The sequence below is a fragment of the Microchirus variegatus genome (assembly GCF_963457635.1).
Source record: "Microchirus variegatus genome assembly, chromosome: 17".
NCBI classification, from domain to species: Eukaryota; Metazoa; Chordata; class Actinopteri; order Pleuronectiformes; family Soleidae; genus Microchirus; species Microchirus variegatus.
Genome location: NC_139818.1, coordinates 16,557,302 through 16,626,776, shown reverse-complemented (window position 1 = coordinate 16,626,776; position 69,475 = coordinate 16,557,302). Strand labels below are relative to the sequence as shown.

The 69,475-nt window shown below is 42.6% G+C and overlaps 3 protein-coding genes across 3 annotated transcripts; 2 read left to right on the top strand and 1 right to left on the bottom strand.

The window, feature by feature from the left end:
* Positions 1 to 13,519: 13,519 nt before the first annotated feature.
* On the top strand, positions 13,520 to 22,509 carry LOC310938981 (ATP-dependent RNA helicase DHX8; the record flags this gene model as incomplete). Its single annotated transcript, XM_083903646.1, has 23 exons — positions 13,520 to 13,628; positions 13,919 to 14,004; positions 14,119 to 14,191; positions 14,732 to 14,823; positions 15,312 to 15,418; positions 15,541 to 15,933; positions 16,228 to 16,372; positions 16,470 to 16,676; positions 16,756 to 16,843; positions 16,993 to 17,090; positions 17,343 to 17,490; positions 17,996 to 18,177; positions 18,502 to 18,696; positions 18,801 to 18,986; positions 19,085 to 19,295; positions 19,399 to 19,580; positions 19,819 to 19,959; positions 20,072 to 20,227; positions 20,383 to 20,520; positions 20,625 to 20,753; positions 21,213 to 21,409; positions 21,505 to 21,684; positions 21,782 to 22,509. The coding sequence occupies 23 exons, from the start codon at positions 13,520 to 13,522 to the stop codon at positions 21,999 to 22,001; spliced, it is 3,663 nt and encodes a 1,220-aa protein (XP_083759772.1). The 3' UTR covers positions 22,002 to 22,509.
* Positions 22,510 to 22,769: 260 nt separating this feature from the next.
* On the top strand, positions 22,770 to 30,285 carry LOC310938982 (ATP-dependent RNA helicase DHX8-like). Its single transcript, XM_083903647.1, has 23 exons — positions 22,770 to 22,904; positions 23,044 to 23,129; positions 23,217 to 23,283; positions 23,417 to 23,496; positions 23,799 to 23,905; positions 23,979 to 24,272; positions 24,508 to 24,652; positions 24,946 to 25,137; positions 25,227 to 25,314; positions 25,398 to 25,495; positions 26,093 to 26,240; positions 26,741 to 26,922; positions 27,057 to 27,251; positions 27,338 to 27,523; positions 27,618 to 27,828; positions 27,919 to 28,100; positions 28,255 to 28,395; positions 28,508 to 28,663; positions 28,752 to 28,889; positions 28,974 to 29,102; positions 29,197 to 29,393; positions 29,513 to 29,692; positions 29,909 to 30,285. Exons 1-23 carry the CDS (start codon positions 22,802 to 22,804, stop codon positions 30,126 to 30,128), a joined length of 3,525 nt encoding a protein of 1,174 aa, XP_083759773.1. The 5' UTR covers positions 22,770 to 22,801; the 3' UTR covers positions 30,129 to 30,285.
* A 585-nt stretch (positions 30,286 to 30,870) lies between these two features.
* Positions 30,871 to 59,373, bottom strand: etv4 (ETS variant transcription factor 4). The gene is made up of 12 exons (XM_083903648.1): positions 59,290 to 59,373; positions 58,498 to 58,588; positions 58,334 to 58,381; positions 53,304 to 53,357; positions 40,226 to 40,355; positions 38,940 to 39,122; positions 38,272 to 38,753; positions 35,927 to 35,995; positions 35,300 to 35,347; positions 34,221 to 34,393; positions 31,664 to 31,765; positions 30,871 to 31,318 (listed from the first exon to the last, which is right to left on the bottom strand). The coding sequence occupies exons 1-12, from the start codon at positions 59,344 to 59,346 to the stop codon at positions 31,091 to 31,093; spliced, it is 1,665 nt and encodes a 554-aa protein (XP_083759774.1). The 5' UTR covers positions 59,347 to 59,373; the 3' UTR covers positions 30,871 to 31,090.
* Positions 59,374 to 69,475: the final 10,102 nt, after the last annotated feature.

Below are 69,475 nucleotides of genomic sequence, written 5' to 3'. Positions count from 1 at the left end.
CGATCGACAATGCACCTTTTTTTTTGTCTCTTCTGTGTTCCGCTTGGATAAAAACGACCTCTAAGTGTGGATAATCTGGACCCCCGAAGAGAAATGAATTATGGCCCTCATTGCTTTCTCGACCCTAAATGATGTGTGGATGCGGCAGAGTGATGTGACGTGTTTGCATTTAGTGCTTTTATGGTATGGAAGCCCATTTCCTTCAATATACATGATGAAATGAAGTGTTAAGTAAAAAAATGACGACCTGATAATTATGATTTAAAGTCTTTTCACTCCAGTTTACTGTCTTAAACTTGAAACAGGGGTGTCAAACAGTGCGATTTGATCTCAAGTGGGCCGGACCTGTAAAATAATAGTATATCCTATATTGTTCCCTTTGTTTTACATAATAATGAAGTATCTTTGTAATTTCTTGAGAAAAGTAAGTCCAATTTGAACAATATTATGTCTTAGCTTACCATGTGTGCGTGCAGGTATCTGGATCTGAATAATATAAGATTTCACATTATGATTAGATGTTTTGATCCTGCTGGCCGGATTGGACCCTCTGCTGGGCCGCTTCTGGCCCGCAGGCCATATGTTTGACACCCTTGACTTAACGCGTTCTTTCATTAGCGTGAATGAACTTTATTGGTAACACTTTAGATCAGGGAAGCCATATTCCCCATTAACTAGGTGCTTACAAACATGCATATAAGTCGCGTATACATACTAGCCCTTTATTAGTAATTATTAAGCACGTATTAGGAAAAATGTGGGAAAAATCTTAATTCATGTCATAATAGAGGTGGAATAAGGTGTTAATAAGTGCTTAATGATTTGTAATAAAGTGCTAGTATGCTACTTGTATATGTTAGTAAGCAGTAAATTTCTCTTCACATAGAATGTCATTGAGTTCTTTTCTCTTACTGTTTGTCTTTAGTTCCGTTTGGAAATGGGCGGCCATACCACAGTGATTATACGTCTTGTGCATGTGATCTGAAATTAATCAAATTTTCACTCACACACACACACACACACACACACACACACAAAACAACCCACAATACGTCTTTGATGCACTTTTCTGCTAAGTGTGCATGCAGCAACACCCAGCTCTCGCTCACCCACTTGGATCACGGTGTACACACATTCAACAGTACAGTGGCTCTCATCCAAGCTCTGGGCACTCATCCACTCTCAGGCTGACTTTGTTCTTCCATCCAGAGGCCTGTGCTTTTTTTCTTCCCCCCTGTTCCCCCCCTTGCTCACTGTTGTAAAGGTTTGTGGTGTCGTCGAAGGTTGCCGTGGCTGAGACCCAGGGCTGTCTCTGTGAAAGGACGGGCGACAAATTAAAGAAACAAAAACCCTCAATAAGTGAGAAAAGTGGAGAGGAGAAAAATAATTTTCATAGTGTAAGAGGATAAAGAATTAAACAAAGCTCATTCAGATTGTTTCATTGTGAAGAGGATAATATTTCAAGTGTTTTAAAGAGGTTTTTATCTTGTAGGGTGGATGAAAGACACTCTAGGTAGGCCATGATTATACTGAGGGAAGTCGTGATCTTTTAATTTGTCACCTGTCAGTATAAAGCTATATAAAATGCTTGCCATGTTCATGTCAGAGATCTGCTGATGCTTCAACCCCCCCCCCCCTCCCTCACACAGAAAAGCACCTTCTGAGGCCGCCCGCGTGATACGTGACGGACGTCTGTAAAACAGAGTCCTGTCAGAGATCGTGTGTTTATTTCCTTTGTAGAATGTAACGCACATTTGTGTTGTGTGCTTATAGGTTAAGAGTATAGAGGGGTGGGTAGCTGGGGGTCTTGGGAGTCAGGTGGGCTTGTATAGTAATGGGAGATGAAACCTGAATTGCACGAGTGGGAGTGGGGTTGTATGTCAAAGGAAACAACAAAGGCCAGGCTGTGTCTGGAAGAAGAATGGAGCAGAATTTCTGCTGCTGTTTGCACTTGAAAGCTTTGCAATTTTGTTTTCTCTTTACAAACGATGGCCTTATCGATTGCTCGTGTGTGTGTGTGTGTGTGTCTGCTCCACACAGCGTGGTCCGTCAGGCACTGGAGGGTTTATTAGTAAGGCTTGCACTTATGAAAATGCATGCTGTGGAGTCAAATCTAGAAAAAAATAAGTGAATTAGTGTGCTGGATGGTAGAAGACACTTCATTCTTATGTGTTGCACACAATAATATACGAGTCATTTTAAGGCCTTTGTGGCTACATTAGCACGACGACAAAGAAACAGTAGAGTAGGAAGTATGTATTCCTTTAGCGGGAGCAAATTTTAAAATTATTGATTAGCATTAGCCTAGGCCACATGTGTCAAACTCGAGGCCCAGGGGCCAGAGGTGGCCCGCCACGTCATTTTATGTGGCCCGCGAGTGATTAATTGGTCTTAAAAATCTGTGTTAAAATAGGTCTATGCTGCTTTAAGGCGTGGGTTGACCATAAACTACATTTCACGGAGATTGCGTTACCCGCAAAGTGACGGCATCCTGCCACTAGATGGCAGTGTATCATTGTATATGCATGGAAATGAAATTGAGATTGAGACTGTGATCGCAGCAGAATGTGTTCACAAAAGCCACAACCAAAAATGATGAGGCAGTGAAAGCTAGCTTTATAGAAAATTATTTAGCAATATGTTTACATTATATTTGGTTCCATTTATTTACATTTATTCTGTATAACAGTTACATCTGGCCCTTTGAGTGTAACCATTATGCTACGTTTGACACCCCTGGCCTATGCTGACTGTCACAAAACAGCTAGCTACGCTAATGCTAATCAATTTTTTTTTTTTAAATGCCTTGTGCCTACTGAGGTTGAACAGTGTTTGTATTATGTTAGCCCTGCGCTAGTGCTAACCGTAGCCTCGCCTAACTTACCTTTGGATACAGGTTCGCCGAGTTTGCCGCAAAAATTACTCCAAAAAAATGTGAAAATCGAGGATGCACACCATTGGGACATGCTCAACCCATATCCAAAATCTTAGGGCGATCTGACTAACAGTCAGCGAGATATGCCCATCGCAGACAGACACACAGATGCAACTTGCTTTATAGCTAGATATTGAAACCGGCGAGCAGAATGTTGTAAACAAATCTGCTCATTGGACGCGCAGTTAACTCTGTATAGATTTTACATGAAGACTGTTTATTAGAAGTGTGACTGTTAAAAGTATTTACTCTCTTCAAGTATATAAGACACCAAATCCAAAGTCTGCTGCTCGGACGATATTGATATTTTTTGTATAAACGGTGGACGAAAGAATCACATGCCTAGACAGCTAAGAATGTACACAAATGTATTCATAGTCTATCAATCAGAGAATTTAAAAAAAAAAGAGATTAGACGTGGAGATCTGTGCACACGTGAGGGAAATATATGCAAAGTTTGTCCAGGTAGAGAAACACGGATTTGAGTGTACGGTTCAGAACCGCTCAGGTTTGATTGGCCTGGGCCTCAAAGGGTGCTTTATATTCTCCTCTGCTCTCCGTGCTGTTCGTCTAACGTGTCTCCTTTGTCCTTTGTTCCATACACTAACACATACACTTCTCTTGGCACAGGCCGTCCTTAAGCCTGAGGAAATACTCACTGCTCACCCGAGGTTGAAACCGAGAGATGAGGATCATATATTGATCTTTTTTTTTTCCACTCTGTAGCAACAACAAACCAAACAACTCACCACCAAACAGCTCTTTATGTCTTCATAACTGTAGATCTGCGTCTTTTAACATCACGTTGCATGTACAGAAAGCTTTGCATGCCTCCAGTTTGTTTCATTTAAAGCAAAAATGCTTCATTCTACATCTTTTCCGGAGCATTATTCAGTGCTGGTACATGTGTCCCCTGTTTTCAGCTTGTGTACAAATGTCAGAGAACTTTACGTGTCTGTATTCACTGTTTTACTGTCCACGATATTGTTTGGAAAAAGACAAAAAAAAGATATAAAAAGCAAGTGCATTGAGCCATTGATGGAAGAAACCTATATCTTAACAATGTGCAAGAGTTTAATTAATTTTTTTACTTTATCCAGGTTTAAGGTCTTGGCCACACATTAAACCACAATAGCAAACGCAAACCTTTGTGTGTTAAAGACATTTCTGCGAGTTCAACCAACAGAAACATGTACAGTAAATCTATCTCGGGGGCTTCAGTTTTGATTTGTTGTTTTCTTTTCAAGTCAAGTTTTTTGTCACTTGGATTTTCTCAAGGACTTCTGTTCAGCCTGCTCAGACTACAGAAATATATATATAACCAGCGTTAGATACACACACATACACACAGGTAATCTGCTGCCAATGAGCTATAAAACTTCACTACAGTTACAACTACCTTTCTTACTTTTGTATCACATCGTCTCCAGTCCCTCGCTCCACTGTGACTGCAGATAGCCTGGAAACACAGAGCAGATTTCCATCTACGCTGAAACTCATCGGGCCAATCGCAACCATTTATCTAAAGTGGGGGTGGGTTTGATTCAGTGCCAGCATTTTCACAGTAAGCAAAGATGGCTGCCGCTGATTTGGCGATAAAGACTGTGTATTCAAAGAATTGGATTGGAATACTTTCTAAAGATGAAGCAACTGTCTGTTACTGGAGTGGTTCCAGGCTCATCTGCAGATGCAAATCTCTGGTCTGGTCGATGCCAGACCGGACTGCAGGGGCTGCTGGGGGGGGGGAAAATATGACATGTTCTAGCAGACACTCAGGGGTCACGACCTGTCCGCCAGGGTCAGGGATTGTTGGAAGGTGCCAAAGACGAAGGGGATATGAGGTGTTTGTTGTTGTTGTTGTTTTTCTTGTCAAGTCACGTTTGAAAGTGTGTCAAACCCAGCTCTTCACGCAGACAGAGAACAACAAAGTACCAGAGAAATAGGGGGGTGATATCAAGTGTCCTGATCCAGGATTTTGATGGTGGGATGGGGCAACATTTTGCCACTAAACGTGTCACTGTTGAACAGCTGTCAAAGGCAAATCTCCTTAGTGACCAGTGAGTGAGAGAAAGCTCTCATCTCACTCTCTAACGGGAATTCTGCGCGTGCTTTTCGTACCGTTGACTGACACGTCCTCGGAACGCTAAGAAGGACAGTGAGTCTAATGCAGAGTGACACAGAAATACGCCATAAAGCGAGATGAATATGGTCAGTGCCACTCAGCCTTACTGACTCTTTGTGAAGACTACAAAGTCAGAACTGGGAGGAGATAGAAAGACTTAAAGAAAAGCAGGAGAGCTATTTTCATTCAAGTTAATCAGCACCATTTTTGGAGTCTTACAGCCAACTCTTACATAATACATGAACACTATTGATTTGGAGGCTCTTCTCGCTCAGAATAAATCTCTCTTTCTTTCCTTTACCCCCCTCTTTGTATTTGTAAGTCACTAAAGAGACTGCGTTTGTGCGTATCAGGGTCCTGGATCAGAGCTTGGCAGTCGAAAAGCCAGAGAAAGATCTCTAAAGATAAGGAGAAGCCACCAAGGGGAATAAAATACAGATGCAAGTCTGATATTAAATCAGCATTTGCAGTCAGTTAGGAGAGTTTGTGGGTCCACCCTAAGCTAGAGTCTGCTGCATGTGTTCAGTGGGCAGGAAAACGACTTACATTTTCATCCACAGGTGCCAGATAGTCATATATTCAGGGTAATGCATAACTATTTAAATATGTATCAAGTTTACCGTTCTGTGAGTCCTCATATCCGGTGCAGGTTGAAGCAGACAATGAGATGTATCTGAAATGACCCAGGTTTTTGTTCTTTACCTCTCTCTCTCTCTCTCTTAATTTAATTCTCAGATGGCATCATTGTCATAGGAATGTAAAGCAAAGGAACAATATTCAGGAATCATCTCCACAAAGCACAGGGAGGGGGGAGGGGGGAGGGGGGGGGGGGGGGGGGGCAAAGAAAACATGCAACGACGTACAACAGCCGACTCTCTGGGTTCAATAGCAACGTCTCAAACTCACCCGAACACAAACACACGCGTTACGTGCAGGAATATATTTACTGTGATCTCCTCTCTCGCACCACCACCCCCCGTCTTCACCTGGACCTGTCCTCCCTGCAATTTACCCAATCCCCCCCGCTGCTCCTGAGCACCCACTGAACCACCCCCCCCCCCTTCTTCCTGTTACCTCCCCTCCCTGCCTGAGTCCACTGGGTGGTGTGACGTCAGGCTTTAACGGTGGGCTGCTTACCGACAGGTCCAGACAATCAGTGTGTTTGTAAATGTCAGTGTGTGATTTTCAAATCTTTGTTTATGGTCAGGGTTTTAAAGGAAGATATTTTTATGGTAATTGTCGCTGGTCTATTTTACTATATATTTATGTAATAAATATGTGACTAAATTTACATCTCACTGGCTCTTTGGTCTGTTATTGGTTCCCAGTTCTCCTGCCAGCTGGAAGCCTCTCATTAACTGGACTAATAAACTAAACCAACAGCAAAACCTTTGTCTTGTTCTCTCACTTCATTGTCTGTTTGTTATTATGCAGAGGTCTTATTGTCTCTCTATCATGTACATGGTCAAATTAAAGTTTATAGATGGACATAGTCTTAACTAAGATTGTCAAATAAAAGCTTACTGTACATTCGATTCTGAGCTGATCATTTGAACACAAGTACATTTTGAAACCTCGGTCAAACGCGCGTCGCAGTTCTAACGCAGGTTCCAGTTATAACAGGGTGTCCGCGGGGTCTTAAAAAGTACTAAAAGTTGAGAAATAAATTTTGGGAAAATTAAGGCCCTTAAAAAGTATTAAAAAGTCTTAATCTTGATTTATTTTCCTCCCCACATTTGTTAAAAAACAAAGATTACAAACCCTGCAAGATCAGGGCCCGGGGCCACACGTGACGTTACGCATCTTGCAACAGCGAACGAACGCGCTCCTCCATGGCGCGAAACAATATCCGAAATCGCACCAAACAAACTCCAAAATTGTCAGACATGGGAAAATGTAAATTCACTGCAAACTATAAAACTGTTTTGTAAGTTAAATATGTGTTGTTGATTACAGCTTGAAGTTGCGATAAGATCTTAAAATATTAAGATTGGAAAAAGTCTTAAAAAGTTATTGAAATTAACTTCACCCCGTGTATAATAATCCAGGATAATCCCACTATAGATTACGCACAGCTATGTTTGCCGGGTGCCATGCGTGCACCTCGTTTTGGCGGGAAAATATTAGCATAATTGCAAAGCAGCGTTGTTTTTGCGCCTCCACGCAGCAGAGCAGGGGATGGAAAAAGTCAGTGTGCCGGAATAACGAGTGAACGCGGAGTAAACAAGGTTTGTCTGGTCAAATCAGTGTCAGAGCGGCGAGAGAGAGAGACGGCCCCCTCACATCAGCTCATCGGCACATGTCACAGAACATCCTGGGTGAGTTATTGACAGATCAGCTCTGATGTTTCTCACAGTCCTGCGATGGCTTCCCGCTGAGGGACAGCTGCTCGCCAAAGCTCTGAATGATAATTCTCCACTGCCAAAATGACTGGAAGGCGGATGGTCTGATTGCATCTCTGATGATGCGTCAGCGATAGTCAAAGTCTGCTCTGTTTTTACGGAAACATTTTCAACATTAGTACCTTGTTAATCCTCGCGACGTGCGTTTATGCTTCGGCTGTGAGGTTGGAGCAATCTGGATTAAGGTTAGCAGCTCATCAATATGGGCATAATACAGTCAGGCAACTGTAACTTAAAACTGGATTTAAACAGTTTACCTTTGTTGGTTCCGTGTACCAACAAGGATCAAAATTCCTCTGCCCCTTTATCCAAATTAAACACAGTAAACGAGTAAGTTACAAAACTTCAAAGGGGGAAATAAACAGGGTGCGGTAAGAAGTACAGTGAAGGATTTAGTTCGTAATGGTCACTGGAAGGTCACATCTGTCCAGTCTGACAGTGTATCACCATCTGGTGGTCAAATCCGACAGAATCTTCTTACTGTCTCGTGTGAATAACATTGAGACGTCAGCTGCTCGAAGCTTTTTCAGGAAAAACAGATGCACATACAGTCGGCTTTAACACAATTTCACGCCTAGTGTCAGCTGGGACCTGGCTCGAAACTTCACCCAAGGATGAGCAGAGCAGAATGAGTGAATGGATGCAAATGAATAGAATGCAGGATAGAGAGATCACACAAATTAACTTCTATCTATCTATCTATCTATCTATCTATCTATCTATCTATCTATCTATCTATCTATCTATCTATCTATCTATCTATCTATCTATCTATCTATCTATCTATCTATCTATCTAAGATAGACTTGATCTTAATCCATTCATACATTATCGACACTGTTCACCCTTTAACAAAAGGAAGATGAGGTCAATATGACCTCTGCTGATGTACCAGCTGCCTCTTTACTCATCAAGTAGAACAGAAGTCCCATTCCCGACAAAATGACCAATGTTTTTCCTCATATACCGAGTCTCCTTTTAGCTCACTTTTTCGTCTGCTTAGCCGCTAAATGGGCTGTTATGTCCGTCAGCTACCGTTAATTCTATTTGCCGTGATTGAGGAGCGTTTAGTTTCGGCCTCCAGTGAATTTATCAGCGTTTGGTGTCGTTAAAGCTGCAAAAGAACGCTCTGGAGGGAGAGAGAGCATCCGTTGAGTGAGTTGATCATTCTCGGTGTTGTTGGGTTTTGTCGCTCCCCGTGGCCTCTTTCCACTGACACACAGTCCGTTTAAGCACTTTAATATTTAAAGACGCCAACTTACACACAGTAACAGCTGTCGGGGCTGCACTTCTTTGCTTTTGGTGTGCGAGCGTTGGCGGTGCGCGACGCCGCGCTTTGTTTGCGATGTTTGACCCGAGTATCACTTGTTGTTGTGTGAGCGCCGCACGCACGTGGGAACAGATGCCACTTTAGTGGAAAAAACAAGGAGTAGTCGCTGGACTCAAAAGGCAAAACGCTGACTCACCTCCAGAGAAGTGTGTAATTAAGCGATTGTGAGTGACGACGCGAAAAGGGCCGCACTTCCTGCGGAAAACTTTTAAATTAAAATTAATTTGGTGTCGGGATGTGTTCACATGGTGTCCGCAGGGTGGGCGAAGCTGTTGTGGGGGCTGTGATCTCACAAAGGCAGCTTTTCTGCCAACCAATGTCTCGGCAGCTATTTGGATGATAGCCCGGCCCCCTCGGATCACCCTCCTCATCCCCCCTCCTCCTCCTCCTCCTCTTTCCCTCTCTCTCCTCTCATGTGTGTTATGCGCACACACCCTCTCCGTAACGCTCTCTCACACACATGTACACGTAGCTTCGTGCTCCGTGGCTCGATCTGTCATGGCAGGAATTTTCCACTCAGCAGCGGGAGAATCGCTGCAGCCAGCTGTGCTGTCAGTTGCAGTGTGTGCTCAAATGTCCGAGACTCTTTGCAGACACCCGTTGTTGTTTTTCGAATCCTGCTTCTTTTTTTTTCTTTTTTTTCTGGCCTGTCCTCGCGTGCATAGCTACACGCCTGCAGTTAACATGGTCCGTACACAAGGGCCTTTATGTGTTTTCTGTTCATTCTCGACAAGGAGCAGAAGATTGTAGAGTCAGGACAGCATGCTCACGTGTCTTCATCTACCCATTCTTTTCTTTCTCGCTCACAATAAAAGGCCCCTATATTTGCCGTCTGTCTCATCCCCACTGTCGGTGCAACCAGCACATTCCATAGAAATCCAGTTTAAACCCTCCGAAGGGCATCAGAGGCGACTGTGTGTGTACGTATATGTTGCATGCAGTCTGTAACGAGGCCTCTTATGTAAGCGTGAGCTCACACGCCCCCTCCCCTCTCTGTTGTTGTCCATACATTTCCCCCGTGTCCTCAATCAGGTCAGACGAGGACTGCAGAGCCAGAGAACAAGCCAGGTCATTGCATTATATATATATATATATATAGAAAGCGTACACCTCACAGGGCTGAGCATAAGAAAACAACAGGGGTATTTGAGGATTGTTTTTTATAAACACCGGTAGGATCCATGGCGATGTACGTAAGAGCACTTGGAGGTGGAAATAAATACATTAAATCCCCCCCCCAGAAGTCAGTCCCTGTATGGCACCACCTGTTTCAACAATCTGTCCGTGTCCGTGCCGATTAACCTGGACTTATTTTGTCCACTTTGGTAAAACTACACTGTCACATACACCATAAAGTTCTATGGAGCCTGTGTTTGAGTAAGCCCCCCCCCCTCCTCCCCTCCCCCCCTTTAGTTCCAATTAAGGCAAATCTTGAAAGAAAAGGTTGATATTTTTGGAGCCACATTTGTTTTCTCTTTTCAAGTTAAATGAGAAAATATGCTCAACATATGAAGTTCGGTGGGGGCCTGAAGGCTATTACCTCAATGTAAAGACAGAAAGCAGGAAGGAAATCACTTCCCCAGCTCTGCTGCTTAGATATACACCAGCACCTCTAAAGCTCACAGGTTGTTTACCTCATTAACAGAGCCGGCGGACAGTAATGAAGTACATTTACTTGAGTACAGTACTTAAGTACAATTTTGAGGGATCTGTACTTTGCTCGAGTACTCATGATTTTACTCAAGTACATTTGAGAGGCAAATATTGTACTCTTTACTCCAATACATTTCTATCCATAACCGTGAGTACCCGTTACTTCTTCTTCTAAAAAAAACAGACTATTTAAATGTTTATATTTAATTTCATAATGAATGAAAATTACTTGATTTCACTTTCAATTCCTTTTAGCTTCTTCAAGGTATTAACATCAACATGTTTCCATCCATGTAGGACGTTTCTATACGTAAATGTAAGTACTGTGGCAGTAGTAATGCAATATTTAGAAAATGTACTCTTGTACTACTTTAAAAAACAAGTACTTCAGTACTTTTACTTAAGTAGACATCTGACTGGAGTACTTTTACTTGCACTTGAGTACAATTTAGCAAATAACTGTGACAACAACACCCCAGGAAGTCAATACTGACAAGAGAGAAGTTTCCATTAAACCACAAATGACGGGAGTAATCGGCTCACAGTTCACCTAACTAACTAACTAACTAACAGTCTTTAAGACAAACTTAAGTAATCACCACTGTTCATTCAACTTTAACTCAGATTTTAGAGTTTAACTTTTTGTATTTAACGATAACTTGAACAGGAACACCAACAGAGAGCGTCAGGAACAGTTGTAATGTACAAGCTCTGAACTTCTGGCAGATGTCTCGGCTTCAAACAGATGACATAATTTGAATTCAAATGTGTTTTGTCTTCTCTAAGACTCTGCCCAAATGTCCAACAGCTGAATCATTTCTACTTTTTTTTTTTTTTTTTTTTTAATAGCACAAAGAAGGAAGTACTAGGGGGGGAATAGGTGCATTAACTGGGAAAAGATCATGTGGTACTTCTCAGGAAAGCAACCTCCTGGGCTGGGAGCTTCTCCGAGAAAACCCAATAAGTCAACAAATGTAACAAGATACATAAATGTAAAACTTCTGCTTTTTAAAGAAACACATGTCGGAATGTGTTTAATGCAAAGTGGCGCAAATATTACTGAGGCTCAGAGCTGATCCAGTATATCACAGAAGACATATGTCAAACCTAAGGCCCGGGGGCCACATCCGGTCCGCCTTACAGTTGTGTTCATCCCATGAGATAATATGTTATGTCTTTCCTGCTCTTCCATTGACACACTTTTTTTTAGTACTTTCCTCGTCTGTAAAAGACAGACACAAATTAAAAGTGGAACCAGTGGGTGTTTATAAGAAGGTTCAGCCCTTTTATTGGCTAAGAAACATGTGAATGCAGGCCTGTATGTGTTGAAATACAGCAGAGGAAGTGAAACGTTCATTTTATTTTATGAATCTTGACATCTTTCATTTTAAATTTGATCTTTATTTTTTATTTTTTTTTAGCTTCCTTTGTTGATAAATGCATGTTTTTTGACCTCGTCTGGCCTCTGGCCAAACTTAAAGTGCAGATGTTAAAGATCGTGTGGAACTTTTCTAAACATTTCTTGATCATGTGAGATAAACAAATTCAAACGAGGTCAATGGAAGTCCATTCAAAGACCATACATAGGTCTGAGTTACGGATATTGCAGGCTGTTGATGCCAGGTCAAGGCGAGCATGGGTATCGTCTTTGTATATATTTCCGACATAAACACTATACACCATTTAAAATGCAATCCAATGTCAGTGACAGCTAATACAAATAGATATTCGGCACAGGTCTGATTTAGCGATCCACCGCTCTGCCTCAGTATAACAGTATGTGAGTCTGATGAAGCATCACCATATGTGGTGACAATAACAGTAATAAGGTTGTAGCTTTACTGAAAACATTATGCAGGGGATTCTGAGGTAAAGCAACTCTATTACACTTAGTATAACAAGCAGGAGTGATGATGCCCACAGAAAACTTCATCTGTCCACATACGTATGGCCATTTAGTTCATTTTGGATCCCATGGCATAAACAGCATGCCTTTTTTTTAACATCTAAAAACCCATCAGTATAAATTCTTCATTGCACTACAACAAATTATTTAGGCAACGAGACAAGTGTGGACATACTGTACTTCATGTGAAGCATCCCATGAGCCCACAGAACATAAAACATAAACCATTTGACTTTTATCTGTAAGCTTTTTTTTCCCCCATGCAAACTGCTAAAATGAGTATTCAATATTTACACAAACCATGTAGTTTATAAAATAAAGATCAGGACTCCAAGAGGAAAAATATGAGAATGTTTACATTTTCACTTTTAAAGCGAGACAGTGTTTCATAAATCATTTTTGTTCAGATGCCTACTCCGACTAAAGTTTGATTTAATCAAACTGTATAATCATTTAAAAACAGGCTATCTGGATATAAACAATATACATAATATAATCATATGTTATTTATATAAAAAAATGTTTATACAGTTTATTTATACCCAGCCATAAACATATTCATCCAAAATTGTCTCTATATGGCGAGTGCTTGTCATATATTCTGCAGTACGACTTGTACATATTTGTTTATTTATTCAATGTATAAAATCAATACATTGGAAAAAGTAATTTTGACTTAGTCACAAAATTATTGCAACATGTTTGTATGCTTAGTCACACAGAAAACTCCCCTTTTTCACTGAAACAATGCTTTGATTGACTTTAATATGTTTGGCTTTTGATTTTTAACAGTATGACACTATTGTCAAATAATGGCCAACTTTGTCAATCTAAAATGGAGATGTATTTCACTTTCGATTTAATTGGTCGAGGTTTTATGAGGCTTTTTATAAATGTGATGTTTTTTTAAACCATGTTTTTTTGAAAACACCCAACATGAGTCAATCGTATGGATTATTTTTTTTAAAGATATTATGAGTTTTGGCGACATCGTGCGGTCAGCGGGGGTAAAACAGGCGCAGGACACTGACGTATTTTTACGTCGAACACGGACGTATTTTCACGTCGAACACGGACGTATTTTCACGTCGAACAAGGAAGTGGACGTTGGTCACGTCCAATATGGCGGTTGTCGTTTACTTCGCGTGAACAAAAACAGGACTCGTGTAGAATGGCGTGCGGTGGAATTGACGAGCTCTCCCAGCTCGAATATTTGTCTCTGGTGTCAAAAGTGTGCACGGAGCTCGACAACCATCTGGGATTAAGTGACAAAGATTTAGGTATGTATGTGTTTTGAAGCCAACGTCGCCCGCCGTGAACGAGAAACGCTTGCTAATCGGCTAGCTTATGCTAACTAGCTGTTGTTAGCCACGCAGTTTTTAGTATGTTTTCATTATAGATAGGCACGCTTAATACCAGAATAAAGTATATGTAGAGTGTTTATATATACATTAACCAAATCTGAAGTCGCGTGGCACCACTTCACAATTGTTAAATCGCATTTTCGTTTCTTGTTCTCCCACTCTAATAACTCTGACTCAACTGTTGATTTCTTGTCACTCTTTTGCAGCTGAGTTTGTCATCCATCTCGCCGAGAAACAGCAATCTTTTGACGGTTTTAAAGCTCTTCTGCTCCAAAATGGAGCCGAGTTCACAGTGAGTTAAACACTTGAACCCACACAGATAAGCTTGTGCATGTAACCTAGCATGTAGCTCGTTCAAATTGCTAACCATTCAGCTTTATCATATTCATTGTGTTATTTATTTCAGGATTCTCTCATCGGGAATTTGCTCAGGCTTATTCAGACAATGCGACCACCATCAAAGGAATCATCAAGTAAAGGTAAGTGATATTTACTGTTCAGAATTTTTTAAGCTAGTTTACAATAACAATTGAGAGGTTCAGATAGTGAAATCTCCCCATCCAGAGGTGGAAACAGGTTGGAACAAATAAATTGTCACATATATTAAATAGATTTCCCCTTTTTGCATCTGTTAAAATATAATACACTGATGATCACAAATAATACAGAAACAAATCCTAAACTACAGTAAGTTATTGAACTACATCATTAATCTGTCTCTTCAAACTACATTTTATGTCAGCACTGCAGTGCAATCACACAGTATTTTCAAATATGTGTTTAGTAGTGTTCAGTAATCTCTCATCCTAATACTTTTCTTTTCATTGAGGGGAATGTAATTTTTTTTTTTTTCTTAAACAATAAAGGAAATGTTAGTTTTTGTCTTGTGTTGAACTCAAAAAGCATAAACGGCATGTTTGTACAATATACATGTATATTTGTCCTTCCCTTATATTATTCCATGTAATGTCTTCTTTTTTGTTTTTGAACAAGCCTCTAAATATTTGATACCTCTACAGATATTGATGCTTTGGTCAAGCCGAGGTCAGAAAAGGAGAAGTTGAAGGAGCTGTTTCCTGCCCTTTGTCGAGCAAACGATCCAGTACCAAAGGTATGTGGCTTTAACGTATATTTTCTGATTAATATTTGGGATGTCGACCTGTTTATTTAACCGTTGATAGTTGAGCAAATGAAATTACTTAAACAACTACTTGTTTGTGTTTTACTTTTGAATTATGCAGTGTATTGAAATGTGTCCTGCTTTGAATCATCAAATGACATGTATGAATATAATTTTCTATTGGGAATAGCCAGTCTTGACTCTCTCCACTTTGTTAGCACACCACCCACTGTCTGAAAATGTATGATAATGGTTCCTTAAAATCTCAGAGGAAAGAAGGGGTCTGCTTTTGAACATAGATAGTTGTTGGTATAATTGTTTTCACTGTGTGGACTAAATAAGTATTGATTTGAATACTATAAGTCTACACCTCTGTGGATTGTATACCGTGTGTAGGTGAAAACAACTGTACTTGTTTTCACTGTTGATACATTTCAGCTACTGTGTTACTAATGTTTCTCTTTGACTGACTCCCCCAGAAGCTACTAGATGAAGATGATGTAAAAGTAGCAGCTGATGCCATGAAGGAGCTGGAGATGTTCATGCCCAGTGTTAGTGGGACTGAATCAAAAAGCTCTAAGAGCAGGTGAGAGAGCAAATGACACACATTCAAGACCACGTCTTCACAACCATATCTACCATTAATGTGTGTGAATTCAGCAGTTTGTCTGCAGTAATACAGTTATTATAATAAAATAATTCTTCCAGGTCAGAGAAGATCAGACGCCACAGCAGGAGTCGCAGCAGAAGCAGAGAAAAAGACAGACACAGAGACCGTGACAGGGATCGAGACAGGGATCGGGACAGGGACAGGAAGAGAAGACATCGTTCTCGAACACGGTCCAGATCCAGGTCTCGCTCCAGGGACCGAGATCGCCACAGAGACAAAGATAGAGATCGTGGCAAAAGAAGAGACAAATCTTCCCGTTGGAGTGAACGTTCACCGAGCCCAAGAAAAGACCAAGACAGAGACTCTGACCGCTGGAAAGACAAACATGTGGACCGCCCTCCTCCAGAAGAGCCTTCTGTTGGGGACATCTACAATGGCAAAGTCACCAGCATCATGCAGTTTGGATGCTTTGTTCAGCTTGAAGGATTAAGGTTCGTATGATATGACAAAATGTGATTTAAAAAAATTAGGCATTACTCAAATCAAGAACATGTGCTAATAATGAATCATTGGTTTTTACCTTTTTTCTTGACACAAACAAGAGTTGAAAATGTATTTTTACACTTATTGAAATAATATTGCATTTATTTTGCTCAAGATAATCCCATAACTACACACAAAAAACTCAGGTCAGGATTGTGATTCCCACAAGGAGTTTGTTAACAGGAATTGTATTTTCAGTAAGTCCTATGTTTTGACAAATAATTCTTGTTCCCCTTATTTAGGAAACGATGGGAGGGATTGGTCCATATTTCAGAACTGCGTAGAGAGGGTCGTGTGGCCAACGTGGCTGATGTAGTCAGCAAAGGCCAGAGAGTCAAAGTCAAGGTGCTTTCTTTCACTGGCTCCAAGACCAGCCTCAGTATGAAGGTAAGAAATCATTCAGGATTATGTGATATGTTTTGATTGTTAATACTTCCATTGTGTGCATTTCAGTTTTCTAATTTCTCCCTCTTTGATTTGTCAGGATGTAGACCAGGAGACGGGAGAGGACCTGAACCCCAACAGGAGAAGGAATGTGGGCCCAGACGGAGGGGAGGAGATCTCTATGAGGAATCCTGACCGGCCAAACAACCTGAACTTGGGCCACGCCCCTGAGATGGAGCAGGATGACACCTTGGAGCGCAAACGGCTCACGAAAATCTCTGACCCAGAAAAGTGGGAAATCAAACAGGTGGGCATAAACAGAATACAATTCAGCTCCCAATTTACAGAAGAGACAAAACTGACTCATCCTCATTGTCTGCTCACAGATGATTGCAGCCAATGTGCTTTCTAAAGAAGAGTTTCCTGATTTTGATGACGAGACCGGGATCCTTCCTAAAGTTGATGATGAAGAGGGTAAGAAACTAATGTATCCTCTATGGTGGTCCTTTGGTGTTTGATTACTATTTTTGTTTTTTTCTTTTCTTCATACAGTCATGGCAACAATAATTCTTGTAAACAATGACCAAGTGAAACCTACTAATTGGCTGTTTATTCTCATTCAGATGAAGACTTGGAAATTGAGCTGGTTGAAGAGGAACCCCCATTCCTGAGGGGACATACTAAACAAAGCATGGACATGAGCCCCGTCAAGATTGTCAAGGTATAATATGCTTTGGTCTACTGTATGTATGCTGTCTTATGAACTGTTTCTTGTTAAGTAAATTGATAATTTATTCAACAATTGAATTTAGTCTAAATATACTTTTCTAATTTACAATGAGAGAATGTTAAAAAGTACAGCTGGTTCTTGCTATATAGTCTAACTTTTATGGAGCATCAACATGCACTAGCATGAAAATATTTATCGCCTTCTAGAATGCAGACTCTCAAAACTTTTCCTTTCTTTGCACAGAATCCCGATGGCTCTCTATCCCAGGCGGCCATGATGCAGAGTGCTCTGGCTAAGGAACGACGCGAGGTGAAGCAGGCTGCTCGTGAGGCTGAGATGGACTCTATTCCCATGGGGCTGAATAAACACTGGGTGGACCCCCTGCCAGATGGTGAGAAATCATAATTTTTAAGTCACGAATGTTGATGCTGAAGAACGCAGCAGTGTCTAACCCTTAAACCACAGGACAGATTTAAGTTTAACTCTCATTGTCTCCTGCTTTATCCCGTTGTATTTAAATTTAAATATTGTTGATTTTGGAACTTAAGCTTTAACCATCAGATTAAATGTAAAACTGCATGCAACGTTTAATCTGTGTGTGTCTATATGAAGGCTTCATTTTTTAGACTGCGGCCCAAGCATGACACTTACTCCGTGATAGGAGGCAGTGTGCCCCAGGCCTGCTGGTACTGGAAATGCTTATCTTTCTTCCTGTACCCTCTTTCTGGCCGGATGGAGTAGTTTTGCCATGGTTTAGTGTGCCTGCATGCCCTCCTTGGCCCCAAGTGATCCAGAGGCCGCTTCTATGAGCGTGCAGTGATATCCTACCACAACCACGCAGATCCGGCAGTGGTTTTTCTCTTTGCTGCTAATCACTCTTTTAATTCTTATTGCAGTTGACGGGAGGCAGATTGCAGCCAACATGAGAGGCATTGGCATGATGCCCAATGACATCCCAGAGTGGAAGAAACATGCCTTTGGCGGCAACAAGGCCTCTTACGGTAAAAAGACCCAGCTCTCCATCCTGGAGCAGAGGGAGAGTCTGCCCATCTACAAGCTAAAGGAGCAGCTCATTCAGGTTTGTCACAAAGGCCAAACAAAGACATTTATAAATATTTAGTTTTAAAATGGTTCAGATGCAGCCTAATTGGTTATGTGAATATTAGATGCTCATGTGCATTCAAGCTTGCATCAAATGAAACCATCTGGTGTTTGTTTAATTTGTTTTCTTTTGTGCCAAGCAAACCCTACAGCATAAAATGCTGCTGTTGTTAATGTAGGTTGTAATTTTGTCCATAGTAACAAAGTTCTGTTGGTGTTTTGTTTTAGTTTATTTTTATGTCTAAACAGAGTTAAAGTAAAATGCTACTTTGTAACTTTTGCTGTTGTAAATGTGTCACAGGCTGTTCATGACAACCAGATCCTGATTGTGATTGGAGAAACAGGTTCTGGTAAGACCACACAGATCACTCAGTACCTGGCAGAGGCAGGCTACACCACCCGAGGGAAGATTGGTTGTACTCAGCCCCGTCGTGTGGCTGCCATGTCAGTGGCTAAGAGAGTCTCTGAGGAGTATGGTTGTTGTCTTGGGCAAGAAGTGAGTGGCCTTCACTCTTATATCTTTAAATCTCTCGACACCACAGACATCTATTTTGAAATGCAGCTGTGTTAAATGTTACATTGCTGCTGCTGTTGTTCTAGGTGGGTTACACCATCCGTTTCGAGGATTGCACGAGTCCTGAGACGGTAATCAAGTACATGACAGACGGTATGCTGTTAAGAGAGTGTTTGATCGACTCCGAACTGGGACAGTACGCCATTATTATGTTGGACGAAGCTCACGAGAGGACAATCCACACTGATGTTCTCTTTGGTCTGCTGAAGAAGGTGAGCACAAGATTGTTTTATCATTTTCTGTCACAGCTTGTGGGAGGGAGAACATGTAATGAGAATCTGAATGTTTTCTTGTTGTTTTTTTACCTCAGACTGTACAAAAACGCACTGACATGAAGCTGATCGTAACATCAGCTACTCTGGATGCTGTGAAGTTCTCGCAGTATTTCTACGAAGCGCCCATCTTCACCATTCCAGGTAGAACTTATCCAGTGGAGGTCCTGTACACCAAAGAGCCTGAGACTGACTACCTGGACGCCAGTCTCATCACCGTCATGCAGATCCATCTGACTGAACCTCCAGGTAGGATTTTAAACGCTTTTGAAAGCACACAGATATTCTTTTCACTGTTACTCTTTCACATCAGTCTGTAAACATCCACTGTGTGTCCCTCACCTTTGTCCAGGTGACATCCTGGTGTTTTTGACTGGACAGGAAGAGATCGACACTGCTTGCGAGATCCTCTATGAGCGAATGAAATCACTGGGGCCTGATGTACCTGAGCTGATTATTCTGCCTGTGTATTCTGCTCTGCCCAGTGAGATGCAGACCAGAATTTTTGATCCTGCTCCCCCAGGCAGCAGAAAGGTGCCTACATTTAATAATCTTAAATTACACATCTATTGTATTTTTTTGTATGGCTTTGTTATCACAATGAATCTTGAGCTACTTATTTTATGTTATATGTTATTTTATGGGGGTCGCTGATTTTGCAGCATTCATATGCTATAATATCTTCATCATATGTTATAACGAAATATATATTTTACTTTGTGTATTTAATTGACCGTGGAATTAGTTTTATTCACTTTCTGCTCTTCTGTAGGTGGTCATTGCCACCAACATTGCAGAGACATCGCTGACAATCGATGGAATCTACTACGTTGTGGACCCTGGCTTCGTCAAACAGAAGGTTTACAACTCAAAGACTGGTATTGACCAACTTGTGGTGACTCCCATCTCACAGGTACAAAAACTCTAACGTATACATTATATTTTGAACATTATAGCACTTTAAAGTATATTAGAAAATTGTATGAAAATCTTAATAAAAACGTGTTTTCTCCTCCCGACGCCAGGCCCAGGCCAAGCAGAGGGCGGGTCGAGCTGGCAGAACAGGTCCAGGGAAGTGTTACAGGCTCTACACAGAGCGAGCCTACAGAGATGAGATGTTGACAACCAACGTACCTGAGATCCAGAGAACCAACTTGGCCAGCACTGTGCTCTCTCTGAAGGTAAAGGGTCTCTCTCTACCCAACATGCAAGGCTTTTTATCAAACTAAGCACAGAACTTGATTGTGTGCTTTATATTTTAACTTTGATATTAATGCGAAACTGTTTGAAGTCATGAGGACTTGCCATAACATGTATTTTGTTTTTCTTCCACCAGGCAATGGGTATTAATGACCTCCTGTCCTTTGACTTCATGGATGCTCCTCCAATGGAGACTCTGATCACAGCCATGGAGCAGCTCTACACTCTGGGAGCTCTAGATGATGAGGGCTTACTCACACGGCTGGGTAGAAGGGTAAGGAATACTTAAACATTGTGCTTTCACTCAGGTGAAAATGTACAAGTTGATAAATCTAATTATATTCATCTTTCATAATTTTCTTTGAATCTCTCCTACAGATGGCGGAGTTCCCTCTCGAGCCCATGCTGTGTAAGATGTTGATCATGTCTGTCCATCTGGGCTGCAGTGAAGAGATGCTCACCATCGTGTCAATGTTGTCTGTGCAGAATGTCTTCTACAGACCAAAGGTAACATGACACACTTATTCTCACACAATTTTTTTGACTGAGAAGTCAACTTGAATGGATATTAACACAAATGTTTAGATTTACCGTTTGCCAATGCAGTTTATTAATACAGTTAAGTACAAACTGTTTTGCCTCTTAGCTTATTATAATTATAACTACAGTAATAACTTTAATGCTGATGCTAACTGTTTACTATCTGTGCTTTGTACAGTTGAGAGTTGCTGACAATAAGTCAAACACTTATCAGTCAATTATAAAGAGTTGTGATTTAGAGTTAAGACCAAAGATTGTGTGAAATAATGTTGTTTTCTCTTTTATATATTAATTAACTTAGGTTAAAATAATTTTACAGAAAACTGTTGTTTTATTGTTACCAACAGTGTTTTTGTTCTTACACATTTCCTGTCGCACTGTTAAAACCTTTCACTCATTCATCCTGGAATTGTCATTTTTTTAAAGGACAAGCAAGCCTTAGCTGACCAGAAGAAGGCAAAGTTCCACCAACCTGAGGGTGATCACCTGACTTTGCTGGCCGTCTACAACTCCTGGAAGAACAACAAGTTCTCCAACCCCTGGTGTTATGAGAACTTCATCCAGGCTCGCTCCCTGCGTAGAGCCCAGGACATCCGCAAACAAATGCTGGGTATCATGGACAGGTACGATGGGGGTTATGATAGCAATAGAACATGTTTTATTCAAATCTTGTTGATTTATTTCTCATGAACATCCCAATGTCTTCGCTTCTCCACAGACATAAATTGGATGTAGTGTCTTGTGGAAAAGCCACAGTGCGAGTCCAGAAGGCGATCTGCAGTGGTTTCTTCAGGAATGCAGCCAAAAAGGATCCTCAAGAGGGATACAGAACCCTCATAGACCAGCAAGTTGTCTACATTCACCCCTCCAGTGCTTTGTTCAACCGTCAGCCGGAGTGGTAAGACAGCACCTCACATCACAATATTATCTAAAAAGTAAAGAATGTGTCCTTGTCAGTGTATAGTTTTCTGACTTCCTCTGATTCACCTCCACAGGGTTGTCTACCATGAGTTGGTGTTGACCACCAAGGAATATATGCGTGAGGTGACCACCATCGACCCTCGCTGGCTGGTGGAGTTCTCCCCAGCTTTCTTCAAAGTGTCTGACCCCACACGCCTCAGCAAGCAGAAGAAACAGCAACGTCTCGAACCTCTGTACAACCGTTACGAGGAGCCCAATGCTTGGAGAATCTCCCGCGCCTTCAGGCGACGTTAATGTGTGCGATGTTTCATATCATGAATATCAGTGCAGCATCACTGGGCATGTGATCAGAGCCTGCTGACTTAAGTTTGTAACACTACAAGTATGCATTCATAAGTCAACATTTTAGTGTCAGTATTTTCAATGACCCAGAGACATTTAGTTTTTCTAGTTTTAAAAAACAAGAAAGGAATAACTCTCAAAAAATGATGGTTTATTTATTTTAACCCTGTACATTTTTATAGCACATAATGTAGAAATCCATACCGTACTGTGACATCATAGGGCTTTTTCTGTCTTACCAGTGGGACCAGACTGTGATGAGTGATTTATTTTTCTCTCATCCCTGGGTCAATTGTCACTCACTTGTTTGTGTATCCAGTACATTATTTTTTGCTATAATTATCAGTGAAAATATGAAAATGTGTCCTCAATAAATGCATTTTTTCCCCCAAAAAATATGTGATTTCTTTCTGCGAAATTTAAACCAACAGAAATGTGATGATGTGATCATGTTACCTGTAAGAGCATTTTTGTTATAACTAAAGTTTGTCATTATCCCAAATTGTTATGCAGGTTGTGAACAAATGTATTTAGTAAAGTTATGCCTTTTCCATGTAAAAAGTTTTTTTTAAGTACGTTGCCCGAGTAGATGAATTAAAACGTAAAAGCTTTAACCTGTGGCTGCCTTTGTGGTTTGTTGACCAGTAGGGGGCAGCATCAATTCAAAAAACCGTTGCTGAGTGACAAAGTAGAGCAGGCGAAGAAGTAGCGCCACAGTTTCCGGTTCAGTCTTAACAAACAATGCTAGAACAATGTCTGCCTTAGAAGAGATTAAACGTCTCGAATATTTATCTTTGGTGTCAAAGGTGTGCACCGAGTTGGAGAATCACCTGGGAATAAGCGAAAAGGATTTAGGTAACGTGACACGTTCCATGACTGAGTTTTCTCTTCTGCTGAGCTAGCTTGTTTACCACTGCTTAACTATGTGATAATACTACCTGAGTCGTTGTGAAACATCAGAGCATGTTGTTGATCATTGGTTGCTCTTTAACAGCTGAATTTATCATCAGTCTCGCTGAAAAACACCCAACGTTTGATGAATTCAAAGCTGTCCTTTTGGGAAATGGAGCAGACTTCACAGTGAGTGTTAAAGTTGAATAACTGAACAGCTTCATGTATTACATTTGTTGTTTTGTGTTCCTAAACTCAAATGTTCTTCTCTTGAAGGATACCCTCACTGGCAACTTACTTAGGCTTATCAATACCATGCGGTCCACACCATCCACAAGTAAAGGTACCAGTGCTTTTTCATATTGTATATCTGTTGTAAAAAGTGTGTTTTTATAATGTGCTTGTGTTGTTAGTTGTTGAGCCATTTGGCCTATTGACAAATCATATGTTTTCTCTTATTTCATCACTTCTCTCAGAGGACAACCCAAAGAGTGATAAGGAGAACTTGAAAACCAAATACCCTGCTTTATGTAAACCGGACGATCCCGTGTGGATGGTAAGGCTCGTCTGATGGCACTGAATCTCTCTCTTACTGAATTTAAAACCTGTGTCTCTTGTGGAAGATATAAGATCCTAGAGAAAACACTCATACATAAGACCATACATCTCTGCCACAGTCCCCTATCTTGCAAACTTAACTAGTTAACTTAACTTGATATTAAGATATAACCATCTTGCTAAAGTAAAAAAATGGTAGTAGTGGAATCTAGAATGCCATATTTCTGAATTTCAGAGGAAACTGTAGTTGTATTCATAAAGAAATAATGCTTTTGTCACTTTATTTCACTTTCCATCTAGATCCCACCTCCAAACACAGTCAAAGATGACGAGGCGGTTGCTGCAGCAGCGATGAAGCAGTTGGAGATGCTTATGCCTAATATTTGTGAAACAAGCTCTGAAAACAGGTAGTTGTTCTTTTTGTCAAACGTGAATTTCTGCCTAAAAACGTTACTACATTAATTCATTTGTTATTCACAGAGGTCGAGATGCAGACAGAGAAGGCCGAAGTAAGCGATCTCGCTCAAGATCAAGAGAGCGCGCTGAAGAAACAAACCACAAACGGAAAAGGAAACGAGTGTCTCGCTGGAGTGACCGTCCGCCAAGTCCAGACAAAGACAATGACGAAGGCAACAGGAAGGAGGACGAGGACCACTGGCGTGAGAAACCTGTGGATCGGCCTCTGCCAGATGAGCCTGTTGTGGGTGACATCTACAACGGCAAAATCAGCAGCCTAATGCAGTTTGGTTGCTTCGTGCAGCTAGAAGGCCTCAGGTTAGTAAGATAGGGGACGGTTTCTTTACAGCGATGCAACAAATTACTTTATCAGTCTCAGGAAATGTACTTCTCTGCTTCCTGTACTTTATTAATGCCACCTGTTTGTTTCTACACTCAACTTTAAACGTATTTCTGCATGTCAGTTGTGAAAAAAATTCAAGCTGTCGTTATTTTCCAGTGGTGTTGTATATTCACATCCTAACCCACGGCGTGCAACTATAATTGTCTGCAGAAAACGCTGGGAAGGTCTGGTGCACATCTCAGAGCTGCGCAAAGAAGGACGTATAGCAAATGTGGCTGATGTGGTAAACAAAGGCCAAAAGGTGAAGGTCAAAGTTCTGTCGTTCACAGGAAGCAAAACCAGCCTCAGCATGAAGGTGAGACTACTTATGTGTTTATGGTTCAATATTTATAAAACAGTAAGATTATGAGATTAAATAGTTTATTTTTCTATATTGCATTCTTCATATGCCTAAGATATTCTAGTACAGGACCGTTATATTAAAGGGTTTTTAATAATAAGACTAATGTGCATTGTACATGTATTCATAATTGATGTAATGTATCCGTTTTAAATATATTTAAACCAATGTTTTCTGCACCGAAACCTACACATCTGTGTTTAAAACCAATGCAAACTCTAACTGGGATGTGTTACTTACTGAGCCAGGATGTTGACCAAGTGACGGGGGAGGACCTGAACCCCAATCGAAGAAGAAACCTGGAAACCGGAGGAAGAGATGAGATCATGAGGAATCCTGACCGCCCCGCTGAAGTTAGCGTGCTGGAAATAGAAGAAAATCCAACGGAACACAAACGGCTCACCAAGATAACCGACCTCGAAAAATGGGAAATTAAACAGGTATTCATCAGAAACATTCATAATGCTTACCAAATGGTCTCGTCTTCATTTATTGTTTATTGAAACATTAAAAAACCCTCTCCATTCAGATGATTGCAGCCAATGTACTTCCTAAAGAAGAGTTCCCAGAATTTGACGAGGAGACGGGAATCCTTCCTAAAGTAGACGACGAGGAAGGTAAATCCTGCACTTTATTCTTGAGATGTTTTACAAAAATCAAAGTTATGCTTGCATTACCAGTATATTTATCTCCACCATAGATGAAGATGTGGAGATTGATCTGGTTGAAGAGGAGCCTCCATTCCTCCAGGGACAGACTAAATGGACCATGAACTTGAGCCCGGTCAAAATAGTGAAGGTAAAAAAAAAAAATGCAGACGCCAGAAAGCTGTTAGTCTGTAGTCTGGGTTAATATGCTGAGCTTAATGTCTTTAAATATTTTGTTTTACTTGTTTTTGTTGTTGTTCACCTCTTCTTTAAGCTCTGTCTTTGTCATCTAGCTTTTAAAGGGAATGTCAAGCGAAACTGTGATTGTTTCAAACGAATGTTACACCCAAAACACACCTAGGAATCATTCAGAGAACAAATACGACCCAGTTGCGTCTCACTTTACGCCGACACGCCTTGTGTAAATGGTGGAATAAGAGTTGGACACGGCCTAATGCACTTGCACCATGCACTACAGAGCGTGCACTTTAAATCTCTCCAAGCTAAAATAAAATAATGAAATATATCACTGCCACTTCACTTCTCTGGTGAAATTGAGTTATTAAACCACTGGAGAACAGCAGAAGTGTGATTTTCATGGAGTGTTAAATACCTTTTTAAGCTTAGTCATTGTTGGCAAGGCCAAGATGTGAGCTGTCTGCATTGTGTGCTTGTTCATCTTCATTTATCTGAAATAAAATACACTGTATCACGTCATACTAACAGTAGTTCTCATTTTCTCTGTTAGAATCCAGATGGCTCCCTTTCCCAAGCAGCCATGATGCAGAGTGCTCTTTCTAAGGAGCGGCGAGAGGTAAAGCAGGCAGTCCGCGCAGCAGAGATGGACGCCATCCCTACCGGTCTTCACAAAAACTGGATTGACCCGATGCCTGATTGTAAGAACCGAGTTGATACTTTTCCCCAAAATACTAGCTGTAGATTTACATGTGTGCAACCCTTTTTGAATGACCACTAAGAAGGAAGGAAGGTGGATAATTAAAGAACAAAAACAATCTTATGTTGTGTCAGCGGCTTTAAAATTTGGAAAATTCAATTAATCTGTACTGTGCCCGGCCGATTACACTGTTACAGTGTTACCATGCCACGGCTGGAGATGATTATCAAGCTTCCCTATGAGTTTATTCTTGCACACACACAGACATAATGCACTGTGACTCTGTCTTCCATACCCCGAGGACAAATCAGGGGCTTTACAAGTTCCTTCCAGCCGGTCACTACTAACTCTGACTCATAGTTTAATACAAAGAGATCTAGTTGGGAAGTTGATTATCAGCCGAGTTCATCTTAATCAAACAAAATGGTCGATTGCAGGAGGTTTGGATGGATCTCGCTTGGAATTCAATAAGTCTTGACTCTCTTGTTCTTCTCCTGTAAGATGAAGGAAGGCAGATTGCTGCCAACATGAGAGGCATCGGCGCTATGCCTGTTGATCTTCCGGCGTGGAAAAGATATGCTTTAGGAGGGAACCAGGTATCTTATGGCAAGAAGACGGAACTGTCCATCCTGCAGCAGAGGGAGAGCCTGCCTATTTTCAAGCTTAAGGACCAGCTCGTTCAGGTACGAGCAAGTGGTAGCACTGCTACTTTTTAATGCATTCAGTGAGTTACTTGGCCCAAAGAAACATGTTCACCTCCCCAAAGACACACACATTAGTCTTTAATGCCTTCAAGATTTATTCTTTGTCTCAACAGGCTGTGCATGATAATCAGATCTTGATTGTCGTTGGAGAAACTGGATCGGGTAAGACCACGCAGATCACTCAGTACCTGGCAGAGGCAGGATACACCTCCCGCGGGAAGATTGGTTGTACTCAGCCCCGTCGTGTGGCTGCCATGTCGGTGGCCAAAAGAGTCTCGGAGGAATATGGTTGCCGTCTGGGACAAGAGGTGAGGGATCGTAGTGAGAGCATTTTTTTTATTTTGTTCTTCAGCTTATCATCTTATGCATGCATATATTTTCTGCTTAATTTAAGGTGGGATACACCATTCGTTTTGAGGACTGCACCTGTACAGAGACCGTAATCAAGTACATGACCCACGGTATGCTGCAGAGAGAGTGTCTGATCGACCCGGACATGAGTCAGTATTGCATCATTATGCTGGACGAGGCCCACGAGAGGACGATCCACACCGACGTGTTGTTTGGCCTGCTCAAGAAGGTATTTTACCTTCTTCAAAACATGTGAAAAAAAACGAGTAAATGACCAACAATAATACACTCATGCACAAAACTTTTGACTCTCTCTCTTCCAGACAATACTGAAGCGCAAAGACTTGAAGTTGATTGTGTCCTCTGCGACGCTGGACGCTGTCAAATTCTCCCAGTATTTCTTCGAAGCTCCCATCTTCACTATACCAGGAAGAACTTTCCCCGTGGAGGTTCTGTACACCAAAGAACCTGAGACAGACTACCTGGATGCCAGTCTCATCACCGTCATGCAGATCCATTTAACCGAGCCCCCGGGTATCTGTGCTTAAATTTAAGATCCCAGTGACAAAAACTAAATTATTGGACTTTGTTATAAGAATACAATTTTTCCTCACTTTTCCCCAGGTGACGTTCTGGTGTTTCTGACCGGACAGGAAGAGATTGACACAGCCTGTGAGATGCTGTTTGAACGAATGAAGTCGCTGGGGCCTGACGTTCCCGAGCTGATTATTCTGCCGGTTTATTCTGCCTTACCCAGTGAGATGCAAACCAGGATTTTTGATCCTGCGCCTCTAGGCAGCAGAAAGGTAATGTGCTGGATAAAGTTAGGACAGTGTGTTTTTTACAAATGTTTTTTTATTCAAAACAATGAAAATATGGTTACTATTACATTATCATAAAGTGTTGCATGCACACAGCTTTATATGAGTTTCTCTCACTTTTGTTTCTTTGACTTTCTAGGTCATCATTGCCACAAATATTGCCGAGACGTCTCTGACTATTGATGGAATCTACTATGTGGTGGACCCTGGTTTTGTCAAGCAGATCGTGTATAATTCTAAAAGTGGCATTGACCAGCTTCTCGTGACTCCTATATCACAGGTTATTCATTTTAACACAGTCCTTATCTGAACAACTGAGAAATACTTTATTCTTGACATGATAGGTTGTTTTTGTCAGTTGTCCTTAAAAATACCCGCTTGTTTCTTCGTAGGCTCAGGCCAAGCAGAGGTCGGGTCGAGCTGGCAGAACTGGCCCGGGAAAGTGTTACAGGCTCTACACTGAGAGAGCTTACAGAGATGAGATGCTTGTGTCCAATGTGCCTGAGATCCAGAGAACCAACTTGTCCAGCACGGTGCTCTCTCTGAAGGTGAAGCAGTTTGATAACACCTCCATTAATCTGTACCCATTTGCTTTTTGTCCAGAAGAAATTCCAAATTACTTTCTTCCCACATCAGGCCATGGGCATCAATGACCTCCTGTCCTTTGACTTCATGGATTCTCCTCCTATGGAGACTCTGATCACAGCCATGGAGCAGCTCTACACCCTGGGAGCTCTAGATGATGAGGGCTTACTCACAAGGCTGGGTAGAAGGGTAAGCTTTCTGTAACTGCACAAAACACTTTTATTCTAAAGTGTAATGTCACAACGGTTGGATCGACTTGTCTCTGGGGTTTAGATGGCCGAGTTTCCTCTGGAGCCGATGCTGTGCAAGATGTTGATCATGTCCGTCCATCTGGCCTGCAGTGAAGAGATGCTCACCATTGTCTCCATGTTGTCTGTCCAGAACATCTTTTATCGACCAAAGGTATTTCAGCCTTCAAATCACAAGAACTTGTATGATGCACAAGTATTTTTCCTTAAAAGATACAGAAACGAAATCCACTTCTTCCCTTTTGCAGGACAAACAGACCCAGGCTGACCAGAGAAAGACAAAGTTCTTTCAGCCCGAGGGAGACCACCTTACTCTGCTGGCCGTGTACAACTCCTGGAAGAACAACAAGTTCTCTAACCCCTGGTGTTTTGAGAACTTTATTCAGGCTCGTTCGCTAAAGAGGTCTCAGGATATCCGTAAGCAGATGATGAGCATCATGGACAGGTAGTTCAGCTGTGATTTAAACATTCGTATGATTTCCAAATGTGCTTTCTCATGATATTAACAGAGCAACATTAATATGACGTGTACCTAATAAGTTAAATACGCTAAATATCTTTTAGGCACATGTTGGATGTGGTGTCATGTGGGAAAAATACAGTGCGGGTCCAAAAAGCTATTTGTAGTGGTTTCTTCCGGAACGCAGCCAGGAAACACCCTCAGGAAGGTTATCGTACCGTGATTGACCAGCAGGTGGTGTATCTTCACCCCTCCAGCACTCTGTTCAACCGCCAGCCTGAATGGTGAGTCCATCATGTGTTCAAGTCCCCTGTAAGTTGCTTGAACTTTACTAATTGGTGTTCGTTTAGTGTTCCTCTTGATTTTGAGACCGTTTAAAGCTTCTTAAATGTTAGTATTAGCATTATTTAAGTTGCTTTTCATGCTCTAATTGACACATTACATACTAATCTGCAACTCTAATCATTATTAACTGTATTCGTCTTCTCGCTTTGCTTAAGGCTCGTGTACCACGAGTTGGTGTTGACCACCAAAGAGTACATGCGCGAGGTGACCATCATCGACCCTCGCTGGCTGGTGGAGTTCGCCCCCGCTTTCTTTAGAGTCGCCGATCCCACGCGCCTCAGCCGAAACAAGAGGCAGCAGAAGCTGGAGCCTCTGTACAACCGCTACGAAGAACCCAACGCGTGGAGAATCTCTCGTGCCTTCAGGCGACGCTGAAGAGCCGCCGTTCTTACACCGGAGGGTGGACGCACTGTGTACAGTTGTACATACAGAGCCGACTAACGACTGAAAAGTAAAGAATTTAGTCATAATTCAGCTATGTTAACTTTGTCATTACCATTGTGAAATGTTAACAGTATTTATTTACAATGAATACTATTGTATTGTCTATTGATTGTTCAAAATAGGTTATTTTGAATTTCATTTTCATTTTTCTGTATTGATTTTACATTCCTGCAGATAAACACCGGATGCTCCTTTACTTGCTGCTGTGTCATACTTCATACTCTGTCCTGTGAGCACTCACTTTGGCAACTTTGGTCACTTTAAGTGGTTTAAACATGCTTTATAAATATGGGAATTGGCTTCATACATAGACTGGAAACAGGTAAAAAAAAACAAATTCTAGCTCTCGCAAGAGCATCCTCCTTTTTCCAGTCTGTATATTAAGTGCAAAGCCAACTGGCTGATTCTGGTATCTTAATATTTACTTTACAGAAATAAGACACTTGTCTTCTCATTCTGATTTTGAAAAAGAAACCTAATAAGCATCAGGCCGATCAGTTTACTTACTTTATTATACATGTTTTTATTTGTTTTAACCCTCCTTTATCTTGCTCATACTTAAAAGTCATGTGACATGCAACGAAAACACACAGAAAAAATAGTTTGGGTATCATTATGGGTATTTATTAAGCAATCTCTTCAACCACAGTCATGTTTATGGAATAGGCCTCAGATGTGAGAGGAATGCAGCTCTTTAAAATCAAAAAACGAAAAATCCCTAATGAGATTAATTTAAAAACAAAAACACCATAGCCTTATATACAAGTGGATGGGGTGGGCATGTGCAAGAGGTGCATGGGGGGTTTTCAGGGTGTGTAAGATGATGGGTTGGTATAACAGGAAGATTTCTGAAGGCAGGGACAAAGGATTGAGGGGGGCTGGGGTGGCTGGCTTTAGTACATGTAGCCTTTAGAGTAGGGCTGGGGGCCCATGTTTTGCGGGGCTTGTTCTGTGTTGTAGGTCACGCCCTCGTCCAGGTGGGACAGGGGCACCGTGTCCTCCTCGTTGACGTATCGCTCGAACTCGGCCTTCAGGCTGGGCCGCTGATTGTCGGGGAAGGCCAGGGAGATGAGGGCCTCGGGCTCACAAACAAACTTGTAAACATAGCGCTCCCCCGCCACCTGGAGAGAGACGGGATGTGATGAGTCATATAGGAATGCATATAAAAACAACTTTTTTTTTCTTCCCCAGGTGTAAAGACTTTTCAGTCACCTGTTTCAAATCATATACAGTATCTTAATGTCTTAATATCTTAAATATTTTATTTAAACCTATTTTGACTTATATTAGCCGTGTCAAGTTCTCTGTGTCCAAATCTCTTTCACAAATGTGCTGCGGCTCCTTTATCAATGACTCAGTTTTGAAGCGATGGCGGTTTTGTGCGACCGGTCAGCGTTTTATATGTCTGACTTGGCAGGGAAAAGTGACTAAACATGATAGATTCTCTCAGTTTCACAGTTGTGTACCTTCTGCATGATTCCCTTCTCGTAGTAATAGCGCAGAGAGCGGCTGAGCTTGTCGTAGTTCATGGCTGGACGGTTCTTCTGCATGCCCCACAGCCTCGCAACCTGAGGAGTGGAGGAGGAGGTGGTGGAGGAGGAGGAGGAGGTGGAGGAAGGGGGGGGGGGAAATGAGAGCAGAAAGGGAGAAAAAAAGCTGCGTTTAAAATAGATCCATAGATGGTTCGTGGTTTTGAAGGGACGAGGAACACAAACTCTGTTGTATTGCACATCAACGCCTTAAATTTGTTTGTGTTACACTACCGTTCAAGATTTTTTGTGTGTTTTCCATTAAAAGTCACATCTTCATTCATCAAAAAAGTTGCGAAAAGAATAGAAAATATAATCAAGACATTGACAAAATTAGAAATAATTGTCCTTTCGTCAAAGAACCAGCAAAACTGTTTTCAGCTGTGTCTGACATCATTACACAAGGGTTTTCTAATCGTCCAATAGCCTTCTAACACCATTAGGAAACTCAATGTACCATTAGAACACTGGAAATGGGCCTCTATACACCTATGTACATATTCCATTAAAAAACAGACGTTTGCAGCTAGAATAGTCGTTTACCACATTAACAATGTATAGAGTGTATTTCTGATTCATTTAATATTATAGTCATTGAAAAAAAAGTGATTTTCTTTCAAAAATAAGGACATTTCTAAGTGACCCCAAACCTTTGAACGGTAGTGTATTTCTTCCTCCAGTTCATAATCATTTAGACACCGTGTGTAATTCAAAGTGATGACCACTAGGGTGCCTCAGTGACAAGTCCTATTCCTCTCCACCTTTTTAACTCAACATTCGTAAACATGCCAATGAGCAGGGCAAGTCCCCACATGTGGATTCACTTCCTTTTTATGTAACCCATTACCACTTGAATGCAACCAGAGTCCCACAGTGTTCCCAGTGAAGTAAGAGTCATGGCTGCCTGTCAGAGAAGGAAGGCCGTGAAATACAGGCCCAACCTGAACCTGAACTCTCCGCTGACGAGGGACCACTAACTCTGATAGAAGACTAGTGTCTCGCAATAATGCCACACGGGGAAGGGGAAGCAAATCAAATCTTTTTTTTTTTTACAATGGGGAACAGTCTTCATGTTGACAAATGTCTCAGACATCGTAAGAAAGTGTAAAGCTGGGGGGGGGAGGGAGACACCGAGATTCATGACTCAGGAAGAGACAGGTTGTATCCCACAGTGGCCCCTCCAGCCTGCAGCTCTGTCTGATCTCTGAGTGTGCTCTCAGCCCCTAATTGCCCTTGTAAAAACTCTTACGCCCATTCATTTTTAATGTACAGTAAAAAAGATAATGGAACACATAGTATAGTTTCTCTCTGTATTACGATCCACCTAAATGGACGCCGTCCGCTGCGTCCAATCAAACTCTGCAGACTTAAACATCGCAAAAAATGTCCCGACTGGAGAAATGCGAGGAGGTGAGAGAGAGAATTGGGGGGGTGTTGGGATGATTCTATGATAGTGCTTATCCTTCGTTTATCAATCCAGTGTTTCATGTGCTGAATAATGAATGGGGCCAGCTAATGGAACAGAGATCAGAATAGACCTACAGGGGAAAGTGGCCAAATCTCACTTGTAATCGCCCTCCTTTAGATAGTGCCTTAAAACCCTGCTAATGTAAATTCATTCCGAGAACGACGCCTCTGCCGCGCTTATCTGATTTGATATAAACATCGTGATCTCTATCAGTGCTTATCCACTTCTGAAGACAAATGTATGCAGTAAAATCAACTAAACATGACACTGGCCCTGGCAGATGATTTAACAAATCTGATCTGAAATGATTTTCTTATCTTCACAATTTGTTTTGTGTTTCGAGTTCAGAGCTTTTATTCTGAAAAATGTATTCAAGTAGATTCTGTTGGTAGAATTGACAGTTAACCTAAACTAAATGTTAAAAATTAAAAACACTGCTGTTGTCATGGCGACAGCCAAGTTTAAATGTCCGTAAAATAACTGCTTCCATATGTTAGGCTCAAAGAAGAAAGCAGTTATTCTTGAAATTGAAATGATGCACAATATGTGTTTATAATACATAATATAGTACGTATGGTCGTTTACGAGAAAGTATCTCACGTCCACATTATTGTTATAGCTTAAGGCAGCAAATGTGGCTTTTTGTTTTCCGACTGAAGACGTTTTAAGGCACTTTGTCTGATGAAGATACGATGGTTTGGCCCAATATTCAGTTGCTTTCAGAAGAATTGGCCCCTCAACAACATTTACTTGCTGATCCTTGGCCTGTACTGTTAAACACTATGGAGCAAATAAATAAATCCCTCTGCCCTTGTTTCCCCCCAGTTTCAGAGTGGTCAAATAAATGCTAAAGTCGTGAGTAGATCATTAAAAGATTATGATAAAAGACGATTATTCCACTGGATTTGCTGGCCAAGACGTGAAGTGCACACGTGTCACAGCCTTTAGATTTATCTATGACTCCCTTTTATTAAGTGATTTTTTTTTTCCCGTCCCAACACACAGGGTTCAGACAATGCCCGTTACCTCTTCGGGTTCAATGAGTTTGAACTCCATGCCGCGTCCGGTCCAGGCGATGAAGTGGGCGTTGCCCGGGTCGTCCAGCAGGGCCACCAGGAACTGCCAGAGCTGCAAAGAGCCGCGGCGCTGGTAGGGCGTTCCCTCGCGGAAAACGCTGCCCCCTTCCTGCTTCACCTCACCTGTAACGAGGAGAGGACTTCAATTAAAAAAAAACCAAAAAAAAAACGGGGGGTTTTTACGTCGCTCTACTGGCGATGACTCATCTTCTGATGCAGTTCAAATATCTTTGCGCCTTTTTTACGAGTTAATTTGATATTTGATATAGATCAGACCGTCGACTGCAAATCTTAAAAAACGATTCTCGTGTTACATGTGAACATTTTGATCCGTTACAGCTGCAGAGGATCTGTTTTAGTGAGGGCCGGTTCATCAGCAGGTCATCTAATTGGGATGTTTCGTGTTTGTATACTGATGTAAACTGAGCAATCTGCTTACTAACAAAGCCTTATTGCAAAAGAGGCAAACGGTGCGTTCAGGTGACACGCACACACACACACACACACACACACACAAAAAACAACATAAGATGGCAATTTTGGACCTCTGAAATTAAATTAAAAAGCACCCAATTAGTACGACTGTTAATGACAAGAGCGAGCGAAGCGTTGTGTATGTAAACAGACACTGATTCGTGTTTGCTTCTCAGTTGTTTACCAGTTACTGGAGACGTTGTAAACAAGTGTGGGAACACGAGAGGCCCCAGCTAAGTTACGGCCGTTGTCTCACAGAGAGAGACTTGTACACTTCACTGGTTCAACCAGTGCTGACACCCTTGGGCTCTCCACTCAATCTCCTTTAATGTCAGTCACCGGCAACACCATGGGAAACCGAAGCCACTAAGTAAAGTTTGTGAGTAGACAAAGACCCAAGCACCTCTCATACGAGCATCTGTGATGTCTGTAGATGATAGTGTAGGGTGTAGAGATTGGAGTGGGTCACTCTACGACTAGAGTTTCTCTCCCGCAAATTACATTTCGTGTGTGTGTGTGTGAGAATTCAGAGGGATTATGACAGCGGGGCTTTACCTTCAAACTTCTCTGGAACCACGCGAGAGTCGTTTTCGAACAGATAGCCTGAAAGACAAGGGGAGAATTGTGTTATACTTTCAAGTGGCCTTGATCCACGGGCCAGAACTCGGTTGTTTATTCAGGATCTTTGCCAAGCGCTTGAATACCATCCCCGACCAAATGCAGGGACCTATTCACGCATAAATAACTTTTAAGTCAACAAATGTGCTCTCGCTAAAATAAACCAGGGTTTCCTATTGGGCAAATTAAAAGGGTCTTTGCTCTCAGGGCGAGTTGAGAGTCATTCTGAAGCTCCTGTGCGTTTGAGGACTGAGGGAAAATTGCGTAACACACAATGGAAATAAGAGGGATGATTGTTTTCTATATTTTTTGCTTGGGGAAATAGTGTTTTCCCTGGAGTTATGTTTATTCAGGGATTCTTGAGCCGGGAACCTCAGCCAGTGGAAACACAGGCACGCCACTGGTCGGTCCAATGGAAACACAGACGTGACGGCTCGCTAAATCACTGAGGGAGAATTAGATCCGACACGTTTGTGTGTCAAATACTGACAACACTATCGTTCCATCTTGTCAGGTATAATTTGGTTAAGACTTTTCATTAAATCTCTCTACAATCTTAATTACCTTCGTTGCCATGCTGGGGGTTTGGGTAGCCCTCACTGTGGTGGTACATAGACGGGCATCCAGGCACATCTGTGACACAAAAGTCAAAGGTTATTTCGAATGATTCCAATATTTACGTAAAGAACAACGTCACGACAAGCTCCGACAACCAAACTTCCGATACCGCCACGAGAAAGAGGGTGCATTGTATAGATCTCGTGTGTGTGTGTGTGTGTGTGTGTGTTCACCTCGAGCAAACGCAAGGACAAAATGCTACATTTATCATATCACTTCTCTTGTCTCTGGTGGTATTTTTAGGACATGAGCAAGCACCTTCACGCAGACCAGAAAAGTGGTACAGTATTCAGTGTCTGCACTTTGTCTGGGCACATCATTGACTCCAACAGATATTATATTCCTCCTCCTCCTCCTCCTCGCAAATCCTTCAGGCAAATATGCATGTTGGAACACTCGCTGAAGAACATTTATTGTCATAATGAGTTCTGCTTGAGCGCTGCGCTCTGTTTCCTGCGATTGCCCTTTTCACCTCTGCGTGTTTTTCTTTTTCATTGTCCATGCCTACTTAAAAAAAAAAAGAAGGTGCGTCAATAACAATTCTTAAGGTGTTTTTTTTTCTTCTCTCTCTCTTCCTTACATCCATTTTGTTTGTCAGCGGCACACAAAACTCTGAAAGGTGCAGCTTCTCTAATGCCTTTGGCTCCGGCCCCGTGACTCAGTGCTGGGGAATGCAGCTGCAGCGCTGTGACCGTGATAAGATGCCAGTGAGGAAAAAATCAAACCCTCCATTCTGGGGCAGCAGCACTCGATCATACCGTAAATAATACGTCTGCGTGAAAATGGCTGGCTGCCACCATTGGGACTGATGGGAGATTGGGGCGTGAGAGCGCCAGGGTTAATTGTATACTGAGTGGCACCATTTGGGGTCTTTCATGCAACACAATAGCGGTGATTATGCAATGCCTGATATAACTGCAGAGGCATCTTGTTGTTTTCCTTCAACAGGTGTGTTTTTTGTTCGGAATGCCGTGGAAATAATTGCAATGTGGTGTCAAGTCAAAGGTCAAGTGCATTTCCAACCCATCCCTTTGTATTATATTCGGGTTTTTCTTTTGTAAGTTCGGTGATCCTGCAAAGAAAAGCATGGCGTGCGAGTCCTGTCTCTAACGCGTGATAAACTCTGATCTTTTGTGTCCCATCGGCGTCTGCGTTCGGTCAAACTCTTATCAAGAGTCGCAGGAAACCCCCACCAAATTCAACCACCACCCAGCAGTTTATTTATCCAAGAGAAGGAAACACTTCCCCAAGGTTTGTGTGATTCCCTGTCTGTGTAATCCAGCAGAATTAAAGTAGAGTGAATGGAGCTCAGACGTGGGTGAAAAAGAATTAGGCCGCTTTAAAAAAAAAACAAAAAACAATGCTTGATGTCTATTGGTGTATTGGGTAATCTCAGCAAAAGCAGTGAACACCGTCAGTCCGATATATCAGCTTTAATACAGATGACTGAGGACAGGCTGTGTGCATGTGAGTGTTGTATTTCTTACGTCTTGTCATTTTAAATTCAGGCAGCAAAAGTAAAGGAGCTGTTTCCGTCCTCTCCAGTGGTAGAACTTGTTGTTAAAGCCCCTGAGCTGGCTCCCCCCCCCACCCCACATCACCCCCACTCCTACCACTCCCTCCGCTCACCCCTCTCAAAGTCCAGCCAGTGAGAGGTTCAGGTTACTGCGGCCACGCTCATTTTTCCATTATGAGTTCATCTGCCTGCAGAAAAAGGAAGCCGCTGGTGCAACCTGAAACCCTGGAGCACTCCACCAGGGACTCTAGTCTTTCCAGTGCCCTCCATTTTCTCAATGAAATTCCTCTGCCTCGCTCTAACTCGCTCTGTGTTTTTTTTTTTCTGAGAGCAGTGTAGGGAGGGAGGAGCTGCAGCAAAAAAAAAAACACTTTTTCATTGCAAAGTGTCAGAGAGTTGAAAGGAGGAGTTTTGGAGGCAGGGAGGGATTTGGGTAGGAGTCGACATACAGTGTTTGTTTGCCATTTGGACATTTTGTTCTTGAGTTAGTGCATTGAGTTGGTCTGGAAAGGGTTTGTCATTAAAGTGATCATTCAGTTTGAGAATTAAATTTTCTCTTCACTATCCCTTTGAATGCTCACATTGAGTGTTATGGACAGATTTGGATAATCCTCTCTCAACAAATTGACCAAAACAATTCATAATTTCTTGTGTTAAATGGTTCTCAGCTCTTTTAAATGTAACAATTTGCGTTTTCTTTTTGTCAGATATTTCACAGATCCATCCATAGGACGTGAAACCATAAACTAAACTGTCCTACGTCTGTCTCACTCACCTGGTTCGTAGGTGTAGTCTGTGGGCTCCTGCTTGACCATCATATGAGCTGGTGGGAACCGGTGTGGGTGTGGCTGTGGGTGTGGTTGTGGATGTGGGTGTGGATGTGGGTGGGAGTGAGATCCGTGTCCGTGCCCTGGTCCGCTCCCATGCCCGGGCCCTGCCATGTGAGCTGCCCGCTCATACAGCGGGTCCATGTATTCTTGCTTAAAACTTTGCTGCAGGTAGGGCATGCAGGGGTCAGAGTGCTGCCGATGATAACCTGCGCCACCGCCCCCTCCGCCGCCTCCACCTCCACCCCCACCTCCGCCGACTCCACCGCCACCTCCGCCCCCTGGCCCTCCACCTCCACCGCCACCGCCACCTCCACCGACTCCACTGCTGCCATGTCCTGCTGGTGCAGATGTCATGCGCTGGAACGCTTGCCCTTGTGGGGGGAACTGGGGGCACATAGGGTCTCCTGAAGAGCCCTGGTACCTGGAACTGAAAAATAAAGGTACACCAGCTCAGTTTAAAATGCTATACATACCGAATTAGTCGTTTGACACAAATGTGACCAAAATGATGCTTTTGATTGGCTTTAAAACAAAATGGAGCCGAGTCAACAAAGCTATAGATTAATAGTGCCATTTACATCACGTTTGCCTAAGACCTTATGTGAGATGTCACCTGGTGTTGATGGGGTAGCTGTTGCTGGGCAGTGGCTGGGAGGTGGCCGCCGGGTTCATGTAGCCAGCATCGGGCCGTCCGGCTGTGGCAGGTTTCGGGGAGTAATGCTGTGTCATGGGAGACATGGGGGTCCCTGGGCAGGAGCTCTTGGCTCCTCCTGCAGCCCTTTTCTGCTCATAGGCACTGTAACATACACATGGACATGTCACAACAGTGTCACACTGTAAGGGTTTGCAAGCTTCTGTTCAGTCAATACAAACAAGCAGAGCTAATGGGAGGTTCTTTTGCTGGGGGTTTGGTGGTCGAGAAGCATGCGATCTGTCTTTTAGCTCTACTGACTTATTCATGACAAGTGCTGAGTTATTGTACCAGCCAAGGAAAGCTGTTGCTGACCAGGGTAGAGTAAGGAACTTGTTTTAATTTGTTTCTCCCGTGGCAACAATTGATGTCAGTGATTAGGTGGAACGGCAATAAAGTAGCCAAAAAAAAAAAAAAAAAAATCAGAGGCCCAATTTTGAAAATAACAGCTAAGGAAACATTTATGCTGTCATCAACACAACTGACTCCACTGTTTGTCCCAGTATGGATTGGTGATACACCCCCTTTTCAGCCCCTTATTATTAGGTGCTTTCCAGTTGTGAGTGCGTCGAGTGCTATTCCCACTCCTCCTACCATTTGTGAACATCAACAGTTTAAGCTAGTAGCTTAAGATCTGTCTTCTCATCAGTGCAGCAAATGTACCAGCCTGAATTTGGCATGGTATTGAATATTTCTGGGTTGGACCAATATTAAAAGTCTGGTTTTAGTTTTAATAATACATTTTTTCTAAAGTCATGGAAATGTGGTGTACTGTTTTCACTGTACAAATGCTCTCTGTCAGGTCTGATAGTATTGCTTGACAGAGCCTATTTCCAGATGGACACCGCATACACATAATAATGACAACAAAAAGGTTACGCACTGCGCCTTTAATAGACAGGATGTCATGTGTCCTGTCGTTATGTGCTTTGACTAACCAAACACTGCACTCACTACTCTCTATTGACTTTTTGAACTTCATCCAGAGTCACCAAGAAACTCATTGGACATGGGGCTGCAGTAGATTTTGCACATTTTATCTTGTTTTGTTAGGGGGGGGGGGGATCTCAGAGACAGACCAGACTGCAGAAAATCTAAAAACAAAAACATGTTCATGGCTAGACAGCCCTAATGGTTAGTGAACAATGGTGTTTTATTGTATTTTGGACGCTACCGCTGCACAGTTTTAGGGTGAACTGGGGAATTACCTGGCATAAAGGCACTGCTCTCCATTTGGGTAGCTGAAGGTCTGCTTGTGGCTACAGGACTGGCTGGGGTCGGAGCCCGGGCTCTGTGGCTCCTTCTTGATAGTGACTGGGGGGCTGTGAAATGCCACCGCTACAAGAGGCAGAAAACAGAAAACAGACATTAGAGTTGGCACACACACACACACACACACACACACACACACACACACACACACACACACACACACACACACACACACACACACACACACAGTGGGCTTTATATATTGTTTCCTAATTCAGCCCTGCCCCGATACTACTGTTGCTCAGCTCAAAGGCAAAAGCAAATACTTCAGTCTGCGCAGGAATCTCTTTTACGTGCCAGCCCCCAAAAAAAATGCTTCAGTAACTGTCAGCTGCAAAACACAGGGCAGCAGACACAGACGCACATAAACACACACACACACACGCACACACACATTCGCTGCATTTAGACGAAGGAAGGAGGCGCACACACACACAAAAGCACACACGCTCACACACGACCGCATTCCAGCAGTCACTTGGAAGTGCCCTCGCCCACTTTTCTTCCCTATTCCAGACACAACAGCAGCAGCCAAAACTTCCCCCTGTCAAAGTCGAGGCTCAAAGCTAAACAACTCTACGGGCCAGAGAGACGTCTGTGGACTGATGAAAGCAAACGTCACACCTCTGTTAGAACCGCGTATACACAAATTGTGCGTCTCAGCATTCTTTCCTGTTTGTGTCCAGATGTTAGCCCGCCGATTTGTTTTGTTTTTTTGTAGTTTATGATAAACAGATTAAAAAAAAATGACATCTTAACCATTTTTAGACATCAAAGACCCTGATTCAGTGACTCAGTGTCCTGCACCCCGACTGTCTATCACGGCGGACTGCTGGAGGGGACCTTTGCCTTTGACGGCCACAGAAACCACCCAAAGTGGAGCTTCAAACTGTGCCGAGGGCTTGTGTTTATTATGTGAGGGGAGGTTTTCACCCGGAGAATCTGTACAGGATGTTTTTCTGGTTCCGACAGGGTAAACAGCAGCAGCTGTGCACTTCCAGCTGGGGGCAGGCCTGTATTTATGCGTGCGTATGCGCGCACCAGTGTGTAGCCGTGATCTTGACGAGTCCGTATCTACTCCTTCGTTCTCTCGTGAATGTGTACAGTATACACGTCCTGTGTGTCTGCAGTGGGTGTGGAGCTGACAGGGCAGGCCACACTGAAAGCGCAGCCCAGGTAATTACATGCTGTGTCTTTTCATTCACAAAAAAAAAAGGAGAGGAGAAAAAAATGTCTGGCTGACTGAATTTAAGGCCCCGAATGACTGTTCTACTGAAGAGAGAGATAGAAAGTGGAAAGAAAATGAAAGCAAAAAAAATAGAGAGGACAAAATGATTATAGTGATTTAAGCAAAAACAAAAAAAAAAACTGCCTCAAAGATCTGCTGCTCACAGTTTTCCTTCAACCTTAACATTGATAAAGATGGATGAAAGTCGACGTTTTGAACAATCTATACTGAATCCCTACTGAAAACAAGTTTCTAAACTAGTTGAAGATATAATTGAATGTTTCCTGATCAACTTAATGACTTGGCATCCAACAGAAAACCGGAAGTTCCTTCTCGCCGCAGATCACTTTCTCTTTAACCTTCGCTGCTTCGACGTGGGAATTGAAAACGTGTGTAAAGTGATGAACCGAGTCCGCTAACCAAATACCGCCGCTCATCATCATAACCTTCCTATTTTTGGATCGTGCTCACTCTCCCATGACGGGCAGGCAGGTGAGGAAGTATTGGTTTTAGCAGAGGATCAACAGGATTAGAGCGCATTTACCCAGATTTCCCAGACAGGCGAGATGAGATTCCAGCCTCCTTCAAGTCCCCAACAGCCAACACACTAATAACACTAATGTGTTTGTCTATTGACATTCCTCCCTTTCTCTGCTATGGTCATGAACTGCAAACAACCTTCACAGAGAGTACACAAGTCTAGTCACAAAAGCAGCAAAGTAAATCCCGTGAATGCAAATGGCAGAAATACTTTTCTTTCATGTGGCTTTTTGGATTACGAGGATGTTCCATTTCAAACGGCGCGAGGCCTGGAAACGGCGTCAGGGGTTTGTCTGTCTATGTACGCGTTGTGTGCATGTGTGTGTGGGTGTGTGCGTTCTTTTCTGTTTGAGCTTTTTGGAATATTAATTAATCTGGTAAATGAGCTTAAGGCAGGCATCTGGTAAATGAGCATTTGTGTTTGTGTTTCTGCCGGCGAATGGGTTTCTGATTTGATTGAGTTGGCTTATGTTGTGGCTAACAACAGCGGAAACGCTCATTCATCCTATGGTTGGACATATATGTTTTTCTTTCCCATATTGCATTGCAAAGTTAGCAGATTACTTAAGTCATTTGGATTCAGTTAAGTTAAAGGTCCAGTGTGTAAGAGTAAGTGACATCTAATGGTGAGACGATAAATTGCAACAAATGGACGTCTCCTCTGGGAACTGCAGCGGCCTTCATACACTCTTAGAAATAAAAGTGCTAAGTAGAACCATATAAGGTTCTTCGGCTTGTCCCCATAGGAGAACCCTTTTTGGCTCCAGGTAGAACCTGGATTATAATGTGAAATGCACGATCTTGCTGCGTTTCAGGCGGCACAAGATGGCGGCCTCCGTAACGCAAGGCGCTTTGCTGCAGTAAACATAAAAACCTAAAGATGATTTTACACTTATGGTTGGTATCTTCAGTTTCTGTCAATAACTGGACCTCTAAGATCAAAGCTACGGCCCAGCATTGCCATTTCTAAAGCCAGAGTACTAATGCGAGTGAAAACATTATTTTTGGAATTAATGGAACATCCCACTCCAAAAATAGTCCTTCAAATAAAACAAACTCTGCTCCCCACCAACTATAACAAACTCTCGAGCAAATTACAGTAAATCTCCCTGTCCAAATGATGTCAAATTTTTCGGCGAAAGTTTATAAGGTAGTGGCAGTCGTGTAAACGGATCCAGGGAGAGTTATGTTCTTTGGGTTTCCTTCTCTTCCTGCTTTTATTTAGGGAGCGATATGACCTCCTCTTAACTGCTTTGTCAAAACGTTACATCATCCGCTCGCCGCCGAGATCCTCACATTTCATAGCTTATTTTCTACATTGAGGGGGAACAGGCCAGTGCGTGAAGTTAAACACAGATCACGAAGAACGAGAAAGATATACGCGGTACAAAGTGACACACGTTTCACTTCCTCCTTCAGCATTGGTTGGACTGAGGCACATTCCCAGCACCTCCTAAACCAATAAGGTCAAAGGGTCCTTGCTCACCCCCCAAAAAAAACTAGCCTTATCTCCTCCTTCCTCATTTTGGGGGGGGGGTATTCTTTGCTATCTTCTGTTGACGCCCTATTCTGAGCGCCCGCGTTTGGCGATGACCCCGGCTATCCCCCGGTGGAGATGGACTTTTACAGATGTAAATGTTGCCTCTCAAAAGGGTGAAAGGTGATGGTCATGGTTGAGTGCTTTAGGAAGTCGAGGGATCATTACGTGGGGGGGATGGGGGAGGTGGGGGGGCTCCCCATTCAGCAGACACCCACCACAAACAAATCACAGGGGTAGGGAGGGCACCCCCCCCCCCCCCCCCCCCCCCCCCCCCCCCCACACACACACACCAAACACACACACACAATCCTCTCGACACAGTGGCCCCTCAGCTGAGCCCGTGCAGAGGTATTGTGACCGTTATTTGATTCATAAGACCACAAACGCACATTTGCTTTGCACATAAATAATAACGATGCCGCTATTAAGAATAGAGCTCACAAATTTCTATCTGTGTACTCGGGTAAAAATGACTTTTATCGGCACTTATGTACAGAGCAGTTTAATATCACTTGAGAACGAACGTTTCTGAGCAGCTGACAAGACCTCGCCGTGAACTCCCCCTATCCAATTTTAGACGGAGTGTTTCCTACCATTAAAGGCCCTGGGTGTAGGGAACCTCCACTGTGAAGACAGGAGTGGATCTGGAGAGTCTTACCGTGGATGTTTATGTGCGACTTGGCCAAGACTTAAGCCTCTGGAATCCTGCAGCACACGACAGCCTCCCTCACGATAACTCACTGGACATCAACCCCTGGTGTCAAACAGGGTGACTGGATCTTGCTAAACTTAAGACCGTGTAAGCGTAATGTAAATACACACTTAATGGGACCAGTCGTGCCTTCTCGCAGATATCTGGAGGTCTGGTTCTTATCTCGCGTTTTATATATATATATATATATATATTTTTTAATGATTTTGTACATGTGCGGTGCACGCAGCACGTGGCCTCGCCAGCTTTACAGAGACACTGAACGCACGCTGCAAACATGTGACAGGCCACACCTGGTTCTCCCACTCTTGTCAATTGATCCCTTATGTGGTGATGGATCAATAGAAACAAGGATGCCAATTATGCCACAATGGTTTTAAAGGTTAAAAAGGAAGCTATTGATTCACATGGGTTGCAAATGACATTAGTTGCGTAGCTGGATGCATGGCTTTGGTTGTGGTGCGAGAGAGGGAGAGGCACAATGGGGGGGGGGGGGGGGGGGGGGGGGGACAGCAGCCGTGTAATTTAAAAAGCATTTCGACTGTCAACACATACATTGAAAGTAAGACATAACCTACACTTTGATGGTAATTTTAAAGCTTTGCACGCTGCGGTATGTTTCTGCTTTCTCCGTCCAAGTTTGAGTTTTATTTTCGAAGTTTCTAGCTTTTGTTTTTGTTGTTTTGAGTTTCACATAGGCCTCCATTTTGCTTTAATTTGGAGAAAAAATGTCCTTTATAATGGTGTGAGAAGACTTTCCTCAGTTTAAATTTAAAAACATTACCTGGTGGTTGGCTTTAAGCTCAAGGAATAGAATTTCAAGGTATATTTTAGTGATTTGAGCTAATATTGACGAAAAGAATTGGGATAAAGGACTATTAAAAAAAATAAAAAAATAAAAAAGCTAATTGTTTCAAAAATTAAGGAACATTTCAAGGAAATAAGCTAAGAATGTGAATAAAAGTATTGAACACGCACTCTGCAACCACCAAATCAGACTCTAATATGTGCCTATAAATGGCCAAATGCTAAGTCTACTCCAATGGAATGAACCATACTTTTTAGGGATGACAAAGAAACAACATCTAGCCTTTCTTGTACCATCTCAAAATCAAATCTACGACTTAGAACAAGTACGATAACCTAATTATATGATGCAGTATAAAAATTGGTTGCAGGCCTAAAACCGAAATGCAATTTAATTTACCATGTATGGTAGCAGCCATAATAAAAAAAAATCAGCCCTTTTGTTTACAGTTACTTAGTGTTGGTCGTTTGAGACCGTGGTTAACTGCTCTTTTGCAAACAGTCGGGACATCAAAGGCATGAATTACACATTTCGTGTGCTCTGGGTTTGTAAAAACACCGACTCCTGCGATCGAATATCAAAAACAGCCGCGCTTGTGTTTTGAGAAATAAGTGCTTATTTGTACTTGTGCTTTGTTGTTATATTGCAGTGGAAAAACAGGGAGAGAGGGGGCGAGAAACGAGGCGATACAACACGATCCAGACCGTTTCAACTGCGGAGTATATCCAGTCATTCCACTGGTGCATGGAAACATGTGCTGTACATGTGTGTGTGTGTGTGTGCTTCTCAGGTCACTGCATAATCAGAGCGAGAGAGAGAGAGAAGCAGCTTAACCAGCACTGACAAACTCATCCTTCTCTCTGAGAGCTAACAGGCCCAAGAGTGGCTTCAGTATCTGTCTGCTCAGGGAGCCCCGGAGTGTTAGATCCATTAGTGTTTGCTCTATCTGATTTACAGGTTGTCCTCTCTTATCTGATAATGGCTCAGGCTCCTTGAATATTTAAAGAATGGTTGTCAGATACCTGCCAAACAAGACTAACAAGATTGATTGAAAGTACAGTGGAATCAGTGGAGACAGCCGATTGGACGATGGAGCAACACCGCGACTCCTCTCTCTCTCTCTCTCTCTCTCACACACAAACGGAAGATGTTTCGTCGGCCGTTAAAACATACGTCGTGTCGCGTTGGCTAACAGGATGTAAATCTGACCGACACCCATCATGAGAAAAGTCGGTAGAACAGTGGATTTTTGCAAACGTGAAAGTTTCACTTCCCCTTTTGTCGACTTGAAATAGATTATCCGACGTGGTGGGAATGTTTGCCGTAACAAGTTTTTACAGCTTCTTTTCCTAATAACCCTCCTCCCTCCTCTTTGGCCTTGAATCTTCTCAGTGAACCCAGGATTAATCAGCATTAGTATAATGGGATAGCACCCGTTGACCAGTATTCCTATTTATTCTTGTTAAGAGGTGCTGTAAATAACTGCTATGTGTTATACACAGGGGTTTGATTTACTGCCCCGGGCAAGGAAGTGATGGAGATGAACACGCGGTTCAGATTGTAAAATAAGAGATCTATCACCACTTTGTCCCAAGGTCTTTGGATCTGAAAGTAACTGGACACGTCATAGTTTTTTTTTTTTTTTTGTGAATGATCATTTACAGTCAACGCCTTGAGCCTTTGAGCGTACAGCGTCACCATATGCTTTGCATCTGCTGATATACCGTATATATACATATATGGCGATGTTGACCCAGAGCTTTACTGCAGCCTCCTTTGGGCTCATTAGCTCGTGTTTGTGCCGTCACCAGGTGACTGACTCAGCCCTGAGAAATCTGGAACGGTAGTGATACCAGCTATGACGCATGGATTGGAGACAGTGGGCAACACTGGAGGTGCTGGGATTTTGGCATATTCAAGGGACAGTTCAGGTTGAGATGCAGAGGAGGGATGGCGATTATAGGATGTTGAAGGAGGAAGGCCACAAAGAAGGATTGTTGTTGAAGGAGGACATTGGTGTTACAGAGGAGGACACAAGGGACAAAGGCAAGATGGAGGCAAAGGATCCGCTGTGGCAACCCCTAAAGGGAGAAGCCAAAAGAAGAAGAAGAAGATGCTGACGAGTTATGCTCACGCACATCTCTGAGGGTCAGCTGACTGTACTCTCTGCTGAGCCACATGTGAGCTCTTCTGTGTATAGTTGCTCGTGTAGAATAACTTTTCCAATGTCACCAACGCACCACATCTGCTTCAATCGTGTGTTGCAGTTTCAATCTATCAACGCTGTAAAACTCAAATATAATAAGCTTCATTTTCCTGCGAAAGGTGATCGATATTTTAATTGGTAAATGTTCGGACATCTCACGTTTTCCCCATTGTCCACTTCACTTTCACGTTGTGCCGCGTTGGCTTTTTATAAATGGCCATTGACCAGTCATAAATCTCGCTGCCCCTTTGCTGTTTAGTGGACCCGATACAATACATCGCTGTAGCAGCGAGAGGGACATCCCGTCACAGGCGAGGGATGTATGTAATTAATCTGGCACAATATTGACTCTTCACTCTCAATCCCTCAGCTCTCAATATAGCTGTCCTCTCTTAATGTTTAATGTAGAGATCGATCCACATCTAACCCCCCCCCCCCCCCCCACACACACACACTGTTACTGAAATGATATAATGAGCCTCCCACTGCCCACCAGGTTCTTCTGGTTGTTTGGTGCATGTGCAGTTGTTTCATTACGTCCACACCTTCACCACGAGTGTTTGACTTAATGTTCGTTCCAAGCACGAGAAATCAGAGAGCGATCACGCACAGAGAGGCCGTGACACCTTGAAATTATCAGTGCACATGCCACATCCACAGTTTCCCCCCCCCCCACGCTATTCTCTTGACCCTCCTCCCCTCGCTATTACACCCCCTCCCTCCCGTGTCTCCACAGGGACCTCGCAACGATATTGCTTCACAGCACGTTTGACCCGCTCTTACCCCTCTCCGTTCGCCTTATCAGCCGCCATGATTTATCTGTACTTTATCTGTATCAAGTCATCTATCAGGCCTCTCCATCTCCTCCTCCTCCTCTTCTGGATCAGAGAGGATCGATGCGGCCATGTGCCGGCTTCTCAGCTCATTCCACACACACACATGCTGGTCTGTGTCAGCAGGTTACTGTCAGTATAGTTTCACCTCCACCACTCATGTGCTGCATGTGTGCGTGTGTGTTTTTTTGTTGTTGTTCCAAATCACATTTCCCGGACATTTTTTGGAGTCCAGATAAAACAGGAGTTTGAAAAAGCTGCTGGCTCTGTTTTGGTTGTAAAACTCTGGGGTACAGTTTTAGTGTTTGGGCGAAAGAGACAGAAGCCTTTTGAAAGACAACAGCATTCATTTACTAATCGATTCTTATTAGCCATAGCTTGTCTACAGGAGAGCTCAGCTTCAGCCAATCAATGAATCATAAATCCTAATGCATACTTATATTTCTTTCGGAAACGAGGCACACAACTGCCGAGGAGAGACTCAACTTGCTGTTTCTTTCCCGCCTGCCCCATTGTGCCGAAATGGTCATGCCTTTTTTTAGGTTTGTCAAGGTTTCGTCAATATAGATCACTAACCCTTTGAGATAAACACATAGTAGTATGGATATAGTCTGAAGTATGCGTTCTTCAGTCTTTTTTTAAAAATTCCAGCTGCAGAAACATAGCCACCTTGTTGGGAGTAAAACACACTGCTACAGATGTTGAAAATGCAGATGTAGACACGCACACACACACACACGAGCATCGCGGGGATGCGACTGAACACACAAACTTTCTCCTCTTGCACGCGCACACACACACACACACACACACACACACACACACACACACACACACACACACACACACACACACACACACACACACACACACACACACACACACACACACACACACACACTTCCCCCTGCACCCTCGCCTAATAAACTTCACTCTGCTGCCCATTCACAAAGCTGCTCTGCTGACACTCCACGCTGCCTGGCTCAAATCCCTGTGGTCCCCCCCCCCCCCCCGGCTTTGACTGGGGCTGTTCTGAATCAACACAGATGAGCTTTTACTTCTCAACTGGACATTGTTGGAACACCTATTACACATTCCTGTGCTTAGCAAACCCACATTTCAATTTCAATTCGATTGACTACATAATGCGCTGTGTTTTCTGGAATCAAATCCAATGAACTTTTTTCTTAAAAGTTGGACTATACCAAAGAAAGGACACGAAAAAAAAAGACTTCACCTGATAAAAGCAGGAGCTGCCAAAAACAGAAATGTCGGAAAAATTAAAAGTTGTTGCAAGATGAGGATTTACAGAAAAATCTGTCCTGTACCTCTCATAGTTGTTGTTAGTAGTGGAATAATGGCCCCCCAGTGTCATGAATGAACGGTCACTCCCCTTAGCCTAATGTGCTGCCTCAGCCAGTCTTTCACAACTAATCCATTCATAAAACTGTGGGGCTGAAGTTTGAGTGTGTGTGTGTGCGCGGTTGTGTGTGTGTGTGGATCAGGCCAAGTGTGTTTATATACGTGGATGAGAGGCTTTTGAAAGAAATCATCTGTCCGAGGAGGAGAAATCAACCATTTTAATCAGAAGCAAAAACAAAACATTGCAACAAACACACACAGCGTGCACACGCACACGCACAGTCAAGTAACCTCGCCTCCCTTTGAGCGAGGAGTAAGTGAGCTGTGTCCGCTCATATCTGGCAGGCACCTGGATGTTTTTTGCGCGCTTTGTTGCGTAGCAGCTGTATTTTGGAAAGTGGAGAACACAGAGGTGCATGTTTCTCTTTTGAGAAAAAAAAAAAGGAAAAAAAAAAAGGGAGTTGGAAGTTGAGGGAGGGAGGAAGGGAGGGAGGGAGGAGTTCCATTTCCCCATACTCCAAATACAGCCCCGACTCGGCCAGTTCTGATCCAGAAAAACAACCCAAACAACAGGAAGACTGAATTAATGACAAAGCAGAATGCACCAGAGCCAGAGAGACGTGCTGTGGAGAGTGTCTGGTTCAAACTGTGGAGCCATCCATTCCATTTCTATCCCCCTTTTACCTTTTATTTTTTCATTTTATTTGATTTTTAATTCATTTTTAATATATATATATTTCAAGTGTGCTGGTTTTCTTTTGTCATACATCAACAGCACAAAAACAGAGCAATCTTTGATTTTGGACTATCAGAAAAGAATACAAAAATCAAAGAGAGGAAGCAGTGTTTGAAGGAGTTAACATTCATATCAATCCTTTCCGTTTCTCCTCTTCACTCTTAAAGTCTCTGCCTTTTTTATCTTGCTCTCTCTCTCTCTCTCTCTCTCTCTCTCTCTCTCTCTCTCTCTCTCTCTCTCTCTCTCTAACTCTCCTTTGCTCAAGTCCTCTTGTGAAAAGCACTGTCACAGCATTCTATAGCCACAACTTCCTATATAATTACTGCAAGGCACAAAGCTAAACAATCGTCCCACACAGCCCTGAAATCGCTGGATTAGTTCACATCTTGGAACACTCAGTGTGTGTGTGTGTGTGTGTGTGTGTGTGTGTGTGTGTGTGTGTGTGTGTGTGTGTGTGTGTGTGTGTGTTGTGTAGAGAGAGACAGAGAAATGTAGAGAGAAAAGGGAAAGGGGGGGAGGGGGTGTCCAGAGTTTTAAGTCTGACTTAGTTTGTGCAGACACAGGAAGGGAGGGAGGGGTTTGGAGTGTGCTCTTGGATTGGAGGGGATGTTGGAGAGGGGGATCTGTAGTACTGTAGGGCTTTTTTATGAATGAAGACTGAAGGAGAGAGCAGCCGAGGACTGGAGAGAGAGAAAGAAAGAGAGAGAGGAGGGAGGGAGTGGAGGGGGGGGGGGGGGGGGGTTTGCACTTCCTCTTACGCACGCAGGGAAGAAAATTTATGAATGGGTCACATCTCTTGAGCTGCTCCAAGTGTAAACAACATACTTGGACAAAGAAGAACAAGCTCTCAGGGCAGGCGATGCCTCTCTAAGTGATCCAACTCTGGCCTTTTGGCGTTTTTTTTACACCCCCCCCCTCCCCCACACTTCCACAAAAGGTAAAGTAGCAACACGTTCAACCATTTTTAATTAAGTACGTGCATTATAAATTTGACTGACACGTCCATGTGTTGCTTCCCCCGCAGGCCGTAAAAAGACAAAGGGAATCTGTCCGACAGCCCAGCGTCAGGCAAGGATGAGCCCTGAAGGTGCCGTCAGCGCTGAAAACCAAACATTAATCCCTCGCTCCTCGTCGATGATTAAAAGATAAAAAACAACCACATTATGCTACGAAAGGCCAATTGCAATAGTTTAATGATTTAATGGAGAGAGAGAGAGAGAAAAACAAAATCACTGATGTCTCAATTACCTTAGAAACACATACAGGCAGGTCAGAGAGTACATAAAAGTTGCTTGTTTGCATAACATTCCCTCAATGGCGGCCAGACAGAGCATGCTTGTTAGCTGTGAACCGAAGGAGAATGCACCAGATAGATTTTCCAGATGTGCAGGTATTGCACAATCCCTCCTTCGCTCTCCCTCCTCTTCTCTAATCTAGCATTCCAACGTGTCCCCTTGTTTTTTTTTGTTTTTTTTTCGCGTCTCTTTTGCCATCTCACCGGGCTCCCCCTTTCTGTCTCGCAGCTCTCTGTGAAACGCCGCGCCCAAGCAGGTAACAACCTGACTCAGTCGACAACAATGTTTAATTTAACCAGGGTGCTATTTTCAATGCAAGCCTCAATTATATCACGGGTCACCCAGGATTAGGGCTTTTGCTTTATGTTCTTTTTATGTGGCTGAGTTTCCAAAACAAGGTGACTCACCTGTTTTGAAAAGTGCCCTAGACTGCCTTTCAGTCGTGTTTGTGAAAACATAATCTCCGCTTATGCTTCTATTAGCGTGCGCACAATGAGAAATATTTAGAGTCAACTGTCAACCTCAGTTTCCCGTCAATCACAGCTGAATAGAGATGCTCCGACTAGGCCTCGGTGGCTATTGACGACAACCAGCAGGGACGCTGTCACCGTGGGAGCATCTTTGCCGCGTACGAGTGAGCTGCCCGTCAAACTGAAGCTCGCATGACCCTGCAAATCATACCCAGGTCAACCGTTAGCAGAGCCCTGACAAGTGATTGGCTGACAGGCCACAAGGTTAAGTAGACATGACCTCTGAGTGCCCCAGGGTTCATCTGCACTTCCTCCTCCGCATTGTTGGCCAACAGACAGTGACACTGTCGCACAGGGCATGTGTCACGGAGTGGGGTTTGACCAGTTGTGACTTCAAGCTGGTTCGATCACATGATGTTTGCAGACAAAAGACATATGGCTTTCAGTGACAGGAAGTCGCTTTTGTCTGGGGGAGTGAAAGCTGTCAGTTCTACTTTTTGGGGACGATATTATTCCAGAGGTATTTCAAGTTCCCTCTAAGTAACCCTGTCAGTGTCACTGCTAAAGACACAGAGACAGAGCAGTGCGCTGAATGGAGCTGGGGGGGGAGTGTGTTTGTAGAGCGACACATGCTCCCACCCAGATCCTGACTGGCCATTGTTGTGAAGCACAACAAAAAAGGGAAACTTCATTCAAATAGCCGCTCAGTTGTGCTGCCCAGGAATTTGCTTTTCCATTTTACACCTTCCGACGCGCACAAAGGGCCGACTTTGTACCTGGGCCTTGAATATTTTTTTTTTTTTACTGGTTTCCTGGGCTGTGCCCATTCAGCTTTTCAAAGGCATGCAAAATGGACACAACAACAGCACAGAATGCCAGCATCCAAATTCATGTCACGACTGCCTCATTTAAGTCTTGTGTTTTCTACGCCGCTTCCTCTGCCAACGAGATTACTGTAACTTCCAGCGAATTACAGCATCCCCGCCGTACGCCTCTGGCGGTCTCGTAGCCCGAATACGACCACTGGTTTCATCCTCGCTCAGGCTGAACTTGCATGTGTGCAGCAGCTGACCAAATCTGAAATGCGATTGAGATTGTCCATGCACGGCTCTCCATCTTAAACGGATCAATGTCTCTTTAGATAAACAAAGCACAAAGGTCTGATCTTTGCAATGTGCAGGCAGAAAATCAGAGTTTTGGCACATGCTTAAATCCACTTAGTAACGTGGACACATGTTTTACAAACACACAGACAAACAGGACACGTAAACAGAAAGTACTCACAGTTCTCAGAATGGAAATCAGGAACAAATTGCTCGTCACTGTCAGGGACCTGAGCTGAAATGAGAAGAAGAAGAAAAAAAAAAACATCAATCAATGATTTTGAAATCTTGAAATGTGTGTCTTTCCTTTTTTTTCCCCCCCTTTAACTAACTCATTCTGTCTTTTACTCTTCCTCAGAACATGATAGAAAACGGAGCCTGCTTGGCCTTCATCCAGGTGACCTTCACTTCATCATTTTTGCAGCATGCCAGCACTTTGCTCCTCTATGGATCGATATATTCACCCTGGAGCCCCTGGATCTCAGTTTGTGTAGCTTTAACATTTCTTGGCAGTATAAATCATTCATTCTGAGATTTCAGCCAATGAAAAAAAAAAAAACAACCTTGCCCAGATGACTGTTGCTTTGGTTTTGAACGAGAAGATGCCCAGTCAACGTAAGTTACCACCTTTATCTACTGTATATTAATACAACTTGGTCTAGACTTGTACTATAAATAATATTTTCTGGTCCATTTCTGTTTCCATTGTAGAAATCCAGACAGACTAAACAGGCTGTTCTGGCTGCACAAGTGGTCAGAGTCGCAAAAAATATCGGGGGGGGACTCGTTCAAAAGCTGCTTTCAGACACAGGGGCCGAACCCCAGAGACTCTCCGGAGGGGCCGCGTGATGTGTGAACGCAAAATGTCAGCAAAAATGACTCACAGATTCTCCAGACGTTCTCCTGCCAGCAGAAGCTCTGGAGAATCATCACTGCGAGTGTCCTGTCTCTTGTAACGCTTAATCTGGATGCAAATTCTTCAGACAACACCCAGATTTCAAAGCACAATCTAGTCTGGATTTCATTTGCCCCTGCATATCTAAGGAAACGGTCACGGATGCAAACTCAAAATTTTGTTTTTTACAGAGAAAGAGAACGAAAGAGGGAAGACACGGTGAAAGGTTAAAGCACTTGCTGTCGCATTAGCAGTGAAGTAATGTGTTTTTTTCTTACCAGTCCCAGAAACTGGTCTTATATCAGCATACACTACCGTTGGGGTCACTTCGAAATGTCCTTATTTTTGAAGGAAAATCACTTTTTTTCAATGAATATAACATTAAACTAATCAGAAATACACTCTATAAATTGTTAATGTGGTAAACGACTATTCTAGCTGCAAACGTCTGGTTTTTAATGGAATATGTGGTGTATAGAGGCCCATTTCCAGTGTTCTAATGGTACATTGTGTTCGCTAATTGCGTTAGAAGGCTATTGGATGATTAGAAAACCCTTGAAAACGCTTGTGCAACAAATTTTTCTAATCTTGTCAATGTCTTGACTATATTTTCTATTTTCCCATGCATCATTTTGGGTAACTCTTTTGATGAATAAAAGTGTGACTTTTAATGGAAAACACAAACAACATTGTAGAGGTGACCCCGAACTTTAGAGCGGTAGTGTATGTATATCATTTATGGGATAAAGGTTTATACAGTCATGTATGTGTGCATGTGATATCTTCATTTGATCTGTATTTATTTGCAGCGGGGTGCGATATCAGTCGCCCCCTCATTAGGCAATCGCTCATAATTAAAGTCATTCAGGACCGAACCAAGGAAGCAGAATCAGTAATGCCGAGCCCAGGTGCAGCAGAGCAACACAGACACAATTATATTGGAATCCAAACCCATTCACAATTGTCCTTTTGAGGCACTGAACTGCATTAATAGTGGCATTAATAGGTTAGAAAAGGCCAAAATCACGTGACCGGGCGACTCCATACTCGGGGGGGTAAGAAGGTCAGATTCACCCACTGAGGCATGAGCTTACTGGCATGACTTTTTTTTTTTTCACTACCTCTGATTTAATGACCTAAGCATCAAGCAAAGAACCAGAGCTAACAACCTTTAATCAGGCATCGCTGCAGCTGCACGGCTTTCTGGCCTTTTAAGAATATTTCCATTGCCTGAAAGTCACAAAGTTAAGGGAAAAAACTGATGGTTATCGTGAAATATCATGTACCCAATCAGGGATGTAATGGCCTGGAAAATAAAAATGGCACGGCGGCATGTGAATCTTTTGACCGACAAAAAAAAATCTTCTAAATCGTAGGAGAAAATAATCTCTGCGTTCATGACTTCACCTTTAACCAAAATCTCACCAAACATTCAATTTTCTCTCCAATCATTTGACACACACACGCACAGCTCACGAAACCAAAACTCGCAGAGGGAGGAGGGAGCGTAAGCGGCAGAAGCAAAGGACAAAATTGACCGCACGAAAAAAAAAAGAAGAAGAAGGAAATAAGGAAATTTAAATCCACTTTCTTGTCGTCGCACTCCTCCTTTCCGGTGCAGAGGAAACCGGATGATGATGACGTTTCGCAGCATGTTCAGATAAATGACATTGATCTCTTATATAACACCGCATCCTGTGGTTTACTATACCATAATAATATTACTACCCCGCACCCCCCCTCCCCCCCTCCCCCACTCCATTTAACTTTTCAGTCTTTTCGCCTCAAGGGTGCTGTACAAGACAGAGCTGGGGCCAATGTTTAGCTCAACCAATCAATCACTTCCACTAGTTTCACTGCGTCCAGCGTGGACGCGACAGAGAATAGACACAAGGACGGTGGTCATCAGACGTTCATGCGTGTACACGTGTGTGTGTGTGTGTGTGTGTGTGTGTGTGTTAGCGTCCGCAGACTTTGTGGTGTGTGTGTGTGCATGAGCGTTGCATGTGTATCTGACTTGTTTCCAGGAACACCTCGTCAGGGACTTTGAGTTGCAAGTCAGCACAAGAAGGAAAGTGTTTATATGAGCACAGACGCATGTTCTCCCCGATGCTTCCAGGCACCTTGGATGACTTTTTTTTTTTTTTTTGTCTCTCAGCAGGAGATCCTGGGCGGGGCTAAGCAGCAGCAGCAGCCTCAGTCATATAAACCCAAAGGCCAAAATGAGACAAGATGTGACAAGCTTCTGAACTCTTGCCATTCAGTACTTCACCTTTTCTCTCTCTCTCTCTCCATCCCCCCATCCCCCCTCCCCTTACAGAAAAACATCCCTCCAGCAAACCAGCTTTTACAATGTTGGGTGAATCCCTCACAACTGCAATCAGTCATGATAAGGTCTTTAATTAATGCAGCCAGGAAAGCCAGGAAAGCTGAAAACAAGCCTGTACTTAGGGTTAAATAACACTTTGATAAAGTTACACTTCCATCTCTCTGTCCTGCCTCCCCCCCCCCCTTTTTCTTTTCTTTCTTTCTTTCTTTCTTTCTTTCTTTCTTTTTTTTGCCGTATTCACTTTGAGTCAACAATAAGTAACAGCCCCGGACTGATTGTCAGTACATGACATAATGTTTTTATCTTAAAAAGCTAATGGTTTAAATAACAAAAAACTGACTTTTTGGTTTGGTATGTGTCTGTGTGTGTGTGTGATTTCTGTTGTGTCGCTATTACACAATATCTGTGAGTGGAATGTAGTCTGTGGGGCTTAAAATGATCAAATATGAACCCAATGAAAACTAAATCACACTGGCTTATTTAGAATTGACACTTTTCTGACAACACACATTTTTATTTATTCACGACTATTGTAGTGGATTTTTTTTAAATCATTTTTTGTGTGGACTAAAAGCCTTTTGTCGTGGCCTTTATTTGCGAAATCTCTGAATGCAAATGGGCTCTTACTTTGAAGCGTCACCCATTGTTGCAGTTTTATTGGCTCTGGCTCTTGTTTTTGTCTTGTGTGTGAGACGCTGGTGTGAAGTGAACTTGCCGGTTTTTGACGCTGCATGTGAAAAGGTACGAAAGCAAACATGCATGCAGCAGCAGCAGCAGCAGCAGCAGCAGCAGCAGCAGCAGCAGCAGCAGCAGCTCTGTTTGTTGGAAACAATAGCCGACCTGAGACTGGGGTCTGACGGCTGTCTGGTCTCAAGGCAAAATGCAAACGCAGTGTCACGGATTACAACTCACTCCCATAGTTTGCTGACTTGTATACTGTGCATGAGTCAGATCAATGCTGGCAGTCATTGTTACCGTTTTGATGAAACTATTATGAAATTCTGCAGTAGCCCAAACCACAGAACACCACACATACACTTTTTGTACACATTCACCGATCAATTTCCTGTTTAAAAACAGTCAAAATGAATCCACTAGTCTTCTGAAATCTATAAATATGCTCACGTTTTTTTGCATTTCAAAGGTTTAACTTCTTGTGTCACACATTAGAACAATACACATTAGCCTCATAACTCCACCCCAGAGTGAAGGTCAAACATCTCGTCAGGCAACAACAAAAAAGCACAAACGTTCATTCCGAGTGGGACTTCAAACTTGATTAAAAGGCTTTATGTGGCTCACGTTCCAGTTAAAAAAAAAAAAACCTCTACATTTCCCTTTAAATCTCCACATCAAAGCGACCGACACAACAAAACTCACACCTCCTAGTGCAAAGCTCAGTTTATACCCTGCTCTCCAGCCACTGTTGTGTTGTTTCTCCTCTCCTCTGACACACAACACCATTACGCCGTTATGACTCGGGTCATTATTGCACTTATCAAGCCTAAAAGCTGACAATCGCATCTGACTGGGCCTCATTTCATTGCTATGTGCCTTTGGGTGACACGAGCCAAAGAGCTTGTTTGTTTGCACTGGCTGCTGCCTGGAAAGCATGCCAACATGGCCAAAATAGGACACGCACAGAGCCAATTATGTTTTCTATTGCCTCAATTTCTTTTTCATAGAGTCATTTATTTACATCTGTATTCCACCTGAAAGTCCAGGCTATACCCAACAACACTCAAAAAAAACAACACAAAGTCATCTTTTCTTTTTGCTCCCAACTAAGCCGAAGATTAACGGCAGCACACTGATTAAAAAATCACACACACAGAAAAACCTGGAGGCACCGCTTTGTGAGTTTCTCTGCGTCTTTTCCAGACATCAACCTCTCAGTGGCTGTCATAAACGGGGGAATAACATCACAGGAAAGCACAGATTAAAAGAGTAAAAAAAAAAAAAAATCAAGCCTGCAGGTGTGTCTCACCTTCTGTGAGCCATGTCTCTTGGAGTTGGCTTAAATCCTGGAAGAGGTCTGAGGAGGAGAGAAGAACACAGTCAATAAGAAAGCTACTGATTAAGACAGAGACTTGACATCGCCTCTGGTTCACATATCTGAGTCTGGTGAGGCCAAAACGTCCACTACTGTACCTTCAGAATCCTGAGGGGGCAATTCTGTGTCCATGTATTTCCTCTTTGCTGCCATCAACAGTCTATTTAGGGGCCCATTTCCTTGCGATTTCTGCAAAAACGCATAGAAGTGAACAGAGAAGTGAGTCCAGCAGGTCAGTTAAATGTCAAAAACAGACAGTGATGTGTGTTTACTGTGACCTGGGGGGGAAAAAAAATGAGGAGATGCAGGCTTCACTTGGACACATCTCACAAAAATAACATGAAGTGGTTATATATGAATAATGTTGATAATTAATAATGGAGTTAGAAATGGGAGGCTGTAAGTGAGCAACATCGGGACAACAACACGTTTCTCTTGTTGTCTTGGGGAAAAAAGAACACACACACACACACACAAACGCGCTCTTTGCGTCTGAAGCGAATAAAGTGACCGTTTGGCGCACACTGAACACGCTCCTCACCCCGGATACCCTCGCGAAAGTAGACAACAAAACCGCTGACAGACATTATTAAAAGCGATATTTGCTGTTGTTTCACTGTGGGGAACATTTGGTGTTTTAAGTTTTAAGCGCGCCGAGGAATTGTTTTCCATCGTGCGCAAACACACACACACACACACACACACAGCTGCGTAAAGGAAAGAGAGAGAGAGAGGGGAAAAAAGTCCTGCACAGACGCGGAGATAAAGCTCCGGTGAAACAACACACACACACACACACACACATAGAGAGAGACACACACACACAGGCGCGCGTAAAAACAAAATAAAACAGCATGGGAAGTAACAGACGAGTTGAGTCCAATACGTACATTTGCTAAAGTGTAAGGCACTTGCTGGTCCAAATATCCATCCATCTTATAATCCATCCGTTAACCGTTTGTGGTCATTTAGGCTGAGAGTTGAGTGAGATCCACGCAGCCCTGCACGGAGAGGAGGGAGCGCTGCTTGTGAATGGAGCTGCGTGGAGGCTGCATGCATAATGAGCTCCATTCACAAAAAATGCCGAGGGGAAGTGATGGCGAGTGATTACCCAGCGGGCTGCTGCCCTCCTTACAAATCTCTTTTGTGCGTCTATATATATGTGTGTGTGTGTGAGAGAGAGACAGACTTCAGAGTTTCAGGTAAAGGTACTTTTTACACCTTTAAAGGTTGTTTTATTTTCCATTTTTTGCCCCCCCCCCCCACACACTTGATCAAGTTAATACACTTAAAATCAGTATGACGCTGCTGTTTGCTTCATCCACACTATAATACAAAATTATTATTATTTTTTTCAAATATTTTACTTATAAAACTTTTTTTTGCCAGTTTTATTTATTTATATCAAGCCCAATTTCCTCTGATCCAATGTCTGGTTAACAATGAATATATATTTATGGAAATTAGTTTAAAAAAAACAATATATTTTATGGGTGAAGTGGCCCTTTAAGCAACTTTATACGTCAATATTGTGTGGTTTGTGTTCACTTCCTGTTCCTACTTTTATAAAAACACATTTACTGGGTGTCATTTTGACTTTCTGTCATTCTTATTGTGCACTATTTTCAGCTCTGGGTGTACTTTAGTTGTCTAAAACACTTAAAAAACCCTTGTTTTAAAGAGTGCTTTATGTGATTATTGTTGTTGTTAAGTATGCAAACTGAATAATATGCGTTATTTAAGCCCCTTCCCCCCCCCCCCCCCCCTTCTCTCCTGCGTCTTGGGCTGTGTGCCACGTCTGCCCAGATTCCCGTGCAGCAGCCTGCATGCACTCTCTGCAGGAAACAGTCCAGCAGTCAGTGTGAATCTGTGAGGAGAAACAGATGTTCAGTCCGAGTCTTTGCAACAATAACCCCCCCCCCCCCCCAAAAAAAAACTTTTCCATAACTGAACATAGATGAGTTTGGGGTGACTTTTGAGCGCCAGCTGTGCTGTCATTTCTGTAACAGGCATCAGTTTTTTTTCTGGGGGGGAGATAATGGCACAAGGAGACTTTGCTTTTCCAGCTCGCGGCCACAGGAGCCTCGTGATTGGTGGATTTCCTCTTTCAAGGGCTCGAATTTCTTGCCATTGTCCGCATGACTGCACTGACTTATGAATGAAGTCTCGGTCTCTCCGCTGCGAGCCAATCACAGGCCAGGCACTGGAGATCCTAGCAACCATGGGCGGAGCTTCTCCACACGGCAGCCAATCGCGTCGCAGCAGACTGTGGGCCCTTTATACTGGATTTTCCAGTTGTTTTTCATTCACAAAAAAAGAGAGAGAGGGAAGTTTAGAGAGAGAAAAAAAAAAAAAAACTTCCATTCATAAAAACCTGCCCTGGCACGAAAAGCCTGACATGTTTTTATTCTCCTGCCTGGACAAAGAACCTCACCTTGTTTACTTCATATGATCGCAGTTGCCCTTCAAAAGTGACATAAATGTTTTTTTTTTTTGAAAGTCTGCACCGCAGGATTTAAAGTCGTCTCTGACGCTTTGTACTAAAGTGTCAGTGTCAGGATGGCGAAATGCCTGCTGTTTGTCGACGTAAAACCACAAAGACAGTGTAGTTCGACAGCCAGGAGACAGGAAGCTGAGCTGTGATGGGATCTGAGATTTTTTTGTATTAGTGGTGACAGAGATTCACAGACTCTCCGTCCTCTCTCTCTCTCTCTCTCTCTCTCTCTCTCTCTCCCTCTCCCTCCCTCTCTCCTCTGTTGATATCGAGTTTAATCTCCATATCAGGTGATGCTGTACATGTAATTTCCTGCTTAATGATATTTAGAGGCACATTTAGATGTACACACCAGGCTATAAATATTGCATCAGCTCTGCTTCGCCTCGGCCAGCACTATGCAGCTCAAATCGAGGATATCACAAAAGCAGATTGTAGATTGTTCCGTCGCTGTTTTGTTAAATCATATAGGCTGAAATGCTTGTTTCAAAAGTAGGGTTTGGTACACTCTTAGAAATAAGGGTTCCAAAAGGGTCCTTCTACAAGGGCTGAGGTTCTACCTGGAACCATTTGCTTCTGAAAAACCCTTTCCAGGATAAAGTGTTTTAAAAGGGTTCTGGGTGGAACCTTTATAAAAAGGTTCTACCTGTAGCCAAAAAGGGACAAGACGAAGAACCTTATATGGTTCTACTTAGCACTTTTATTTCTAAGAGTGTATTGAGTCTTGGATTTAATCTAAAATTGCATTTAAATATGACTTATTTTATTTTCTCTATAGGGCCCTGTGATAGACTGGCGACCTGTGACCCCCCCGCCATTCGCCCTATGTCAGCTGCGATTGGCACCAGCGCCGCCCCGAGACCCTCGAGTGGAGGATAAAGCGGTAGATGACGAGTGAGTGAATTGCTGAATAGTCTTCCCCTTTTATCGCAGAAAAACTATTTAAATAACAGAAAACAACATAATAAGGTCATGACCTTTAGTATGTGGGTTAGTAGTGGAAACATTAGTAACTGTGTGCAATGATGTACACACCTATTTCCACGTTGGTCACGTAAAGAACCCCGTGCGATAAAATCTGTGCACACCGCCACGTTGAGTTCACGTGGGCCACACTTTCCTTTCCAGTCGATAGAGAACGATGGTAATCTTGGAAACTTGCTTACACATTGACGTTAAATGAAGAAAGATGAATCATTAAAGGTCCAGTGTGTAAAATTAAGGTGACATTATTGTCATTTCACTGAAAGTTAAAGGTGCATTATGTAATAAATCTAAAGCAACTGGCCATAAAGTCCTCCTAATATGTCACAGAGACTCAGGAATAATGTTCATATAACAAACTGAACTCACCAACAACAACAACAGTACAGCCAAAATATTTGCATTAGAAAAAATATTTTGCAGACTGCAAATGTTTATTTTTTGAAATCATGTTTCGGCATGTGGCGCCACCTACCGCCGTCTACCAATCAGTGCAGTCAGTAGAGTCTCAGCTGCCGAGCAACCGCCGGTCGCCAGTTACGTCAGAAAACGAAACATAAAAGACCTCGGTATTTTGAATTTGAATGTAGTAACAGTTTTTGGCCACATTGTTACATATGGCACCTTTAAAGATAAATATCAGAAGTGTACAATTACCTGATTTCTTCCATTAAACCAGAATAAGTGTTTTAAATTTATATCAGGGGCCGGTCAGTGCTTCAGAGTTTCACCATTTTGGACCAACATGCCTTGCAATAGTTCACAATGGATAAACTAATGCTATTTCGAGTTTCAATGCTAACACGGTGGGTTGAGGGACATTCAGCTGCACCGTGCAACTTCACCAATGCATTTCACAGAGCATGTAAGCCTTTAAAAATGTATAAATTAGTACATTTATGTCTGAATGAGTAGAAAATAAGACTTGAATGGCGAGAACGGCCAAAGCAAGACTCGGCCTCATTGTGTTTTTTTACCACACGAATCACGCCTTGGCAACAAATGGCGCCTAATCACCCACATGTGAGGAGCACTTTTCCGTTCCATAATGCTTTTTTTGTGACTCATCGTCCTCGCTATGCACAATTAATATCGACTCTCATCTGGACCCCTTTCATTCACAAAAAATGAAGACTCTTTTTTTTTATTGATGCAGGAAAGTGTCTGAGGAGCACATGTTGTTGTCAGTCCGCGCAGGAAAATGAAAGAGACAGTTTAAACAGTGACAAACCAACAAGTAGTTTGTGCTGATGCAGTCGATTGTTACAGCCCCGTACACATTATTTACTACTGCTTTTGGATGAATTGAAAGAGTAAAGAATATAGACGGCGGCCATAGATCACCTTCAGTGTGTTTCATTTACAGTAAACACACACACACACACCCACCCACACACAACAACAGAGCAGTACAGTGTTGCATGGTGGAATCTATTGTAATAGTCATCCACCCGTATCGCTCTAATATAGCTTTGTCAGCAGAGAGATAAGTACTGACAGAGACAGAGGGGAGACATTTTAAGTTCAGTGCGGTGCTGTGGAGTGGAGTCAGAGTGCTTATTGATCAAAGCTGGCTGTGCTTGATGGATGCGTGAAATGTTATTATAGCCTCAGCTGTTCTGGTTGTAGAGATGCAGAGACGTGAGACGTGCCCCGAGATGGAGGCAGACGGGACGGGAGAAACATTCGGAAAAGAGTCGACCGCTTTCAAAAGAGGTAGAAGTAAACAGTGGAGGTGATGAAACGAGGATGAATGAGATGATGGCGATGATGAAAGAATACAGAAGAAGTGAAGGAGGGCGGGCACGGGAAGTGTAAAGACAGAAGGAGCCAGAGGCTGTGTGTGTGTGTGTGTGTGTGGGGGGGGGATGGTGTCGTGTGATAGTCTCGTCGACAACACCTCTCCGTCTTTCCTCTCTTCTCCTCTCTGGAGCTTTGCCTTCCCCTCTCCTGCCTCCTACTCCTCACTCGGTCCTGATAAGGCTGATGGTGACTGATAAACAAATGAAGATCTTTAAACAAGGACATCGCACAGAGGAGGACTTCTTGGAAGCAGGAATCATGATCAAAACATTTCATTATACCCAGTTGCCCCCCCCCATCGACTTGAGTGAAAGAAGCTTGTTTTAAGGCCCATTAAGTAACGGCTCTGAAGCTTCATATCATATCTTTATCACGATCTTTGACATATTATTATAGAACTGTGGATTTTCCTTATCGTCATCTTTGCTGAGCACTTAAATACTCCTTGTGTAAAGATCATTCCTTTTTTATTTCTAATATACAATGAGGATGGTGGAGGATTTCTCATTTCTTGACATATTTACTGATATATGAGTGATAACTTACTTCACATTACAGAATAGTGCACAAATACATGTTTATCAATGTGATTGACATTCTGTAATCACTGCCCGCTTTCATGGCATGATTGAAGAGTTTGTTATTCCATGATAACAGTTGTGAGATAATTTGCTGCTGCACTGATGCTTATCAAATTGTCATTTCATAAACTTGTATGTGTGTGTGTGTGTGTGTGTGTGTGTGTGTGTGTGGGTGTGTGTGTGTGTGTGTGTGTGTGTGTCAGCTCCGGCCCCACTTAGAGTGTGATTTATTCCCATAACAAACTGTTTTGCTCAGCAATGTCAAAAGCAAACCACATGGGTTCGCTCCATGTGTACCAACCTATAAAAGCCTCCCGACAAACATGTTTATTTACTTGACCTTTTCTTTCTGGGGTATTTACAGTGAAAAAGATTATAATTAATAGTATAAAAAGTAATTTAAATTTGATATAACCTATAGGTCTGTATATGTTTCATTATTGTTATATTTAAATTAATTTATGAAAAACTAAATCAAACATCTGAAAGATGTGTGAACAGTTTCCTGTGAACCTTTTGAATTTAAGTAAAATAATAGCAGTGTGGTAGCAGTTTAAATTACAGTACAGAAACATGGTAATAGTATGGTAATAATTTAATTATAGTGGACTAAATGTATGGTAATACCATGTTATTTCTAATGCACATTTTAGGTTTGTAAGAGCAAATCAACATCGATAATCACAATGTTGTAAAGTTGAAATTCAAAACTTATGTTGCATTGTAACCAAGCTTTAAGTTGGTGATTAATGTTTATATATCTGGTTTCGTCTGCTGTTAGCTGTTGTTTGCTGTGAGTGCTGCTGGAAACAACAACAAAGCAATCGGCTGAGAGATGCTTAAGTGCTAAAATGGGGGGAATACTTATCTGTAGGTCTTCAATGACCTCCTTTCTCAAGAATATTAAATGCGATCAATTCCAAACAACATCCAGCGTCGCAGCGAAACGTTCTCCGCATCTCGAACCGGAAACTGACATGTGACGTGGAATGTTCGCTAGATTTTTCATTGTGAGTGCTGGGTTTCACGGCTGGAGGCCAGGGACTCTGGGAGCTCTGGTTTGTTTGGACTGTACAGTTGTGCTTTTGAAGGAAGAGCAGCTTCTCTCACATATCATGCCAACTGGAAAATGATTCCTAATGCAAACATTCACCGTGAGAAAGGCAGCGCAGTCTACTGTGTGTGTGTGTGTTTGTCCATGAGAAAAAAACCTTTCCCAGTTTCTCTTCCAGCGTGACCAAAAATAATACCGACTCCCGTGTAAGTTCCTTGACGTACCGCACATCCTTACTCCGCTAAATTTGGACTCCCCCCCCCCCCCACCCCACAGGGTTTCCTCATGTCCTGCCTGTGTTAAACCTACGGTGCCCATTTTGCATCCAGGAATTTTGTTCCGCTGCAAAACAATACAAACCTGAAAATAACCCCGGACGAGGTAGAGACAGCTATGTTTGTTGCAAAGATTTAAAAAAAAAAAAAAAGACACATGAAGATTATTTCCTATCAGGGTGAACTTCTGACCTTTCTGGAAAGATCCTATTGTTTACGGCATGTAAATCACATCATGTCATGATTCTACGCTTGGATCTTTTTCTTTTCTTCTTTTCATTGTTCCAAGAACCCCCAGCTAACTATTTCAAAAAAGCTATAGTATATATTCCAGGCCTGTATGAGGCGCTGTAACAATGTCACACAGAAATACACCTAAAACAGAGGTGAATAAGACGTGGACAATGCGTATAAACACCAACCCAAGACAAAAATGGTTAGAGAGGTTGGGGCTATGACGTCATCATTTTTCCAAAGTTGCGTGTTGTTTTATACACTTAAAAAAAAGATATCACAGCAGTAAAACGTGAAATTACACCTTACGCAATATACTGTGTCCCTGATTGTCAGCTGTCGTACTACCATTAGCAGGTGACCTCATATCACTTCTATAAATAAACAAATGTATTTTCACTGAATGTTCTTAACATGTCTCAACATTTTTTTGGTCTGTCCTAGAACTATAAATAATAACTTGAACACGGTGCTGCAAAGAAAGGAAGAAGGTGAGTGTCACTGGAGCACTCATAACACATATTAACACCATATTTAGTCGAACCCAATGACTTCCATCATCAATTCAGGTCTGAATCTGCACACACACATTGCTATTTCATGTTCTAATTCTCTTTTCTTTTCCAGGAGGAGCTGAGTGACCACCACGGCACCTGTCAACCAATTCAAACAATTTTGATACCAATTATTATTATATTTTATGTGCAAATGTTCTGTGCAAACTTGCAATAAAGTGCCAGTTAATATTAGTAAGTGTCTAGTGCAGTTATTTCAGTGCAGTGTTAAGCAAAACCCAAATAGTGCCAAATTACCAGTAACTTAGTTCCCTTCATTACATCGTGTTTTGAGATACCAAAATGCCAGTTACCTGTGGATAAAAAGCAGATATGATAAAAAATCTAAACCTAAGCAAAATAAACGTAAACAGTAAAAAAAAGCAGCGCTCTGGATTTTTCCATATTTTCCTGCTGTTGTCTTCACCATATATATATAACTTCTGGGTCAAAGGAGCACGAGCAGAGTGCCTGAACCAGCTTGAGTCAGACTGTAGTAATTCAACTCAGGTTATTCCGGATGTGTCAGTCCAACGATTGCAGTACAATTTCAGTGGAACTAACATATATTTCTATAAGTCCAGATTTCAAGATTAGATTCACACCTCCTGGAGTTGTGCTCCCGAGGCTGATGCAGGAGATTGTCGCTGCCTGCTGGTTTGAGCCCACAGAGACGTGTCGAGTGAGTCCTCGGCTCCTGGAATCCCTGGCACTGGTGTTCACTCAGCACTCCCCAGGCTGCTTCGCTCGCCTCAGTTCAACCCCAGTCAGGAATAGATGGCCGTCAGTGTAGGTGTGCGTAAAAAAAGAAAGTGAATGGCACAGAAAGAGATCTTTATTAGTCTGTGCGTGTGTGTGTGTGTGTGAGAGTGTGCATTTTAATGTCCAATGCATGCTCCCATGCATCTTCCCCCTTCTTTGCCCGTGTGTGCTGTAACATCCGCCCGAGGCCTGTTCTTCATTCCCCCAGGACACTGCACCGTTGCTGGGATGCCTGCTTGTGTATAGCCATAGTCAGGAAATTTCACTGCTGGCATCTGAGGAGGGCCAGCGAGCCAACCCAAGCGTGCCTCCTAGCCACCTGCGGCCCAACCTCCTCGGCCACAGACACTGACTCGCTTGTTTTTTCACCCACTATGCCTTGCCATTCCCTTCCAGAAGTCAGCGTGTCTGGCCTTACCCTGGGCTTGTGAAAGATCAATCAGGTGAGCACAATAGCATTTATAGGGGTGTTTTTGACTGGCAGCGCTGTAGAGAAGTGGCTGCCATGCAGCTGCACCGGCACAGCTGAGCTGCCAGTTAACACACAAAGCTGAGTCTAAAGGCTGCCCCAGACTGACACACACACACACACACACACACACACACACACTCACACAAATTCATCATTTATTTTGGTTTAGGATTGCTTATATTACCATTTTTGTATTTAATCTCTATTTTTTTTGCATATTTTATTGTTCTTTCTGACTTTCTCCTGTAATTTGGTAAATCACTCATCATCACCAACGGTACACCAAAGGAATATGACTGCGGTCAATCTGTATTTTTATTGTTCTCAAACCAACTATCTTTGGTGTTTGGTGAGAATATTCCGTTATATGACTGGGTAATTAAGTTGAATGCTCTAGCACAGGGGTTCTCAAAGTTTTGATACCTGAGGGCCAATTTAGGAATCGAACATTGGACTGAGGGCCGCAAAAGGAAAAAAAAAAAAACAGAAAGAAATCCCATTTGTAATAATTTTAATGACCAGATTGCAGTACTACAGTTTAGCGTTAATATAATGTAATTTAAAGCGTTAATGTGATTTAAGCGTTAATATAATAACGCTTTATAATTTACAGGGTAATAACCCAGTATTTTGGCCATTGTTCTTACCTTCTAATTACAGGTTTATACCAAATAACACATTTCTGTTACCATATATTTACTGGGTAAATAGCTAGTAATTGGGGGCTGTAGTTATCTGCTTATTACCAGCTTATAACCCAATAATACACTAAAATTCACCATATAGAAACAAGGTAAATACCCAGTATTTTTGTTTACACTTATTGGTCTGTATCCAGTAATGTCCAATAAACAGCTTAGTAGCTCCCGGATTAAAACTATCAACTGTAATTCATTGCGGGCCGCCACAAATGTTTCTGCGGGCAGCCATTGGCCCCCGGGCCGCATTTTGTGAACCAACGCTCCAGCAGGTGCTATGTTGTTTGGTTGCAGCAGATTTGGAACAACAGAGGTCTTCTCAATGCAGAGAAATCCGACCTACCAGGCTTTGAATACAGATGAGACATGTTATAAGACTTGTTAGTGACATCAATTCATTATTTGTGGTGGTTTTATCACCCGTTTTCATTCTTTCGAGCTTGTCGCTCAAATAATTTATTTAAATGGAGGCGACGTTGCAGCGTCACATGCAAATGTGCGGGGATTTACACATTCATGTGTATTCACACCATAAACTCGCCCTCTATTACTGGCCAAAGGCACATTGTGGCGACTAAAGAGTGTTGTGGGAGACATGGTTTTGTTCTAAAAGCAGGATGGCTCTGAGGAGACACAGAGGAGCCTTGTTGATGTCTCTGTCCCTCTTTCCCTCACTTGTTCGCCGACCACATAGCACTGGTTTTGTGTAAATTCTCCCATTGTTGCCACCAGCCCCCTCTTCACCCACATTTCCATTTATATCCCATTTTCCACTTCATTTCCATGCTAATTTGGGAGAAAAAAAAAAAAAAAATCCCATGTTATGTCATTTATAGTGATGCAGCTGGTTTATCTATCATGTGGGGAAACCAGTGTGGCTGGGCCTGGGGGTATGGCCTCCACTTCATCAAAACGGCCTCTGTCAAATCAAAGGCAGGACGTCTAGATGGTGTGATTGTTTGGTATACTGACAATAAAGAGCGAGATGGAATAGAATAAAGTTATATTATACATTTAAGATGTTACAAAAACTGCAATAAGAGTAAGTTATTTCAGCTTTTCTGACTTCTGGTCCTCATTTTCTGCTCGGGGTTTGATGGTTTTGCAATCCTGTGTTGTGATGTTTTCATGAGGGAGCCTGTCTAATTTTGTTGGATTCCTGCTT

Bases quoted from the DNA above. Each gene is read 5' to 3' on its own strand.
- LOC310938982 (XM_083903647.1), top strand. From the start codon at position 22,802: ATGTCTGCCTTAGAAGAGATTAAACGTCTCGAATATTTATCTTTGGTG. The intron at 23,284-23,416 runs GTACCAGTGCTT...CACTTCTCTCAG, and splicing joins CACACCATCCACAAGTAAAG to AGGACAACCCAAAGAGTGAT. The intron at 27,252-27,337 runs GTGAGGGATCGT...GCTTAATTTAAG, and splicing joins GTTGCCGTCTGGGACAAGAG to GTGGGATACACCATTCGTTT.
- etv4 (XM_083903648.1), bottom strand. From the start codon at position 59,346: ATGGATTATAAGATGGATGGATATTTGGACCAGCAAGTGCCTTACACT. The intron at 40,356-53,303 runs GTGAGTACTTTC...TGCCTCTTGTAG, and splicing joins TGATTTCCATTCTGAGAACT to CGGTGGCATTTCACAGCCCC. The intron at 31,766-34,220 runs GTAACGGGCATT...TCCACTCCTCAG, and splicing joins AACTCATTGAACCCGAAGAG to GTTGCGAGGCTGTGGGGCAT.